Source organism: Bidens hawaiensis, unplaced genomic scaffold, assembly GCF_021521415.1.
Source record: "Bidens hawaiensis isolate Kalapana, Puna unplaced genomic scaffold, B.hawaiensis_p1.1 tig00008459_1, whole genome shotgun sequence".
Lineage (NCBI taxonomy): Eukaryota > Viridiplantae > Streptophyta > Magnoliopsida > Asterales > Asteraceae > Bidens > Bidens hawaiensis.
The window spans coordinates 54,111-113,760 of record NW_027491600.1 but is presented as its reverse complement, the minus strand read 5'-3'; the positions used below and the strand labels follow the sequence as shown (position 1 = coordinate 113,760).

The window sequence follows — 59,650 nt, the reverse complement described above, 5'->3', positions numbered from 1 at the left end:
GGAATACACTGCCGTAAGGCCGTAAAGTGTGTAAGGATCAGGCCCACTAGTGTTACTCATAGCAAATTTCAGAAATGAATTCCCAGCAGCCGCTTTGCCTCTCAACTTGTTCATAAACGGTTGCAGAAAGCCGTTAAACTGCTTCGTATCATCGAAGGTATTATCGTTCTTCAGTTCGTAAAGATCTGTTTTCGTATCATTACTTCTCAATATTATATTAGCATTAGAGTACTTCAATAAACAAAATTCGTAATATATAACAGCTTCTGTTTGGTTAGGACAAGTCTGTCTTAACCGATAAATAGAGTCTCTTAAACAAACTAAGACACATGTTATCCTTCACGTCGCCACGGCAAAGGCAGATCGCATTGGCTGTTTCAGGTCCTTGACCCACGGAAGAGTTAAAATAACCGGAGCCTGAGTTGGTGTCCGGGAGTGAAGACAAAGCTGCATCAAGATTTCTACTGTAGTTGCTATGGGGTGTATAAGTACTACTGTTTTGGCAGATATGGAAAGGGTATGCTGGTTGGGCTTTGATGAGGAAATTATTGAGGGATATGCAAATAAGGAAAAATAATAGAAGCATTTTTCCTACGAGCTAGTATTAATTCCCATGTTGTTCTAACTATATATATCTATATGATTATATCTTGTGTGGGAAAAGATCTCTATTGGGGAAGAGAAGAAAACAAAGACTTAAGATGTTGGCACTTGGCAGTACCTACTTATGAAATAAAAAAAGAAAAGAAAAGTTGTTAATGACTTTTTTATGATGATGATAATAGCGAATATTCTAGTAATTGACCTTAAAGGGCCTTTTCATGTACTAATGATTTATTTTAGACTATGATCACATTAATTAACTATGTCATAACAAGTCATTTAGTTTTTTAGTAATATCTGTATAGTGGACCTTAATATCCTAGTGAGTTGTTTTAGGTAGTAACCTTGCTAGAGGTAATATAATAAACTTCATAATATTGTTATATTCCATACATTTTCATATCATATGAAACAAAATACTTATACTACATTACATTTGCAGATTTTATAGAAACGTGTACATATATTCATATTTATTCAATCAACCTTTAGCTTTAACTACTAACCATAGGTAATAAGGAAATATCTACCGTTTCCACACTAGCTGACCCATTAGTTGTATGCCTTTAAACAAAGCTATACTATCGGTGGTAACAACCCATGAGCACTAAATACTTAGGTTTTGTAACATCAGTTCTTATTAAGGATCTTATACTATCACGTGTGGGAAATCGATATTTGTTTCGTTACAACCAATACCAACAAACGAGCTCCAAACACACACACGCATGAAGTATTCAACAACATTTTTTCCTTCTAAAACAATTAATTCCAACAAACGTTAGGTGATATGACTAACACATTCATCACATAAACTCGATAAAGAAGAAGGTGAAAGCAAGAGTACTGGTATGCAGGGTGCATATTGTAACCGTTTTCAACGTATTGGTGACGGCATGGAGTCGTCACATTTATTTTGTAATCAACAACGATTGAAAAGCATAGGAAAGTATTAATGGATGAGGAAATTCCATCCATGATTCGATTTGATTAAAGGTCATGAATGTGAAATGTGGAAACTTATCTTGTGGTGGCTTTGATGAAGGATATTCAATGGTTGGTTAAATTCATGCTTCAATTCTATCTTGATGGCGACAATAGTCATCTATGTTGAATTTAATTGCTAAATTAGTGGAACGACTTTTATTATGGTTCTTCCTGTTAGTGGAAGTGTGGAACCACTTCTACAAATGCATGCTTCTTCTAGTTAGTGGAGACTTTCATAATGAACCAGGACCGCCAATTGGTTTCTTAATACAATATTTTTTTAAATGTTTCCGCTCTTAGTAAGTACTTTTAAGCAACATCACTGTATAATAATAATTACATCAATGGTTATGATAACCAGGTTATCTTTGGTGAATTTAATTGCTAAATAGGGTTTTCCTATTATATCATGTTAGATAATATTGGTTGAGGGTATATTAATTTTGCTAAATTAAGTTTCTTAGTTTTCTATAGCCTATATATCATGCTACGTATTGTTTCATTTAGGCTTAGCAAATACAATTTTACATATACCTTTGATTGCAAACTGTTGGGGGTATGTAGGCTTTACCCGGTCTAGGGTTTGGCCGGTTTAGGGTAAAGACGAAAGATAGGGTGGTCATTCTAGCGGATTCAGTTTGGTTTTCTTCTTAATTTCTTATATTAATCAATGGCCTAACCCTAGTTAGGTTTCATGTTTATATATATCTTATTATGTACTTGTAATATTGTATTACTTTATTATTAGGTTTCATGGTTTTCTACTTAATTTCTATAATCTTTTATCACTCAACAATGTAACAATAGAACGATAATATACTAATAATAAAGAATATAACCCCTCAAAATTACCCGTTATATTATAACATCACAATAGCATTAATTCCCTATCATAATATTTATAATTTAGCTAAAACATGCATTTATTCATAAATTCTAAACATTTTTTAAATTAAATTCACATCTCATTCCCTATATATATCTATCCGCTTTCAATTAAATATTATTTATTTATTCTATTTTTATATATTTTTTTCTTTCACTCACAACCATTTAAAAAAAATTAATAAACAATTATATGCGTTGAATAGTGAAAACCAAAATTTGATGGGTTGATGTGAGTTGGGAGATGAGAAAAAAAAATGGGGTTTCTAATGAAGGAAAATAAATACAATTTTTTGATGATTTCCCTTAAAATTTAGGTATGGTATGTAAAATATGGTATGTGATTGCATTGTCAACGTTCATTTGTTTTGGGCTTTTGTATCACTTTGTGCTATAAGAGTTACTCCTTTTCGTCCATTTTTTCCCCCTCTTTCTTTGTTGATACCATTTTTCGCCACCGTCTCCTACCACATCATCGGTTAGTGGCGGACCCAAGATTTTTCTACAATTAATGGGTCCGTTTTTCGGTGTTCAAGATTTTCATAACCAAATGTTAACTTTCGGATTAGTTGTTGTTCAGGTCCTGGCGGACGAGAAACATAATAAAATACAATATTGCATAATTAACCCTAAAATTCAAGTTTTAACGAAACTAAATCAAAAATTTTAAATTCTCTCTCTAAAACCCTAGTATTTGGAATTAAAAATTAAAAAAAGAAAAACACAAAAATGGTCTTCACAAAAATGGGCTATTAAGACTTGAATTACCACTAAACGTCCAAGGTCAAATTTGATATTGTAGGTCCCAAAACGACCATCAAACGGTTTTGCTTTTGATAAGCGTGTTGAGACAGGTGCGGTAAATCAAACGACCGAACATAAGTAATATAAAGATAAAATAATGAACGATCTCATTGTCAGTTAAAAGATTGATAACATAAACAAAGAACTGACCCACCCAATGTGAGCTCCCATTGATTGGTGATTTACATCTTACAAAACACACGTACAAATGACAAATAAAATCATATATATAGTCAAATACAAACATTCTAGAAGCCTACTCCCGTTGAAGCTAAACGAGCGTCCCGAAACTCACGTTTCGTGTCCAATTTCCTCGTCCGCTTTAATTATTCATTTTTACAATAAAATATATAACGAGTTTCATAATTTGATATTGTAAGTCACACTTTTTGGCCCTAATTTTTTTTCATTTGTGTTCAATTGTTTACATGTTTGTATTCCATGAACTGATTAACACAAACCTGATGTAAACCGTGGGTTATAAATTATCTAGTTAACAATAAAACATACACCCACTCTGTTAATTAGTTAGTAATAAAACATGCACACTTCAATATACAAAGTTTCTGACTTTTACGAATGTACTAGAAAATTTGAAAGGGAAGCGATAATTTTCATGGTTGGTTTTTTTTAGAAAAATTTTGTTTTTATTTACTTTAATTTGTCCACTGAATTGGTTATAATTCAAAAAACATATATAAAAAAAACTATTTAGTAGTTTTAATTCGAAAAGTAAAGTTCTTTGATCATTTTTGTATATATACTACATCAATTGGTTAACAAAAGTAATTGTAACATGATAATATGCGACATAAACTTTCTTTTTTTTTATTTTGACCCTCGGTCTTAAATTTATGATTGCACCACTGCCAACCGCTATAAATTTTGACACCAACCCCAATAAATTTTTCCATGCAACCTGACCCGACCTTATTCAAAATGGAAAAATGTAATATATAAACAACCGACGATAAAACTCTCAAGAAATGTTTTTCTGTTTCCGCCACTAGGAGTTGGCTGTGGAACCTGTGATGGAGCTGGTGATGGTGGCCACAGGAGACTTGCAGGATTGGTGGTAAATTCATAAATCTCATACCTGATATTACAACGTGCCATAAGAACAATTACACCAGCACTCCCGTCACAACACGATGATGATTGATTCATTGCGTATTCCAAACAATCGCTGCACTGCGCCTTTGTTAAGCTCGGAATACACTGCATAAGCCCGTAAAGCGTGTAAGGATCAGGCCCACTAGTGTTACCCATAGCAAACTTCAGAAATGAATTCCCAGCAGCCGCTTTGCCTCTCAACTTGTTCATAAACGGTTGGAGAAAGCCGTTAAACTGCTTTGTATCATCGAAGGTATTATCGTTCTTCAATTCGTAAAGATCTGTTTTCGTATCATTACTTCCCAATATTATAGTGGCATTAGAGTACTTCAACAAACAAAATTCATAATATATTACAGCTTCTATTTGGTTAGGACATGTCTGTCTTAACCGATAAATAGAGTCTCTTAAGCAACTAAGACACATGTTATCCTCCACGTCGCCACGGCAAAGGCAGATCGCATTGGCTGTATCGGGTCCTTGACCCGCGGAAGAGTTAAAATAACCGGAGCCTGAGTTGGTGTCCGGGAGTGAAGACAAAGCTGCGTCAAGATTTCTATTGTAGTTGCTATGGGGTGTATAAGTACTGCTGTTTTGACAGATTAGAAAATGGATTTATGCAATCAATAGTGTATTGAATCCATATATAATAAGTCGAATAACGAACTTCGATTCCTTGTTTCTTACTTGGTATTAGAGTTCGAATGAAAACTGCAGGTAATGTCAGAATTTTCTATATTTGTAAGGATCCACCAAATAAGGTTTACTTATAAAAAGATTCTATAAAAGCAATGATAAATAGATACGAAGATAGCAAGAAAATAAGTAGAGCAAGAAAAAAAATAAGGAAATAAAAAAACATAGTATAGAAAAGATATCCAAAATGATATAGAAATCACTATCCTATCCTTAGTTTTTATTTCCTTAATTTAATTGAATTTCATTTGATTAGAGCAAAGTTTCTTAAAAACCTCTGCCTTTTTTAAAATATCCTGAACAGTTCCTGTAGGCTGAGCGCCTTTTTCAAGGAAATAGAGAATAGCGGGAACGTTTAAATAAGTTTGATTCTTGATAGGTTCATAAAAACCCACTTTCCGAAGATCTCTTCCTTCTCTTCGGGATCGAACATCAATTGCAACGATTCGATAGACGGCTCATCGGGATAGATGTAGATGAAAAAGAAACCCCCCCCCCTAGAACCGTATAAGAAGCTTTCTCCTCGTACGGCTCGAGAAAAAATGATTAGAAGTTTTGTCTATGGATAAAATTATAATAAATAGGAAAGGACTCCATAAAAAAATTAGTCTATAATTTAACTCATAGTCATTTTTTTTTTTTTTAGCTTTCTTCCTGGAAAAAAATCATTTGTACTCATAACTCAAGTTTAAGAATTCTAATAAATATCTTTAAAATATCTTAAAGATATTAATCTTTTTATTTTTTGAGTGGTCTTTAACCCTCCCTTTTTCGTCTCGTTTAAAATAGATTTGGATTCTGTATTTGGATCCGGGTATGGAGGCTGGGCTTTGATGAGAAAATTAATTAGGTACATGAAAATAAGGCAGAATAATGGAGGAAATTTTTTTGTGAGTATTCCCATGGCTTTTTAATTATATATTGTGTGGGAGAAAGATTCTTAATTACTAGGGAAAAAAATCTTGTAAGGATTCATATATAGACATATAGGAGCTCTTCTGCAATGCGTTTATGCTCTAAAAAAACGTAGAAAAACATGAGGACACGGCATGTATATATTGCTAGTAATTTATTTTAGTCTACATATAATTACGTTAGATCATAACAAGTCATTTACGTATTAATAACGTTTAATCGTGTATGATGATAATTCCACTAATGGGCCTTAATCTTAATGAATTGATTGATTTGGGTCATAGCATTTTAGAGGTTATAAAAGATACAAATTTCTACCATATTACATTTGCAGATCTTATAGAAACGCACTTGCATTTTAGAGGTTGTATTTTTTTCAACTTCCATGCACATTAGCACACATGAAGTATTGAACTGAACATTATGAATTCCCTCCAAAACCATTAATTCTAAAAACCTTAGGTGATCCATCACATAAGCTTGATACATAAATTTAATAAACAAGAGCGGTATGCGAGGTGCACTGTAACCATTTTTAATATATATATATATATATATATATATATATCAAAAATGGTTACGGTGCACCTCGTATATTGGCAACGGTTTGGGGCCGTCACATTTATTTGTAATCAATAACGGCTGAAAAGCTTAGGAAAGCATATGCAGATCAGCTACAGAATATTTGTCCCAAATTCCTAGTCCCTGGCTTCTTAAAAGTTTTCATGTATTAGATTCCATATGAACGGAATCAAACTGAGAATCATACGCAGAAGAAAACTCCATCCATGATTTGATTTGATAAAGAAAGGGTAGACACATGAATTAAAGGTCATGGATGCTAAATGTATAAACTTATCTTGTGGCGGCTAATGAAGGATACTCAATGGTTGGTTTTGATGGTGGGTTTAATTCATGCTTCTTTCTTGATGGTGACAAATAGAGAAGGTTACACTTGACTTAATTGGTGGAACGACTTTTATTATGGTTCTTCGTGTTAGTGGAACCAATTCTACAAATGCATGCTTCTTCTAGTTAGTGGATACTTTTATAAGGCTACATGTAGTGGGCGGCAAATCTGGGGCGGCAAGGATGATGAGGGGTGACAACACCGCCCCCGGGGCGATAAAACGGGCGACAATGAGGAGGGCGACTAGAATTTGTCGCCGGCTTGTGTTTTGTTTTTATTATTATTATATATTGTTTGTGTGTGTGATATATATATATGTGTGGGGGGGGTACGTATGTATGTATGTATGTATGTATGTATATAGGGCTACAACACAATTACACCCCTAAAACAAAAACTCAATATTTGCTGATTGGACGTCACATGACACAAAACACCTCATTTTATAGATCCTTCACTACACATAGCCTAATGAACCAGTTGTTTGTTTACCTATCTTATATACACAAGTGATGGATCTATCAATTGTCAAAACCCAACTTCTAAAGTGGCAATGTGTGAAAATGACAAATTCAAATTGGGTACTTAATTGTTGGATCAACTTTCTTCTTTGGGCCAAATGGATCAGAAGTCTTTGGGATGCTCATCTAAATCAAATCTTTTTAGTTCAAACCCAAGCCCAAAATCATATTTCTTGGGCTATAAAGGATCTCATTCCGACCAAACCTTGTTAACCATAAGTTCAATTTTCGTTTCTTAAGTTGTTGAGTTGTTCATTTCAGTTATCACCTAGAATAGAGGAATATAGGACCCTTAAGATAGATAAGTCTTGAAGAAAGATGGATGTGTCTTGGATGTTAATCGATAGAAGCCAGAAACCTTATATGGATGAAGTTGCAACATTTCTAGATTATGCGGTTCGCAGTTGAACATGGACACACTAAAATTTAATAAACAAAATATAAAAATTCTATGTCAACGTGTAAAATGTTTAAACCACTAAAAATGCTTTCTGTTGCATAAATACAAATCAATAACAAAGTACCAACCGTCTGGTTGATAGTGTACTTGGTGTATTTTTTACTTGGTGTAAAATGTTTAGGAGAAATCTTGTTATGCGTTTTTCTATTGACAAGATTGATTGCAATCTTTCATATGAATGATTATTAGTCCAAAGTGAAAACAAATTATTATTGATCATATTAACGCTAGTCTCTTAAATCGAGCCTAGAAATCACATAATGCAATTGTTTGTCTCATTCACCAAGTATAACTTTAGATCATTAAGGAATGGATAAGTTACTACGTAAAAAAATTATGTGTTACATATAAAACAATAGGTACAACGTTTATACAGTTTTTGCAATTCTCTACTTTAAATTGATCGATTATGATATGAGCGACCCTGTATTTGTATAACATTATCAAATAGGTATAAAAAGAATATGTATATGTGTATTAGATATCTATTTCAACAGATAATACTGGATAAAGGATGGATCCTTACTAGATTGATCATGTCAATAAGACTATCGTGCAACAATATCAGATATTGAAGCATCTTTTCCTGAAGAGTGAGAAGATCTTTGATTGTGGTTTTCCGATCCACTTGTTTGTGGTGTAGAACTTTGCATAAAAAACGCTGGCTCAGATGGTATTTGAAGAGTAAAAGATGAGCTATTAAGCATGAGAACAACTGAGGCCATGGTTGGCCTCTCAACAACATTACTTTGAACGCATAGTAAACCTATGTGGATGGTTCTAATTATTTCTTGTAATGAACTATTTTCGATCATCAGTGCGGGATCTATCATATCTGATGCAGTTTCATATCGCCAACTTTTCCATGCCTTTAAAAAGAATGGTCAAATTGTTAACAACCTGATGCAACTTAAATGTATATTGTCAGTCAAATTGTAGTAGGTACTTACATAGCAAAGAAGGAATTCTGATTTGTCTTTAATCTTAAAATATTGATTCTTTTGACCCGTTATTATTTCAAGCACTAATACTCCAAAGCTAAAAACATCCGACTTCACTGAAAATTGGCCATGTATGACGTACTCCGGAGGCATATAACCACTATTAAGATAGAGAGTTAGGAAAAATGAATTCTTGTTTAATTGCAAAAGGCATAAAGAATTCATGATATTCATTGAGTGTACTTACTAAGTTCCAACAATTCGATTTGTACGTCCATGAGTTTCGTGGAGGTTAAACAACCTGGCCATTCCAAAATCTGCAATTTTTGGGTTCATTTCTTCATCTAACAAAACATTACTAGCTTTCAAATCACGGTGGATTATCCTCAAACGTGAGTCTTCATGAAGGTAAAGAAGGCCACGAGCAACACCCTTTATAATATTGTTGCGTCTATTCCAGTCAACCAATGCGCATTTTGTTGGATCTGGAACAAACATGAGATAATATAACTAAGAATATTGCTATCTGATAATGAATCAAAATACACTCAATAATGGAAGTTTCAAACATCAAATGTGTGGTTATGTTATATATAGTGGATTTTAGTGGTGTGCAATTGGTTCTCATGTTGAAAAGACATTACCAAATATAAAATGATCAAGGCTTGCATTTGGCATGAACTCATAAATGAGAAGCCTTTCGATTCCTTCTAAGCTAAAACCAAGGAACCTAACCAAATTACGGTGTTGTAGCTTCGCAACAAGCATGACTTCATTCTTGAATTCAGTTTCACCTTGTCAGAATCCTTTGACAACCTCTTCACTGCTATATCTTGTCCATTTTGAAGACTACCCTAATGTTCTAGAATGCATGCAAATTTTCATTTCACAAATAAAAGTAGTATAAAAAAGTTTATTTTATTAGTTACCTTGTACACTGACCCAAATCCTCCTTCTCCAAGCTTATTACTCTCAGAAAAGTCGTTTGTGGCTGCTTTTACCGTTCCAAAGTCGTATTGAAGAGATTCAATGGTGCTTATATGCATAGTATTGTCTAGTTAGAGAAGAAGATAATGAACAATATGAGAAGGAAGAGTTTAATTGTCCTCCACCATAATGTATTCGTATGATTCATCAAATAAGGACACACATGTAAAAAAATACCCATAAAAGCATTTAATGGCCAATCTGACCTTTTTTCTGCAGAATTAATTTCTTCCTTCTCAATAGAATGAAAATGCAGATGGAAGCAATGACTATTGCACACGCAGCCGAAATAGTTATAATGATTACATTTCGTCTTAGGCTGCTAGAATTTTTGCCTGTAAAAGTAGCCAGGAAATAGAATAGAGAAGTTTTAAATAAAGTTTTATGTTGAGGAAACAATATTCACTTTGAGTTCAAGTTGACCTTTAATACTAGAAAATAAGTGTTTTCACTTTTCATAATCGGATCGGACACTAAACTAGTAACGGTTCGACCAGTCGCCAAACAAATTCTATCTAAAAAATGGTGGTTAAGTCTGAAAAAAATGTTAAATAAAAAAATATGTTTTTTTTCCATGATAAACGGTTCAACCGGTCCGGCTCTCTAGTCGGACCGGTTGAACTGGTTCAGACCGTCCGGGTTTTGAGAAGCGAGCGAACTACATAGAACAAGATCAGTCGGGTGACTGAATCCCGGTCAGACCAGCCGAACCGGTCTGGTTTAAAAACATTGAGTTGAAATTCAATTAACCATCATTTTTATTTATAAGAAAGTACATTGGTTTTACGGACATGAACATACGCTTTTGTAAGTATAAAATTTTAAAAATATAAACCAATGATAAAAGAAAATTACACATGCTTAATGGTTTAGTTAACGAATGCTCATCCACCACACATGGTCTTACAAGTTAAAAAAATATTATAAAAATTATATACGTACACGGTGAATTGATTGCAACTTTCATTAGTTTGATGTAAACAATGATCTTATAGCACGTTCAGGACTGACAACATATACATACCTGGTGGCGATGGAACAGGCGGAGATGGTTGCGAAGATGACGTTGGAACACGCCCAGATGGTGGCGGTAGAATCGCTGGGTGGATATCATATTCATAAATCTCATACCTGATATTACAACGTGCCATAAGAACTATTGCACCAACTCTCCCGTCACAACACGATGATAACTGACTAATCGCATTTTGCAAACAATCGTTGCACTGCGCCTCGGATAATATTGGAACACACTGCGTAAGGCAATAAAGCGTATACGAATCAGGCCCGGTTGTGCTATCCATAGCAAACTTCAGAAATGAAGTCCCAGCAGCCACTTCGCCTCTCAACTTGTTCATAAACGGATAGAGAAAGCCATTAAATTGTGTTATGTTATGGAAGGTGTTATCGTTCATCAATTCGTAAAGATCTCTACTCATATAATTATTTCCTAGTATTTCGGCATTAGAGTACTTCAATAAACAAAATTCATAATATATTACAGCTTCTGTTTGGTTAGGACAAGTATTTGTTATCGATAAATAGCGTCTCGCAAACAACTTTGACACATGTTTGTATCCACATCGCCACGGCAAAGGCAGATGGCGTTGGCTTTATCGGTTCCTTGACCGGCTGAAGAGTTAAAATAACCGAAGCCTGAGTTGGTGGATGGGAGATAAGTAAGAACGGCGTCAAGATTTGCTATTCTGGGTATACGTACTATCGTTTTGATAAATCCAGAAAGGGTATGCAGGTTGGGCTTTGATGAGGAAAATATTTAGGGATATGTAAATAAGGAAAAATAATAGAAGCATTTTCATGTTTTTGTAACTCTCATGTGGTGGGGAAAGAGATCCTTGCTAGAGAGGATGTTGGGAGTCTATACTTGGGAAAATTTATAGGTATTACTAGAGTTGATTAAAGAATGGTGACTTATATGTTGATAATTCATACTTTTAACATGTGTTATGTGTTCATACTTTATTTTGTACGATTTAAATAATTTGATTATAGATTTTAAAGGTCATACGAACACCAAACTTGAAGTATCAACATGTATCTGCACATATTCTATAAAAAATTCTACCTCGATGCCCAGTACTCGAGCAGGTAGACATCTTTGCTTGTTTAGTTGGTTTCACCGAAAAAATAAGTGTTTCTAGGGTTGTGACATGAGGCTTATTGGCTTGTAGGTACGTGCTCTGCCATCTCAGATGGCGGAATTGGGTGTGATTGGGCAAAAGGTGATTACATGGCATTCCATATACTTTTAAATAAGGTTGAGTTGGCAAAGTGAATGGATCCACTATCGTCTTTCTAAGATAGTGGATTCCATGTCTGAATTTTGCAACTATAACCATACACTCGTGTATTTTCAAAGCTTTAAGCGTGATATTGTGCACTTATGTGATGTTGCAACAAAATGTGTAGAGTAGCTATTCTTTCAAATCAATTTATTTTCATAGATTGATATCCTAAGAAAAAAAAAAGTGATTTCGATGTTCACTAACTTGGTTTTAAATTCTAATAACTAATTTTGTAAACACTATTATTAGTTTTAACTTGAAGGTTATTTGTTTATTTAGAAATCATTGAAGTAAGTTTATTAATTTATCTATGTAGTTGAAATGATGGAAGATTGATCGTGACTTAGGTTCATCTAATTCATCCAAAGTCAACAATGTAAAACTTGGAGCAACACCAACTTGAAGGACCCGAATGACTAATACGAAAAGTGTAAGGGTGATACGGAAGATCTCAAGGGGCGGTTTGGTGGAGATCTAAAGTTCATGGACCAAGTTGAAAAACTTGGTGTCATAATTATCTTTTACTTATTATTAGATAAATTAGAAGTCTAGTATTATTATGTTTCCTAGTTTGAGTATGATTAGAATTGTGGGTGTTATATAAACCCATCAAAAGGTTTATTTCTAGTAGAGAGTAGAAAGGTAGAAAGTATTTTGTTCTTGTTTTCTTATTAATAAAAAGAGTCGCATAAACGTTTTATGCAATATCGTGTTTGGTGTTCCTGATTCACTTGTCTAAGGTTTAAAAGTGGTATCAGAGCCTAACGATCCAGGCTCATGTTTTCGATCGGCGACAAGTCTTGATTGTGGTAGTATCAATTAAGGGCGTAAGAAGCCAAGAAACCGATCGCGGGAAAAGAACGGTTCAAGAATTGCTACAGGAAGAAAACCAGAGGTCGATCGAGAGCCATCCGGAGTACGTATCCGAGAGCGTTGGAAGAAAAAGAAAAAAAGTTTGAGTTGAACTGGTTTATGTTGACAGCCGTCTGCCACCCTTAAACGAATATCATTCAAAGAAAGAAATATCGTTTCTTCCTTTTTGATTTATTTACGTGGGGTATAAGGGATAAGAAGAAGCAAGTTTCTTCGTCTTTTGTGAGTCGTTATATTTACAATTCTAGATTTCCAAATACGAGTGTCACACTTTTTATTTGTTTGGGAATTGTTATTATTAAGTTCAAAAGTCAACTGTTGGAAGGCTTAAGTAAAAGCAGGGTAGGAAACGAGCAGTCCTTTTTTATTCCACTGAGAGGAAAGAATCCATAAGAAGTAAAGAGCCGAAATCAAGTTAATCAAGTAACAGAAACAATGGCGGAATTACAAGTCGTAGGAGGAATCAAGAAATTGAACCAAAGCAACTATAAGCAATGGTCTACATGCATCAAGTCGTATCTTCAAGGTCAAGATCTTTGGCAGGTAACGAACGGTACCGAGACGAGACAACCTGCGAACGATATTAATGGTGGTATCGGGAAGTGGCAGGTGAAAGCGGGTCGTGCGATGTTTATCATCAAGACAACGGTTGATGATGATGTTCTAGATCGCATTCAAGATCTCGAATACCCAAAGCAAGCGTGGGATACGCTAGAGACCTTATTCACGAAGAAGAATGATGCTCGATTGCAACTAGTCGAAGGTGAGTTAATGACGATTTCCCAAGGTGATCTTCCAATTTCACAATATTTTCGTAAAGTTAAGAATTTGTGTCGCGAGATTGGAGAACTCGATCCACAGTCTCGGGTTAGCGATGCTCGTATGAAGCGGATACTCATCCATGGTTTAAGGCTGGAGTATCGTAGCTTCGTTACCGCTATTCAAGGGTGGGCGACCCAACCGAGTATTACCGAGTTCGAGAATATTCTTGCTGGACAAGAATCCTTAGCAAAACAGTTAGCCGGTGTGTCGATTAAAACCGAGAGTGAAGCCTTGTATGTCGGAAGGAAGGAGAAGCATCGGTTCTATAAAAATAAGATTCGTGATGATGAGAAAGGCAAGAGTAAATATTGGGAGAATGAGAAACGTGACCGACCCAAGAAGAGAGAATGGAACCGAAAGGGTCGAGATGACAACTCTGAAGAAGATTCATCGGACGAAGAGAACCGAGACAAGGAATCAAGGTACCAACCCGAAGCAGTTTCCTTTTAGGTGCCATAAGTGTGGACAAAAAGGGCATATGGCAAAATACTGTCGAGAACCAATTGAGGAAGGTAATGCAGCTGTTGTTAGAGAAGAAGAACCGTGGGATGTTGAGGCTAATATGGCTGAGGTTCAAAGAAAATACGCAGTTGACACCGAATTTAAACCGAATCTGGTAGATGAATGGTTTGAAGAAGACTCCTATTGGTGGAAAGTCAGAAAGTAGTGCCAGAGTCGAATTCGCTGAAGGTAACCTTGGAATCATCTATTGTTATTTTGAATCTAGATGATGAGGAAATTGTGTTTGAAGAAGAAAGTACGGTTGATCAAAACGTAACCGTGATAGTAACAGAACAAGACGAGAAAGAAACCGTGTTGGATGAAGTGCACGAGGAGATAGTTCCGTCTAATGTTACAGGTTGTCATGGTGGAATAGAAAACGTTGAAAATCAACAAACCAACAAAGTTGACGTTGGAGTTTGCATGAGGTTCATGCAAAGTTCGGGTGATCCGAATCAACGAACGAATGAAGGAGTTGAGTTCGAGAGGGAGCATGCATCGAGTAAGGATGGAAGAATTGCTTTGAGTACCATGATCGTTGGTCATGGAGTTGAGAAAGCAAAAGTTGGTTCCTATCTGAAAACGGGTGATGCAGTTCTAAATAATGGTAATCTTGAAACTGGCTCAATTGTAACTAAGAAAAAGAAACCTGAAGGTAGAGTGAAAAGGTTGAATCCAATAATCAAGCTCAAAGAGGTGCGAGCGTTAAAAGGTGTGAAGGATCTTGGAGGAACAATGGAAGTTGGTATTGAGAGGGGGTGTAAAACTTGGAGCAACACCAACTTGAAGGACCCGAATGACTAATACGAAAAGTGTAAGGATGGTACAGAAGATCTCAAGGGGCGGTTTGGTGGAGATCCAAAGTTCATGGACCAAGTTGAAAAACTTGGTGTCATAATTATCTTTTACTTATTATTAGATAAATTAGAAGTCTAGTATTATTATGTTTCCTAGTTTGAGTATGATTAGAATTGTGGGTGTTATATAAACCCATCAAAAGGTTTATTTCTAATAGAGAGTAGAAAGGTAGAAAGTATTTTGTTCTTGTTTTCTTATTAATAAAAAGAGTCGCATAAACGTTTTATACAATATCATGGTGTTCATGATTCACTTGTCTAAGATTTAACAAACAACATGTCAAACACAGGATTTTGAAAGAATCACCGAGAAAAGAAAATGGCAACTAGTTAAAACTTAAAAGTCATATCTTAGGGGTGCAAGTCTTACCCAGTTACCCATATGGACTTTCTGGCCATGAGGACATGCTGAAAACCACAAGTACTTTGACTTTGTTTTTATATAATTAATTAGTTTTTATCCCCGTATTACGGGGTCGTTTTATATTATTTGTTTTTAATATTTATTTATATTTTAGATTTTTATTTTTTTATCATATGAAAGTTAATAATATACTTATGGTTTGATATTAAATTGTTTCACAAATAAATGAGATGTTATAACCACGTTTGAAAGCTATATGAGTTTGATGGGACCCAAGACCCGTTTATTTTTTTACTATAAAATTGGTGTTTTAATTATAAATTACATATATCTTTTTTAAATAAATCAGATATTAATTATTAGTATATTCATACTTTATAGGATTTTTGTATCAAATATTTGGCGAGATTAATTTTTAATTTAATTAGATTTTATAACCCGTTAAGAAATATCTGGGTTTGATAAGACTCATACACGTGAATTCGGGTCAAATGCATGAAAAACCTCCATTTAAAAATCAAGCAAATCTGGTGACTCCATAAAAAGGGGGCGACCACATCGCGACACTTAGGATTTTTATGTTTTCGTTTATATATATTATAGATATAGATATAGATTTTTCAAATGTTGTTTTAAGTATAAATTTTTTTAGTGACGGTATTGTATAAAAACAAGGACCGGCATCGCACTTTGACAGATTAATCTCTTCTCAAAATTGCTGTTTTAAGTGGTTTCCTGATATAAAATGTACAAGTTAACCTCACGTCATTCAGTTTTTAAAAAATTTATATGTGTGTATGGTATATTACTAACCTTTTAGTAACACTTTATTAAGAAAATAATAATAAAAATAATGTAGGCCCCTAGCCCATATATCCCATAACTTCAGTCAGTGATGTTAGGATCAATATGTCTGGTCAGAAAGGACGGCACCGGAATATGCAAACGACTACTAGACTAGATATGTATGCATTAAAAGTTAAGTAGATATGGGTCTTGGTCTTCGTAAATAGTTAAAATGGAAGCTTCATAGCTAGATATGAAAATGTGGTTGTGACGAAAGTCGTATTTGAATATGATAAAATGCGGGTTCTGACTTTTTTTTATTCAAATTAACGCGTCATATTTCTAAGTGGAGTTAAATGTCCAAAAAGCCGCAAAACATTGAATGAATCATATTTCTAAAAAAAAACTGTGTATTGTTGATAAGTACAAGTTGTATGAAAATTCTCTATGTGATTACACGATATGAAGATAAAAAACGCTCATCAGACAGTTATTTGGTTCACAGATGGAATTCAATATATTGGTTGTTTTGATTAACGGCGAGTCGGCGACCACTCTAGTAGGGAAAGAGTTAGGTGGTGAGTGAGGGATCATAAGAAAATAAATAAAAATTAGATTTAAAAAGACACTACTTTGATAAATATTTTTCATTTAACCTATTTTAGTAAATTAATTTTCCCTACATGCCATTTTGGTATAAAAAAAAGAACAAAAACAAAACTCTCACTTTACTAATGAAAGAACAATCACCATATAATTACTCATTAGACCACTAGGTCATGGTCTAGGTCATGGGTGTGTAAATTGATATTAACCTACTATTTTGTAGTTTTAACGTTATTGCGAAGCATTATTATGTTTTTTTATTTTTTATTTTGTTCGACTGTTTGTGTATGTATAATTAGTAAGATAGAAGCATCACGTTGCGACGGGCGTAGAAGTTTTAAATTTTTGCCTACTCGATATAGTAACCTAAAGAGAAAACCAAAAAAACATGATCATAATATAACCAAAAGAGTGTCAAAACATGTTCTTGTTGTTTTTATTATGTAACGTTCAAACTCGCCCACCAAATTAACATGCTCCACGAATACAAACAAAGGGTAACATCCAAAAATAATAACGTGTTTAGTTAATTGGTTAAGTTAAAATGTAAATTTTTTAAAAATAAGATGCAAAAATAAAGGGAACACAAAATAAGTAAAAATATATATCCAAAATAAAAAATAAAATAAATTCAACAACTTATTAAATAGATGAAGTAACTAAGTAAGCACCTTTCATTTATATTGTATCAATTGCTTTTAAAATGGTAAGTTACCGTAGAGTAAGTTTCTATTCTTGTTATTATTATTTAAGATAGATCATAATCATACAATAGAGTAGATTTTTTAAAGAATACGTGTCAAAACTACATATATATATATTGAGTTTTCTGTACAAATGTACGTCACTTTCTCGTGTACCATAATAAAGCAAAATCTTATAATGTTATAACATACATGTGTACCATAAGAAAGCAAAATCTTATAATGTTATAACATATAGGGTGATCGTCAAATCATTTGGACACCACTAGGTATCGGGTCAGTTTGAGGTTAGAGTGATCATCAAAATGTTTCGCAATTTTAGATTTTAAGTCTTTAAGAGTGGTCGCTAAATGATTTGGCGATCTCTTGCTTTGCTATACAACTTTTGTATGAGTGGTTGCCAAATGGTTTGGCGAACTCTCCATGTTCTATATAGCTTTCCGGTTGAGTTGACAACATACCTACACACCTACATGAATTGAGTCATGGAGGTTGTTATATGTACCACTTTGGAGGAATCTTGGTACATTCGAGCCCGTTTCAAGGATGTGGCTTGCTATTTTTGTTTGGCTTGATCTATCTTTTACAAACCATCTCTGTCTTGGAAATTCTAAATCAGATTGACTCGCTTTCCATTCCAACACGTTACAATTTTATCTTTTTTCTAGCTTTTAAACTTTTTTCTCTTTGGTTTTCTTGATGTTAAATTTTAAGAACTAATTTTGTAACCCGTATATTTTTTTAACTGGTAGGTTATTTGGTGAATTTACAAATCCTTGGAGTTTGTTAATTTAATTTGTTTATGTTTAAGACAACGTTTCGAAAAAATGCTAGCCTAAAGCCATAGAGTAGATTTGTAGGGATGCAACTTAACATCTCAAAAGTCTTTCCATATGGTCTTTTCTGGGCTTGAGGACATGCTAAACAAGAGTGTTTTTTTTTCAAGAGTTTTTTTCTTAAAAGAGTGTTGTGAAAAAAAGTATTTACTAGAATGATTTTCATTTAAAAGTATTTACCAATTTAGTGTTTTTAGCTTTTCTCACTCTTGATATAATTGGATAACCTCTAACTTTAATAAAAGAAACTAGTTTAAATATTTTGTAAACAATTTTTTTTATTAAATACACCTGCAATTTTTTTTAATTTAAAAGAAAACAATTTTATTTTTAATTTGCATGTCTCACAATATTAAAAGAGTTTTTTCCTGTGACACTCGTCAATTTCAGGTTAACTCCGTTAATTCGAACTCCGTCAATTCAAACTTAAGATCACTTGATCTATAACGCACATCTCATTACATTTAAACTAGGGTTTTAAATGACGCTTGACAATCACTACACATGTAGTCTTTCGGGATTGCACCGAAACGCAAACGAGTTGACTCAAACCATTGGTGAACAAACGACAAACATCAAAACAATAAGTAATTGATAATTATGTGTTAGGTTTATGTGTTATTTGATAGTTATATGTAGAACACTAACTCAAGATGCGAAAGTCTATTTTTTTCATTAGAAAAGTAATAACTAAAAGTAGAGGGGCCTTTGTGTAATATCATTATTATTAAATAATAATAAAAACCCTAACCTCCTCCCTCCCTCCCCAAACCCGATCGGCCTCCTCTCCCTCACACCCCCTTGCGACGGCAGCCACCACCACCACCATATCACTTCCGTTTTGACCTCGTTTTTCATAATCGGAGCACCCCGCACTTGTTTCTAGTCATCCCTCACCTTCCTCTTGGTTGTTTCTGCGTTTTTAAGGTATAAACATAAACCCTAATTTTCGAATATCATGTGTTAAGTGTTCATATTCTTTGTTTTGATTAGATGATGTTTGATTATGCTTCGGTTATTGATTTAAATGATCATGTGTGATTTTGAACAGTAAAAGATTGTTAGATCATTGATTGTTCGTAAACCCTAGAGGGTTTACTACTGATTTTATGGATAATTATGTTTATTGCATGTTTGGAGATATGTCGTATGCTTAGGATGCATGCTAGACGATTGTGTGTGCTTGCTGATTTTTGACAGCAGAGATAGTTAAACTTGAACGAGGTGTAACTTGTTAAATATGAAACCAAACTGGACTATTTATGAGTCTAAAAGGTAGTACTCTGAGTCTAGTTTTCAGAAAACCCAACCACGCCTGATTTGGAGGTGTTTTGGTTGCTCAAACGATTTAAATGTGATCAAAGGTCAAAACTGGTACTGGACAGATTGTTAAGTTTATGTTTAGACGACTGTAACTGAATGTTAATGTGGTAATTGGTCGAAATTATTAACACTACAGTGTACTAGGTTGAGTCTAGTTTCTATAAAGTCCAAGTTTGTAATTTTTGGATGTGTAAAAGTTAACTTTTATTATTTTACAAAACTTAAGTGCAAGTCTGAATTGTGAGACCTGCTGTTAGGCTGTTTTGTAATTATCATATCTCATAAACTACAAGACCAAATGGGTTGGTTCCACTCCTGGAAGTTAACATGTTGAGTTAAGAACCTAACCCAATTGGTCTTGTATTAATTGGAATTACCATTTAACGGGAATAACAAATATCATTCTGTTGCGCATGATTTTGACTGCTGTGAGTTTACTGTAATGTTTTGGTCTTTGTGAGAAAACTATGTGGAATAAAAATACAATAAAAATAGTTCTGGAAACCTAATTCATGTGTGCTTTTGTGACGATTTTTGGTAAATTAATTGATATGTTATGATCTGTTGAATTGAGTAATCTTTCCAATTAATGTTCTGTCTTGATAAAACTAGCTGCTGAACTATGTGAAAATACATGAAACGTGTTTGTTGATCGATAATTGCTATGTTTTGACTAAATTTCCCCTTGTGGGGAATAATTTACTAGTAATGTACAATGTTAGTATTTGATGCTTAAGTAGCTGTATACATATGTAACGTGTCACCAATGTGTTTGTCGAGTCACACATAATTCACAAACGAAACACGAAACGTATCTCATGCATAGGTATTATGTGCCGAGTCTAGAGACTCAATAATAGTTCCAACACTTAGAAAATCTCATTTTTGTTTTAGAGCGCTAGTGAGGATTTTCTGTGACGCGCATCTCTCGGTTGACTTGTTTTTGAATTCTTCGCAAACAGTGAGTTTCACGTTCCCCTTTTACTCTTTTAAACGTTTTTACTTGGGGGAGAATACATACTCCAAAACGCTTTAGATTTTATTATTAGTTATATATCACTTGTAAGGCTAAGTGGTAAACGAACCAACTAAAGTCCTTCATAACATCGAACCGTTTAGTATTTGTATAATAGCGAGTCACTGTTGAGTAGTACTACTGGGTTTGACAAACCCCACCCAACTCTAAACTCGACTGGAGGTCGAGTGGGTGTAATTTTGGCTAACACATTACCATGGTCGTGGTAGACATGGTGGCAAGGCAATTGATAAACAGTCAGCTTCGGTGTCGAACACTTAGTAATACTTGTTTTATAGGCTAGCTACCTATCGATATATAATTGACATAACATTATCTGGTAACGCAAACGCAAACGCAAAACGCAAACACTTAAACGCAAACATTTTCTTTATCTATATATGTGAACTCACCAACCCTGTGTTGACACTTTTAGTATGTTATTCTCAGGTAGCCGAGGCGGGCGCGCGGTATAGGAACATGCGTTTCATTGAACTCTATCATTTTTGCAAACTTGTTTTTAAACTGTTATTAATTAGGTTTTAAGTCGTCCTGCGTGACGCAACTCTTGGTTCACGAATTTACGCTTCCGCACTTATTTAAACTTAAATGTTTCGTGGTTTGAAAACTTTATTTATGGTGTTTGATTATAACTAATGATTCCGATCCTGTTAGTTCACACCCTCTGACGGTAAAACTCCGTTAGTGGATTTTGAGGGTGTGACATTTCCGTTGTATTATTAAAGCATGTTTTTTTTCTTTTCTATTTTTTTTAATTTGCAAGTCTCATAATTTGGAAGAATTTTCGTCGTATCATTATTAGTATTAAAACGGTTTGTAAAAAAATAATACATATGTTTGGTCTTTTTTTCTTCATATCATCTGGTAACTTTTATTATTTTTATAATTTCATTTTTTATATAATCATCATTTTGATTATAGTAAATATTAAATTCTACTTTGTGATAATTTCACTTTTTAGCAAACCCTTTTCTTATATACATAAATGCATTACTTTATATAATAAGATAAAAAGGTATAACATTTTTAGACAATGGTAATATATAAGTTTTAGCTTGATGAGGCTACACATGAAATTGTTGTTTGAATCACCATATTTGAATTCAACGGATAAAGAAAAATAAATTTGCCAATGGCAAACTTGATCGGATAATAATTGTTCACGAGCTGAACAAGGGCTCAGGCTCAAGCTTAAAAACGAATCGAATTAACTCGACTCGTTTATTTTAACATGTTGAAAAGTCAAGTTCAAATTCGACTTGTTGAAAGCTTAAACTAGCTCGTGGCTCATCAAGAGGGTCGTTAATTTTTTATTTACAATAATTATATCTAAAAGATAAAAAAATATACACGTAATATAAAATTTTAAAAAAATAATAATTTATATAAGGATAATATTTGTTCATTTTTTATTTTATAAAGATCAGAAAAAAATTTATGTGTTACATTTGTTATTATATATATATTACTAGTTTTTAACCCCTGTATTACGGGGGTTCTTTTATATTGTTTGATCTAATATTTATTTATTTTTTGAATTTATATTTTTTTATTGTATGAAAGTTACTAATATACTTAAGGTTTAATGATAAATTGTTTCACAAATAAATGAGATGTTATAACCCGGTTTAAAAGCTATATGGTTTTGATGAGACCCAAGACCCGTTTATTTTTTTACTATAAAATTGGTTTTTTAATTATAAATAGTATTTGTGAAATTTAATAATATACTTATGGTTTGATGAGACCCAAGACATGTTTATTTTTTACTATAAAATTAGTTTTTTAAATTAAATACTATATATATAAATTTTAAAATAAATAAGATATTAATTTTTAGAATATCATATTTTATAGGATTTTTACATCAATAATTTGGTGATAATAATTTTTTATTTAATAAGATGTTATAACCCGTTTAAGGAATACCTGAGTTTGGTAAGACCCATACTATGAATTTGGGTCAAATGCATGAGAAGCCTAGCTTCATTTAAAAATCAAGCAAATCTGGTAACTCCAAAAAAAGGGGGAGCGACCACATCGCGACACGTAGGATTTTTATGTCTTCGTTTATATATATTATAGATGTTATTATTATATTAAAAACATGTTTATTTAATAGAAGAAAAAATAAGAACATAATTATTTAATTTAAAATAAAATCTCACTTTTAAAAATATTCAAATAGTTTGTTTTTTTAGGCTATCCAGTGACATTATGAGAGAGAAATCCAAAAACACTAAATTAGTAAATATTTTTATAGGAACACCATTATAGTAAATACTTTTTCCATTAACATTTTTTTGGGAAAAAACTCTGCTAAACAGTAAAAAGTAAAAACCATACGTACTTTTGACTTTGCTTTTTATATATTTAATAAAATGAGTATACTTTTCAAACCACCATAAACATATCAGGTCAAATATTACAAAATTGTTAATCTAAAACTAAAACTAAAACTAAAACTAAAACTATATATGTACCCGTCGCGTTGCGGCGATGCATTAACACACGTTTAATCGTCATGTGTTAAGTTTGTTACGATACCGACACTAAATTAAAAATTTAACATGTCAATGCAGAAAACAGTGGCGACACTCTGTAACAACCCACTTACTGACGCACCATAATATTGTCCGCTTTGGCCGGGACGTACCACCATCGAATTACGGATTTGCTTTTGGTTGCTCAGGTGAAGACTTCCTAGGAGGTCACCTACCATTTATACTACTCTCACCTGAGCAAGTGAGCATGCTTAACTGCGAAATTCTCCTCTCATCCATTACCATTAAGCGCCCGTAACACATTATGATAGGGAATGTATCTACCTACATATAAAGAAGGTTTCGTTCTCCTCCACAATCGATGTGAGCTTTTTATCAATCCGATCTTTGCTCGTTTACACCCCTAGTGTTGTTTTGTTCAAATTCAAGTCAGTGATGTTAAGATTGGTATGGTATCTTGACGTCTGGTCAGAAAGGACGGCTCCGGAATTTGCAAACGACTAGATGCATGCGCTGAAAACTAAGCAGCTAGATGCAAGTCTTGTTCTTTGTATGTAGTTAAAGTGGGACCTTCATATATATTAAAATGCAGTTGTGATGCGTCGAATTAAATGCATCGTACCAAAAAGGCTGAAATGTGGAATGTATCTCCACAAGTCGTTGCACTGTCACCTGATCTTTTTCATCGACTACATGAATTACCTTAAAACCCCGTCTTTGGTAGCGTCACTCTTTTCAAACACTTTAAACCATTTATTTATTTATTTATTTTATGTAATATAATATAAATTATGCTTTTGAAAATAACAATAAACTTTCTTTGTACGTTGTGTAGTACATATGTGCTATTAATTTATTTAATTTTGTTGTGAATGTATGAATGTTTGAAAGATGAAAGTCACTAAGGCTGAGGGGTGTGGGGCGTAATCCTGGGCGCGAGAGCCCCTCCGCTCGCGCCTCGGGGCGCTAACCCCACACCACCGGGGCGCGAGCGCGGAAATCCAGGCAAGCGTGAGTGTGGTCGCGGGAGAAGAGAGAGGAAAAGCTGGTGGGCCCGCCCAAAAGAGCCGTTGAGCTCCGTTTTTTTTTTAAAAAAACCTTTAAAAACTCCTATATAATACCCCAAAATCAACTCATTTCAACCATATCAAAACACAACTTCAATCTCCAAACTCATATATAATACCCAAAAATGTCTGGAAATTGGTACCCAAACCTAGATTCAGGTTATAGTTACGACGATTTATGGTCGTCACCAGACCAATCGATGTTTGGACTTCCTTACAAGAGACTTCAGTAACCTAAATCCGGTCGATCAAATGCTGATGGAAAAGCAAAAGGAACGTATCCGAAAGAGGTTGATCGAAGAAGACCAAGCCGAAGAATAAGAATAATGTTTTTTTTAGTACTTTAATTTTTATTTTATTTTTAGATATTAATGTGTGTTTTTTTTAATGATTTATGAGTTTTTTTAATATTACGATTTTTGAATATATTTATAAAAAAATAAAAAAAAAACCGCTGGAGCCCCTGCTGGAGCCCCTCCACACCAGGGCCAGGGGCTCCAGCGGGGGCTCCAACACCCACCTTATCCAGTTTCTCTCTCTGCCACACGTCACAATATTATTGGCTGGAGCCCCCACTCGCTCCCCGTTAGAGCCCCCCACACCCCTCAGCCTAAGAGAGACTGACTTGGCATGCATTTTGAGAAGAGGCTTTTCCAGTCGAAGTGTGATTTGAGATATTTGGTTGGTTGTAAATTATAGTGTTGTCCTTTCTGACCAGATATCATATTTGATCTTTGCATCATTGACTGACTTTACTTTTAAAGAAGCCATTTAAACAATTAGGCTGAGGGGTGCGGAGCGCGAGAAGGGGCGCGAAAGCCCTTCCGCTCGCGCCCCGGGGCGCGAGCACCCACCACCGAGGCGCGAGAGGGGCGCGAGCGCGGAAAAAGAGGCAGGCGCGGATGGGCTAGCGGCTGGGAATGGCGTGAAGGGTTCTTGGGTTGCGTGAATAGAGCCGTTGGGCTCGTTTTTTATTAAAAAAAAAATTTTTTTTTTCTCTATATAATAACCTATATCAAACACAAACCAACAACAATATAACATACAATTTTTTCTTTCTATTAAACCTATATCAAACCCAAACCAACACCAATATCACATACCACACCCAAAACCCAAAATCACCCCATCTTAATTAATGTGTGTTTTTTTAAATAATTTATGAGTTTTTTTAATAATACGTTTTTTTAATACATTTATAAAAAAATAAAAAAAAAAACCGCTCGCGCCCCCTCTCGCGCCCCTCCACACCATGTCCCGGGGCGCGAGCACCACAACCAACACCCATCTTATCAAGTTTCTCTCTCTGCCACACGTCACAATATTATTGGCTGGCGCCCCCACTCGCGCCCCCTCTCGCGCCCCCCACACCCCTCAGCCTTATGAGAAGAGATGAGTTTTTTATTTTGTTTTGGGGAGGTGTGTATATTCATGAAATGATTTAGATGTATCTTTTAGAGAAAAGACTAGTGAAGAAAAGTCTCAAACTAATGATCGATAAGAGGACTATAGTAGATAAATCAATATTCATTTAAACCATTATAAATCATCGTGTCATCTGTATCCCTAAACTCTTTACTTATTACATCTATTATTATCAAGTTGTAATTAGCATCTTTAAACAATTTAAATTTTAGGAAAACCTATTCACTCAACCCTTCCCTTCTAGTTTTATACCATATGTCATAGATATCATGTTGCGCAATGTTTTCTACCCAATATTGGTCTTATTCTGGTCACTTAGCTATTTTCATCCAGATGATGCGCGCCATGTTTACTTGAAAGTGGTACTCATCCAACTTACAAAAATAGGTATGAGATAAAAGTGTGATCCAGATTGGTTGATCTTGACCGGGTGTCTTTGCTTCAGCTTTACCAGTATTTTGTAACATGTTTCCCCTTTTTTTGTACTTAGCATCTTGCTAGGGCCTTTGTCTTTAACAAAAGATAAAATGGCAAAACTAGTCCTTTATGTTTGCACGATTTTTCAATGGTCGTCATTTGGCAAACTTAATAACAAAAAACATATTTTATTCTTAAAAACTCTATCACCGTATGTCCTTTGACCCTAACCCAGTTATCTTTTCTCGTTAAATCTAGACATGTGCAAGACACATGAGGGTAATTTAGTCATTTTACATATACTAAAAAAACTAAATGATATTAAAAATAAATCACTCTCTTTGTTCCATCTATGTTCTCTCTCTCTCTCTCTCTCTCTCTTGATCAGTCTCACCACCACATCAACACTATCATCATCCCATCCAGTTCAAGCTCACCACCACCGCTACCACCATCATTCAAATCCACCACCACAGGCCACCGTTGTGGAAAAAACCTCGGCCCAAACCTCCCTCACTCGCCGCACTCTTTTTCCTCAACAAAACCCCACCAGTCCACCACAACACAATCACATCAAGACAATCACTAGTAATGGTGGTTGTGTGTTTTAGGTCGCAATCATCTAAGGAACAAAAAGCCTTGTCAGTTTAAACTGACAGAGGCAAATCGTTGAGTAATTTGGGGAATCAAAATTAGGGTTCTTGTTGGATTAGGTGATTCCGACCATGTCTGGGGTTCCGACGAGATGAAACAGAAGGGTGTTGTAGAATGGTGGTGGTGGTTTGTGGCTTTTAGGGTATATGGTGGATTGACGCTCTGGTGGTGGTCACCGGCGATGGTGGTAATGGTTACCGGAGATGCGGTGGTGATCATCGCTAAACAGAGATGGTGGAGATGGATTAGGGCTAAAGCTAGGGTTTTTGATTTTGTAATTATGAAGATTGAAGAGTATTGTGGATTTAGGGTTTTTAATGTGTGGGAGTTACATGTGGAGGTAGTCGGCGGTGACTAGTAATGGTGGCTGTGGGTGGAGACGGCCGGCGGTGACTTGTAATGGTGGCTGTGGGTGGCGGATGACCGGATTTAATGGCCGGCGGTGACTAGTAATGGTGGCGCGCGCGCGCACAGAGAAAGAGAGAGTATTTACTTTTAAATATATTTTCTTTTCTATTTTCAATTTTTAAATAAATATGTAAAATTACAGTACTACCCTTATGTGCAATGCACATGACCGAATCTAACGAGAAAAGATAATTGGGTTAGGGCCAAAGGACATACTGTGATAGAGTTTTTAAGAATAAAAGATGTTTTTTGTCATTAAGTTTGCCAATGGACGACCATTGAAAAGCATGCAAACATAAAGGACTAGTTTTGCCATTTTGTCTTAATAAAATTACATCCGTCATTTAAAAATGAAAAAGAATTGAAGATTAGAATACTATGTATTTTTATTTCTACCAAGACATGAAAACAAGTACATGGGCACAGGATGGAAGTGATAAACTTTCTTTAATTGTACATAGGTTAACTAATAACAACTTTCTTTATTTTTTATGAATCCATGGCTAGCTAGCTAGATCATGATAATTTCTCTCAGTTGTGAGTTTGTGCCTCATTAACTTGCTTGTTTACAGTTGTTTCTGCTCGATTAACGCAACAAGGTACCGGGCGAGGAAGACCGTAGCCACCTTGAGGAGGAAAAGGTGGATTGGGATAAGTAGGACCCCACTGTTTAAGCCTACGATTGGTAAACCTTCCAACTCCAAGAACACCTGCATATATATAATTTCATGGAAATATTATTGGCACCATATGAACAATTGTAAATATGTGAATAGTTTATTAAGATGAACTTATAAGACAACTTATATTAGTTATTAAATCTTAGTTACTTTTCTTTGAAATTATGTACTCACTCTCATGGTTGGAAGCCTTAGCAGAGAATTCAGAAGTGATAAGAAGTGCAACAGCAAACACAAGAAGAAAGTTTTTTGAAAACATTTTGACTGAATTGGTTTTATGAAAGAAGGATGATTATATAAGTGTGTTACACTCTATTTATACACACATGAAGATATACAAGATTATGTTTAGTTGTTGATTTTTCAAACACGAGGAAATATATTTCAAAAATTTCAATGAGTGTGACAAGCCGCATAAAGTTTAATGAAAGTTAATGAAAGTGTAATTTTTTCTTATTAACACACTCATCTACTTACTACTCATAAACTACATAAGAAATAATCAATCTCGTGACAGGATTTGAACTAAGAGCATTCTCAATCCATCCCTTAAATATTTGTGAGAGTTTTGCTAAGGATATGGGTTTTAGTGGCTTTGAGTGGAGATGAGAAAAAAGTTAGTGAATTCCGTAAACTGAAGAAACTGTGTTTGCTCACATTTATTTCTTAATGTTGTTGAATTAGCCATGAGTAATGGAGAATAAAAACTATATGATAAATGTATAAAAAAATTATTATTTAATGAAACAGGAGATGAGAGACGGGCTGAGAATGCTCTAATATTTGCTCCCCAAAACCCAAAAGTCTTTACCACCAAACTAATGATGAAAACTTGAAATGGATGATAAAAGTGTAATTATTATGGTGGCTGTTGATCACAATAAGAAGCTGTACTGTTTTTAGTCAATGGTTATATATATATATATATATGAAAAGGTTAATATACAAATGAAATTAACGAGCTAAGTGTGAGAATCAAGTATAGTAATTATATATAAAGGTAGAGTAATTATGTAATTACATCATAGAGTAATTATATGTAATTACTCTATGATGTAATTACATAATTACTCTACTTGATTCTCACATCTAGCACGTTAATTTCATTTGTATTTGATCCAAACCATGTGTGTGTGTGTGTTTGTTGTATAAACTATAATTTAAGTTACGAATATCGGTCGTAATTTCCTACATGACAATATGACATGAGCACGTGAGGATGGCCTCCCAGACTCATGACACAAGGTTTTTATCTCTATTAAATTGGTGCGGGTCACGAAAATGATTACGTTATAGCTTGTCAATCTATTGTATTTAATAAACGAATCATGTTCGGGTTGATCCACCAATCCAGTTAACATGTTTTCAACTTGATTACCACCCACTAAATAGATAAAATTAGCTAAATGAGTTGTGTTTGGGCTATACGCTTTCAGGTGTGCAAATTTAGGTTGATATTTTTAAACGAATCAACAATTTATCTACGAACCTAACACGATTGACACTCAATACATTAACGTATACTCATATTAGTTATTTGTTGTATGAAACAGTATTAGATGCATTTTTGTTTAAAAGTATAACGTGCATATAAATATCTTTGTTTTTCGGGTACACGCATTCACTTTCTTCTTCTTTTTGATATGGGATCGAGTTATCCCTTTATATTAACAATCACACATATTTTTTATTTTACTAACACTTATCTAAAAAACCTTTTATGTAATTAAGGATATGAACCAACAATTAACATGCCAACCCATGCTTGTAATTGTCATTAAGGAAAGTGAGGATGAGTTGATTAACTCGCTCAGGGAATTGTTCGTGAACGAAATGACATCCATTCGACACATATACGGTTTCTAGATTCGGTACATACTTCTTCACCTCCCCACTCCTTATATACTCATCTACTCCAGGAACTTTCATCGCGTAATCTTCTTCACCAATGATCACCATTGTCGGAGCTTTCACTATAGGAACTTGTTCCGCGGATCCAAGGTTCAATCTAGTTGATCTGCATATAGATCAAAAGTAAGACAATATAAAATGTTTGACCATACTCAATCTAAATTGGAAAATTTTAAGATTTCAATAAATTACTGAAGAAACACGGATCCAATCCCCTGGTATGGGTCCTGGATCCAATGAGTCTACCGGGTAAAGTACGATAATCACAACTAAGATATGAGTAAAACTTCCCAAAGTCCAGTGACCGGAACCTGCAAAACAGACACCGTGAGTCTCGTTACAGGAAGGACAAGAGGGGGGGTCTTCCAGTAACCACCCTCCGGCGTGAGAATCAGTAACGTTCGTAAATGGAGAAAGTACTGAAGTAAATAGACTTCGTGTAGTCAGAAATGCAAGTGAGTGAATGAATACCTCATACCGTTTGACAAGGTATTTATAGCCGAAGGATGTAGGAAGATGATTGGCCAGCTGTCCTCTTCCAGAAGATCTTTGATAACTGCCTTGACGCGTGTCCTCTTGTGATAGGTTGAGCTATACGTCCCATGTGCATGGGTATAACAACCTGGACACGCGTCGCCCAATGATAGGATGGATTGCACCCTGGCCATGTGCACGGTTATAACAAAGTGGCCAGGTGTCCTTTATTTATTGGCTGTTCAGTCACGTATTCCCCAAGTAAGAATCCTGAGCCTTCTTCTAGAAAGTATTTGAGTGATGACAGCTGTCCGCTGGCATTGTCTTCCGGATATTTAGGCGGACAAATATCATGTCCTGCGGATGGCTTTTGAGGATGCCAGGATGCTTCCGCGTGTGTTATGAGGACGTTCCTCCTCATTCGTGATATGCGGGTGGCCCATGTGTCCCGCGGGTGGCTTATAAGAGGATTTTCTGTAACCCGCGAGTGGTACTTAAGGGTATTTGGGTCTTTTTGGTACCCTACCTCTACAAGTCTACTTAAGGGTATTTGGGTCTTTTTGGTACCCTACCTCTACAAGTCCCCCCAGTCCAGTGTTTCTTCCGTGTGAAGTTTTTATGCGGGTGAAATTCTGGACTTAATGCGTGTTGGGGATTTTTATTGTTCAGAAGTTAGGTAGAAAATATCTTCTGACGGTATGAATAATCATGAAAAAGGACAAGTTGACCACTCGCAGGCACGTGAACAGGTGATGGAACGTTTTTTACGGCTGTCATTGTACCCGACTGTACAACTTTTTCTCTTTTTCGAATTTCCCGCGTGACGTGACAGTCACTGGTTGGGTGATGTTTTTCTCTCTCTACTGTTCATATCCCATCGCATTAATTGCGATGGGTATAAATAAGGAGAGACTCCTTCCTTTAGAAGTTTTATCACTCTTTTCCTCTGATTATCTTCTTATTTTCTCTCTGATAAAGTATCGAATCTTTCTTATATGTCCTCCTTAAATCTTCCTAAAATGTCGAACGTTCAAACAAAGGTTGACGAGATAGAGATTTTATGGGATTATTCTGACTATGAGAAGTTGTTAGAGACTTATGGTATTCCACCAGAGTGGGAACCAGAGTTCCCAGGCCCTGGTTCGATAGCCAGTTTCCCACCTCCTGGGAAAATGGCCTTGTATTCTGATTATTTTGTTCATGGGAACTTCCGTTTACCCATAACAAAATTCCTTGAAAAAGTGTTAACCGTCTATGGGATCTATATATCCCAACTGCATCCACGTGCTATGATGCGAATTCGTCATTACGAATTCGAATGTATAGCACGTGATATTGTACCTCATGCTAACCGACTTCCATTTTTTTGTCGTCTTGTTAATCGTAATGGCTGGTACATATGTCAAGAAGTTTCCGATCGGCGTATCGGGTACGAAGTTGAAAAGCTTTCTACGGACTGGCGGAGCAAATTCTTCTGGATTTCTGAAGACGTTATTCCTTTATCTATGGTCCGCCGTCCGGTAAATTCTGCTATCCCAGATGTTGTGGCGGCTGCTCACGAAGGTCGTGACTGGTATCGTATTCTCATGACGGAACCAACACCTATGCGTGCATTGCCAGAGGAAGCCCTACTGTGGGCAGGCATGAGCCGTTTGTGGCCGGCAGAATTTATGGAACCTATTTTTGTGGACCTGCATGAACGTAAGTTATTTGTTATCGTCTTTTTTCTTACTTGAGTATTCTTATAGATCAACTTTTATGTTTTCAGGTCGGGGTTCCATGCTTAATGCCCTTTTTGAGAACAAAGGGTGTGTGCGTAAAAGCATCCGCGAGGCGGAGGATCAACCCATCCTTTCTAAGACTAAGTCTCGATTCCTTTTTCCAAAAAAAGGTTCGGGCTGAGCCTATCACTTCGGATGCCACCTTCGAAACAGGTGCGTATGTTTTAAACCCTCCTCTTCTTAATGCTATTAATTCCGACGGAATGATCGCCATCTTATCCACCGGTGATGACGGTGGCGATTCTCCTGATTTTTCTGCCTCTCAAGAAGAGAAGGATTCTGATGAGGATATTCTTAAACGTTCCTCTGTCTCGTCTTTATTGGCAGAATTGGAGAAAAAGAGAGCTTTTGTAGTTTCTCAGACGGGACAAGCGGGCGTCGAGACTGTGGATGTTGAGGCGGGACCTTCGAAGAAGAAACGAAAAATTCGCCGTCATAAAAAGCCACAATACAGCCTTGCCGACCGTATTGACAATGTTGAAGGTACATATTAATCTTCTTTAAGTACTATACTTTCATAAGATGTGTAGCTAAAGATAGCTTTTGTTTTTTGTAGACCCACTGATCTTTAGTGAAGATATCTCTGAGAAGTTGCCTACACCAACTCCTCAATCTGAACGGCAACCATCTCCTTCTCCAGAGAAGAATGTGGAGGATAAGCCTCCGACTCCTCCTAGCAATATCATCATGGAGGATCAACCATCCTCACCCTTGGTAGAGGAGAGAGTGCTAACCCCTCCGATTTATACTGCCACTATAGAGGGGGCTAACGTCCAGTCTGAGGCTGATGATCGTTTTAACTACCTTTTTGAGGCTGGGGGTGGTACTGGTGGTCAGCAGGACGATCATGCTGTTAATGAGGAGGGTTATAGGACTGAGGAATCTCCTCCTCAGCCTCCTCCCCAACAGCCTTTTTCAACCCAGCTCGCCTTAAACCTTCGGGTTCTCGTTACTATGGGGATACGGGCCTGTGTGATACTCATGAATTGTTTGTCCCTCCATGGGGGATTACTAACGGGTCTCGGTTCTCCCATCCCAGAACTTGTATGGATTTCGTTGAACACTGTACGCCACCCGCTGAGATGGCAGTTCAACGTGACCTTTCCAGCCATGACCTTCACACAAACGTAGCTTATCATCTAGCTAATGCTTTGGACGGTAGCCAGGAGGTCTTAAGTGAGTGGCGTACTCTTGGCGGGAAAGTGGCAAAGGCTCGGCGGGCCACTGATGCTGCCAAAAAAGAGGCTGAGGGGCATCGTATTGCCGCCCAAACTGCTATATAGAAACAAGCTGACGCGGAGAACGCCCTCAAGAGTGAGAACGATCGTAACACGGACGCTGCTCGACGATGGAAAGAAGCCTGTGAAAGGCAAAATTCTATTCGTGAGGCAGATCGGGCCAAGGCTCAGAAGGATAAAGATGATTTAGCCCGTGCCCAGGAAACCAACTCCTTGTTAGAGAATCAAGTTGCTCTTCAGGGTGCCCGAATTCATGAGCTTGAGGAGGAGCTAAAGTTGCAAAAGGAACAAGTCAGTCTTAAAGATCAAAGTGTTGCTGAAATTCAGACTGCTTATGACTCGCTCCTCAAAGCTCATGAAGAAACTATCGCGGAATCGAAGGAATTCCAAGCGCGGGCAGAGCGTGCAGAGCATGACCGTTAGTGGTTCCTTACTCGGGGAGTTGATGCTGTAAGTTAATCTTTATCGTTTATTATTTCACTCTTATTCTTTGATATTGGGAACTTATGTTTTTGTCTCAACAGGTCGTCCGCCACATTAAAGGAAGTAAGGAGCTGAACGATAGCTTTGCCAATGTGATGGCTGCCTCTTCTTCGCTTGGGCGTGTGGCGGGCTTCCATGAAGGAGTGAATTATACTCGAAGCAACCGCACATTTTAAGATCATCCGCTATATGGTGTAAACGTCAAACAAGATCGTGCGGACAGGGTCAAGGAGCATGACACTTTAGTGTTTCCTTTACAAGATGCGCTTCCAGAGTTTGCTTCCGTATACGACGGCGTACAACTTTTGAAGAGTTACCTTGGGGAGGAATCTGAGGATGATTCCTCAGACGATACTTCGCAGAAGGCTCCAAAAGATCCATCAGGCTCGAACCCTTAGGATATTCTTAGATTTTTATCACTTGTAATTTTCCTTTCTCATTTTGTAATCATCTTTTGAATAATTAATGAGAAAATTTCTTTGAATTTTGTGGACATTCAACTGTTTGGATAAAATATCTTTAAAAGATATTTTTGAAATTTACAGCTTTTTTGAAATATTTAAACGGTTGGATAACTATGATGACGTGGCGGAGAGAGAAACTTTTTGAGGACAACTGACAAGACGTGGAGAACGCCAGTGACAGCCTGTTTGCATTATCTTGAAATTCCCGCCTAACGTGTCAACCATCTGGCGGTCCGCGGTTTCTCTCTCCTCTGTCACTTTATGAATCGCATTAATTGCGATGAGTATAAATAGAGTATTTGTGACTTCCATTTAACCTTTATTACTTTCATAATTTCTTTCAAATACTTGAAACTTTTATGCAACTTTCTGAGATCTCTTAATTTCCTTGGACCTGAAATGGCTAAAGAGAAGAAGAATACCCCCACCATCAACGACGTAGTCGTCTGTCTTAAAGAAGAAGATTATAATGATGTTGTTAACGTTTACGGATTAACGACGGAGTGGGAACCGGAACGTCCTGCTAGTGGTTCTATTGCCACTAGTCCTCCACCAAATAAAATGGCTGTCTACGTGGACCATTTTACCACGGGGAACTTCCGGGTTCCGATTACCAAATTTTTCGGATCGATCTTAACAACTTATGGGATTCATCTATCCCAGATCCATCCCTTTGGGATGTTGAGAATTCGACATTTCAAATTTTGTTGCCAAACTCATAACCTAGAACTGACTGTTGGCATGTTTGCCATTTTTTATAAGATAACCTTTCGTGATGGATGGTACAGTTTCACCTCTATCGAGAAGAGGATTACAGGCATGGAATGGCTCCGTAGCCTCCATGGCTGGAAGCCAAAATTTTTCTGGATCCGGGAAGACGTCATTCCCTTCAAGATGACCAAACACAAGGCTGACGCTCCCATGCCTGTGGTTCCCGCCAGTGCTCATGAGGAGCAGGCGTGGTATAAGACGCTGATATCCACGCCACCTCCCCTGCGCCCAATTCATGAAGGGGCAATGGTGAATGCCAAGATGAGCCGTCTGTGGCCATTTCCCAAGTTGGAACCGTATTACGAAATGACCAACAAGAGTAAGTTTCGTACGATATCTGTGTTTCTCTATTATTATGAACGTCCAATGCCTGACTTGTTTTATTCTTTGTATAGGTGAGGGTTCCGCCTTTAGCACTTTGTTGGATCATGAGGGGGGAATGATGATGCGACGGTCGATCGATAAGAGGGATGCGCCTTTCCTTGAGCGCACCCGTTATAATTTTATATTCCCCACAGCTTTCCGCCCGGAACATAAAGTTTCCGAGGCGATGTATGCCAAAGGTGAGGCATATGTTAAAGATTGTATCCAGAAAGGTGAGGGCATTTGAAACCCCGACCCGTAACTGCTATTACTTCTATCGGAGTGATTGTACTCTTTTCATCTAGTGAGGAGTCATCACTTTGTGAAGAAGCTTATTCAACTAATGTTAATAGAGCTGTGGACTCATCTGCAGGTCTCACTCGCCAGAGGGCTGCGTCTAGCCAAACGGCGGATCAAGATGATGCTGCAGAAGGTAAGAGGCATGCGTCTGATGACGTCACTGCTGAGGGTGATCGTCAAGCGAGTGAGGCGGGTGTCTTCAAAGCGGCTGGAAAACTCAAGACTAATCCTGTCAAGATTGTCTTGAAGAAGAAGAAATCTAAAAAGACAAACCCTACTGCTTTGGAAGCCCGTTTGGATCAACTTGACGCTGACGATCCTTCGTTAGGTAAGCTATATCTTTTCACTTGTTAATTGTTGTGGAATGGAATGTTTCTAACTCATTTGCTGATGTTTTTCAGTGAACCTTGATAACCTCTCTGAATGTATTTCCGGTTTGAAGGATTCTTCTGTTCGTCCGCCACCACCGCCTCCTAACACTGCCGAGGAGCCCATTGAGGTGGCGGACGACTCTCCATTGAAGAACAAATAGGCTGGCACTTCTGAGTGTGCCCAAAGATCGCCTTCTTATTATGTTCATTCTTTTAGAGATCAAGGGGGCATGAGCATGTTCCCAAACGCTCCTCAAACTTCTCCAGCTCCTCAGGAGGAAGATCCCACCCCCCATCAACCACACTGGACATTACATCGGGATTCTACATTCCGAGACGTAGATGTATGTTTTGAATTTTTGCGGGAGTGTCTTCCTCCTGATGAGAGGGAGCGTCGTCGCCGTAGTGTTCGCCAAGAGTTATTGAACTCCCATTCTTATTATGTGGCGAATGCTGTTTCCTCCAGCCAAGAGATAACTAGAGATTGGTTGGCGATGAACGAGCAGTGGGATGAGTTGGCGGCCTCTGCTTCCGATGCTAAAGAAGAAGCCCTTAAAGCTATAAACGAAGCTAGAGAAGCCGGCCAGGCTCTGGAGGCGGAGAAAGTTGCCCGGTCTGCTGCTGAAGAAAACGCGGTTGTTCTTCAAAAGCAACTGGAAGAGCAAGCTAAAAAGATGGCTGAACAGGCCAAGTTGATTGAGGCTCTGCAGGCTGAATCGGCGGCCAAAGACAAGCGTCTTTCTGATCTTAATGCCAAAAATCGTGCCCAAGCTTTGGAGTGCGCTGGTCACAAGATGGAGCTTGTCCGGGCCAAGGCGGATCAAAAATGGCTATTGGCGGAAGCTATTCCCAATGTATGTATTATATTCTAGCTACAAATAATCTAAGTGTTTAGAGTTATTTATGCGTGATGATTTTGACAGGTCATTGCTGATGTCCGGGCTAGTGATGGGCTTGGGAATTGTGTTGCTATCCTTCTCAAAGCTTCTAAACAGGCCGGTCGCCAACTAGGCTTCCAAGAAGGTTATCAGTTTGGATTAAACTCCAAGCTTCCTGAGGAGTATGTTTTGGCTGGCCAAGATACTGTTGCCATCTTCAAACAGAAATCAAAGGACTTTGATTTTTTGAAATTTTCTTTGACGGAGCAGATATCCGAGCTTGCTGATAAGGAGGATAGCATCCAGCAGCTAAAGATTCTCCTTGATATTGATGAAGAAAACGAAGAAGGAGAAGATGACGAACATGCTGATGATGCGGGAGGCGAGGGTGTGGAGCATAATGATGTTGTACCATGAATTTTTTCGTTCTTGTAACTTGATCTTTTTTTTGTTTGTTTGTAATCCCATTTGTGTAAATAAAGAAGGTTTGACTTTGTATCCGCTACATTTTGTTTATTTGTCATAATATAAATGTGTATAGGATCTTTTTTGTATGCCAATAAAGGATTACAAGTCATAAGTGACTAAAAAGAAAATTTCTATTAAAAAAGGCATAAGCCGAATTACAAGAAATAAAAATACATCAATTGTAAGTATTCAACTAGGCACCCAGGCGGGAAGAAAAACAGACTATATGTAGCATTTTCTTAGTTGGGCCCCATTCCAAGTTCTAGGGATCTCCGACCCGTCCAACCTTTCTAGTTTATAGGCACCTTTAGATAGAACTTTCTGGATTTTATAAGGTCCTTCCCAGGTAGGGCCAACTTGCCCGGAGGCTCTTGCCCTGAGGCTTCATTACTGCGGAAAACGAAGTCTCCCGCGTCGAATTCACATCTTTGGATCCGATAGTTATAATATTTTTGCAACTGGCGTTTATAATTATGTTCTCGGATCGATGCCAATTCCCTCCTCTCCTCAAGAAGGTTAAGGTTCATCCGGAGTTCATGATCATTATCTTCAATCATGAGAACTCTGGTGGATGGGATTCCGATTTCAACCGGAATCATGGCCTCTGTGCCATAAGTCAAACTAAAGGGGGTTTCGAAATTACTGGAATTTTTCTAAGTGCGGAAAGCCCATAACACATAGGGCAATTCGTCGACCCAACCCGTCCTTTTAGTTCCTAGTCTGGCCTTGATTCCTTCTTTGATGGTTCGATTAGTTCGTTCAACTTAACCATTCGCTTGATGGTGTGCTACGGAGGTGAAGGTTTGAGAAATGTGTAACTCTTTTAACCATTCTTGTAACCCACTGTCCGTAAATTGTGTCCCATTGTCACTAACGAGCTCTAGAGGGAGGCCAAACCGACATATGATGAATTCCCACAGGAATTTATTAATACTTGTTGCTGTTATGGAAGCAACCGGTTTAGCCTCAACCCACTTTGTGAAGTAGTCGATGGTTACTATTAAGAATTTGACCCGTCCGGGGGCTTCAGGGAAAGGTCCCATTATATTAATAGCCCATTTTTGTAACAGCCAAGCTGAAGTGACTGGAACTAACTCGTTCTTTGGTCGTAGCGTGTTAGGGGCATGCTGTTGGCAAGAATCGCACTTTCTGATTTCGTTCACGGCATCCAAGTGCATCCCTGGCCAATAATATCCGACATTCATTAACTTTGCCATGACCATACGTGGGCCAGCGTGAAGACCACAAATGCCTTCGTGAACCTCTCTGATTAAGTAGTTCGCGTCCTCAGCATCCACACATCGTAATAGTGGTCCGAGGAAAGAACGTCGGTATAAGACACCATCGAGAATCTGGTAATTCAAGGCTTTGTGCTTTATCTTCCTGGCCGCGTTTTTACCTTCCGGAAGTGCTCCGGATGACAAGTATGTTATAATTGATGTCATCCAAGATTCTACTCCAGTTTGGATCACTAAAACTTGATGTTGCGGAACAGACGGGCGATCTAATATTTCGATGCAGATGCCTGTGGCAAAATGTTCAAAGTTTGTTGAAGCCAATTTACTGAGAGCGTCCGCCGATTTGTTCTCACTTCTCTTTATATGAATGACTTAGCAAGAAGAGAATTGGAGCATCAGATCTTTCGCCTGTGACACATATGAAGCCATGATATCATTTTTTGCTTCATATGTGCCATTGATCTGTCCCGCGATCAACATGGAATCCACTCGAGCTTCCAAATGCTTAACCCCAAGCTTTTTGGCTATCCGTAAGCCTGCCAAGAAAGCTTCATATTCTGCCTCGTTGTTGGTACTTTTGAAGTCCAACTTTATGGCATATGTAAATTCATGGCCTTCAGGATTGAATAGCCTGAGGCCTGCGCCACATCCCTCACTGCTTGAAGCTCAATCCGTAAATAAGGACCAAATATGTCCTGATTCCGGAGGTGCTTGGGGTTGTTGCTCGATCAAACATTCTTTTTCTTTGTGATGCAGGACCTCTGTCACGAAGTCCGCAAGCACCTGCCATTTGATTGCTGGCATAGGTTTGTACTCTATTGCGTGTTCACCTAGCTCGATGGCCCACTTGGCCAGTCGTCCAGACAATTCAGGCTTGCTGAGAACATTTTTGAGCTTATATCCAGTTAAAACATTGATGGGGTGCCCTTGAAAGTACATGCGCAGATGTCGGGCAGCATATACTAGTGCCAAAACAAGTTTTTCCAGCATGGAATATCTTGTTTCGGGGTCTGATAATGTTCTGCTGACGTAGTAGATCGGTGTTTGAACATTCTTGCGATATGTCAGAAGAACATCCCCAATGGCAATGTCGAAAGCTGATAGATACAACGTTAAAGGTTCTCCCGCTTGGGGTGCTGTCAACGTGGGCAATTCCATCAAACATCTTTTAACCTCCAAAAAATCTTGTTCCGCTTCCGCGGTCCATTTAAATTGTGCCTTCTTGAGGAAATACCTTAAATTTGAGATGAAAGGATGAGACTTGGCTGCATGATTTGCCAAAAAATGATTCAAAGCAACCAGTCGGCCATTGAGTGTCTGAACTTCCTTGAGGGAAGATGGGGAAGGCATGCGGCCACAGCTTGAACTTTATCTGGGTTAGCTTTGAGGCCCGCATCCGTGACAATCACTCCCAGAAACTTTCCCTCTTCCATTCCAAATGAACACTTGGCCGGATTCAACTTCATGTTGATGCTCTTCAGAGTTTCAAACGTCTCTTCAATATCTCTCAACATCTGGTCTTCCTCAATGCTTTTTATTACGAGATCATCCATATACACTTCTAAATTTCGGCCAATCTGATCTTTAAACGCTATATCCATTAATCGTTGATCTGTGGCTCCCGCATTCTTTAGTCCGAAAGGCATCATTTTGTAACAAAAGGTGCCTTGATCGGTACGGAATGTTGTCTTGTCTTCATCTCCTGCTGCCATGCGGATCTGATGATAACCTTTTTAGGCATCTAGGAAGCCTTTGAATTTGAATGGTGCCACAGCATCAACCTTGAGATCTATTTCTGGCAGGGGATAGCAATCCTTAGGACATGCTTTGTTTAGATCCTTGAAATCTATACACATCCGCCATGTCCCATTACTTTTGGGAACGATAACTGGATTGGCGACCCAAGTTTGATACCGGATCAGACGGATGATTTCAGCTTGTAAGAGGTCCTGGACTTGCTCATTCATTGCTTTTGTTTGTTCCGGACCCATCTTACGTTGTTTTTGAACAATAGGCGTAAACAACGGGTTCACCCTTAATTTGTGCTCCGCGATGTTCCGCGGGACACCAGTCATGTCCGCGGGTTGCCATGCGAACACATCAATATTTTTTGATAATAACTGTTTCAAGAAAGTCCGTACTATATCAGAAATAGCAGGTCCTATTGTTACAGTTTGATCCGGAAATTTTTTGTTCAAAACCCATTTTTCCGGTTCGGTTCTCAGAGACTATTTTGGAATCTTGTAGGTTTTGAGCTCTCGGTTGCAAAGCAGTGTCGGTTAACATAAATTATTGCGATGCCGGTACAAGTTGGAACTCCTACTGCACCATGTGCCGTGGACAGATGAGCATTGAAATCCCAGAATAATGTTATGTTTTGACGTTGCTGGTAAGACTAGAAACTCGACCTCCTCGGTCCTAGAACGAATTCCATCACTCAGGGTAACTGGGAATGAAATTACACCCCGCAGATGCATTATTTCTCCTCCAAACCCGGATACCGAAGCGTGAATGGTTTCAATCTTTCTTTATCCTCTTCGTCAAGCTGCTCAAAGCATTGTTCGTACATAATGTCTGATGTACTGCCAGTGTCGAAGAAAACGTATTGGGAACGGTAGTGTCCGAATTGGGCAGTGATGATCAAAGGGTTTTTGTTATTCGGGCCCCCCCTTGACTTGAGGAAAAATCACTGGCTCGTTCTTCCATTCCTCATCATCGGACTCCTTCCTCTTTTTCCTTGTATCGTGCCCGCCTTGTATCATATGGACGTTTAAATCTCTGACTTGCTTTTTACTTGGACCCTGGATATCCCGTGCGGGAGCTTTACCATTATCAGGTTTCCCATTTTTCACTAAATGCTTGAGTTTTCCAGACTTCACAGCTGCCTCAATTTCACTTTTTAAGGTTCTACATTCATTCGTATTATGACCAATGTCGTCATGATACGAACAATGCTTCGTGGCATCCAAGAATGACCTTCTCGTTAATGGCTGTGGTTTTTTGAAATTTACATTTTCTGTGGTTAGGATCTCGGCGGGAGTCTTTGAGAGAGGAGTCCAACTGTTGGGACCTCGGTTTGAGGGTCCCGTTTTGTTCTTGTTTCCTATGAGGGATCGTGCATCAAATGGTTTTGGTGCTTCCGTACTTGGCTGAAGTCTTGACCAGATAGGGCCTTTCACCTGTCTATTTGGTCTTGGATTTTGAAACTCGACCTTAAATTTTTGTTTTGAATTACCACTTCTCAACGTTTTCTCAGTGTTCGCATACACCTTTGCAGCAGTCATGAGATCGTCCCACTCTTTTGGCATTTCATCTCTGCCAGTAAGTGTGCGGACTAAATCATCACATTTGACGTTCTTGCGGAAGGAACCGCGAAGCATGTCTTTACTAATTCCACCAATGTTCAGGCTCTCATCATTAAACCTGGTGATAAAATCTTCTATAGACTCGTTATCGCGACGAACGACATCTAAAATTTCTGATTGGTCTCGAGTATGTTTCTTCTGTTGACTGAACTGTTGAGAAAATTTCTTCACCAAATCGTCCCAGCTAGAAATTTCACCGTCAGGTAACTTTTCAAACCATTCTCTTGCTGCCCCTGTTAGTGTCAATGCAAACATGTGACACCAATAGGGGAGTGTCCAACCACTAACACCACCTACCATCACAAAGTTCTGGAGATGATCACTTGGATCAGTCATACCATTGTATTTACCTACCGATGTAGGTATTTTAGCATTGACAGGAAAAGGCGTTGTGGCAATGCTTGCTATGAACTTTGATTTTTCGGCGAAGGCTGCGGGGCGATATGGTTTGGTGAAGTCTCGTTCAGCATTGCTATGGTACTCGGTGTGGCGGGCTATGTCATGCGGACGACTGCTTCTCGCCTGTGAGCTCATCCTACTATCCCCGGTATACATATTGTAATCCAAAGTGCGAGCGTGAAGTCGTTCGTTACGTTTTTTACGCTCGTATTCAGCCATCAAACTTTGTTGTTGCACATGGAACCACTCTTCAGGGGTTAACGTTCCTCTGGATCTAGAATTACGTTGATGAGATCTCGCCGTACCAGAATCACCTGAATCATTTTCCAAATCCAATTCTGGTCGTGTTCGGCGAGTTTCTTCCATAATTCGTTTTTGACCCAAATTAGAACCTTCCGGTGCCAAGGCACGTCCCATGTTTGTGGGAGTGAGCCCGGTTGATGCTGTAACATTTTCTAGGGTAAAACCCCCAGGTGTTACCTCAGTGATTCGTGACCCCGGAGCTGTAACACGTTCAAGAGTACGGCCACTTGGAGTCGTAATCCGTGCAAAAACACTAAGACCCGGAGGTGCTTCTGTGTTAGTTACACGTGAATCTGGTGCAGGGGTTCCCGTCGGCCGTTCAAGAAGGTTACTCATATCAAACGAACCGGAAAATCAACGAAAATTATTGCTGTTCTAACACCAAAAACGGTTGGCGCCAATGAAGAAACACGGATCCAATCCCCTGGTATGGGTCCTGGATCCAATGAGTCTACCGGGTAAAGTACGATAATCACAACTAAGATATGAGTAAAACTTCCCAAAGTCCAGTGACCGGAACCTGCAAAACAGACACCGTGAGTCTCGTTACAAGAAGGACAAGATGGGGGGGTCTTCCTGTAACCACCCTCCGGCGTGAGAATCAGTAACGTTCGTAAATGGGAAAGTACTGAAGTAAATAGACTTAGTGTAGTCAAAAATGCAAGTGAGTGAATGAATACCTCATACCGTTTGACAAGGTATTTATAGCCGAAGAATGTAGGAAGATGACTGGCCAGCTGTCCTATTCCAGAAGATCTTTGATAACTGCTTGGACGCATGTCCTCTTGTGATAGGTTGAGCTATACGTCCCATGTGCATGGGTATAACAACCTGGACACACGTCGCCCAGTGATAGGATGGATTGCACCCTGGCCATGTGCACGGTTATAACAAACTGGCCAGGTGTCCTTTATTTATTGGTTGTTCAGTCACGTATTCCCCAAGTAAGAATCCTGAGCCTTCTTCTAGAAAGTATTTGAGTGATGACAGCTATCCGCTGGCATTGTCTTCCGGATATTTAGGCGGACAGATATCCTGTCCTGCGGATGGCTTTTGAGGATGCCAGGATGCTTCCGCGTGTGTTATGAGGATGTTCCTCGTCATTCGTGATATGCGGGTGGCCCATGTGTCCCGCGAGTGGCTTATAAGAGGATTTTCTGTAACCCGCGGGTGGTACTGAAGGGTATTTGAGTCTTTTTGGTACCCTACCTCTACAATTACCTATATACTTGGAGGGCAGTTTGAAATCCAGACTTCTCATATAAAGCAGCATAGGTTGCAAGATCCTCCTCAGTAAACCAAGAGGGTAGAGGAGTCGACGGTTTGACCAAATCCATTATCTCTTCGTTTTCATCGGCTATCGGCATTTCACTTCCAGAAAACAAGATGTAGATGTTTCTCACCACGGTTTTAACATCGAAACGACCAAAATCAGCTTCAGCTCTTCCGGGTTCCTGATGTTAATATTTTAATACATATAAACAATAAGCATAATATGTAAGCCAAGTGTGTACCTGCCATCTTAGAACATAGAAGCCTTTAGGGAGGGCAAAATGAGGCTTGTAGGCAGCTGGTGGCATAAATGCCATGCCAATTGTTACAATTCCTTCAATTTTCTCTTGGTGAAGAAGGACGAATGAGTAGGCAACCCATGCTCCAAAATCTTTAGCAACCACACAAACCTAGGAATGTTCACACAAATTTAATCAATGTTAAATCCAGGGGCGGATCTATAGCTTAAATGAGTGGTTCCTCGGAACCACCCGAGTTTCGAAATAATAGTGTATTTGTATATAGAAAATATTAGAGGAACAACCTTTTAAATTAGAAAGGAACCATCCTATAAACATTAGAAATGCTAGTCCAGCTGGTAAGGTGTTGGTTTTGTAACATGAAGGTCACAGGTTCGATTCCGGATTTCCAAATAAATTTTTGAACTTTTTTTTAAGTAACTGCTGCACAGCCCATTTAGTAAAAACACACAGACACAACGGCGCCTGCTATCTCCCCTGACCCCTCGTCCCCGTCAGCCGTTCTCCGAAATCACCATCTGGTTATTAAAATAACCAGTGGACCGGTAAGGCGGCTGGTTCAATGATTATGTAAGCTTTGGTTATAATTTTTTGCCTTTCTTTGCCAGTTGCTTTAAGTTAGTGATCTGCAAGAAAGTAGAAGCGATATCCCAACTTAATAATCTTAGAGTAAAGTGGTATGGTCGAATAATGTTATTTCTTGCAAGCAAATAAAGCTAGATGATGGCCATAAATGCAGTAATTGGATTAAGGGCAGGTGAAAGACTATTAAAAGACTATTAACTTCATCCTAATGTCAATGAGAAGCTTCCAAACAGTTGTGAACTCGGGTTTGTATCTGTCCCAACTAAGAGCACGATCACTGCAAAAAAGTCAACCAACTACGGTCTTGATTTCAAACCCAAACAACATAATCAAGACATATGTTAGATCAGAGCTGTAAAAGAACACGTTAACGTTGCTTCCGATTGGGTTCAAGGGTTTGAACATGCATTTAGTAAATGAAGATTCTGATGAAGAGTTTTCAGTTGAAGCCTTGCTTTCATTATCCGAACCATCGAACCGACCTGAACCTCAAACGACCCGGAATTTTTTATACCCGACTCTATGAAATTGAATCATATAAAAGTTGTGCATCACCTGAAAAAATTCGTGGATCTGCCACTGGTTAAATCAATGTTAAATAAGTTCAAGTGAAACTTTTGAAAAATAAACTTAAAATGGTAAATGAATCGAACGTTCAGTGAGAAAGATTGATTATATTTGTGTATTTAATAAACGAACAAACATGACTAAATATGTTGTTACTTTAATTAAACGAACGAACATGAACAGATGCATGTTCAAAAACATTCATTAATGCTCGTTCATTTACATACGCTTATTTATGTTCACTTATGGATGTTCATTTACGTTTATACAATTGTACTTTAGATATACATTTGAACCCATATATCCAATTGACTTTTAGAACCAAGCCAGGGTAGTCGATTAACAAACGAACGAACAACAACATGTTCGTTTTCTTAGTGTATGTTCGTTTGTTTATGTCTGTTCCTTTATGTTCGTTTTGAATCGATTAACATATAAAAAAACAGTGATCTTCCACCAAATCATCCATCATAATCACAATTCACAAACCATTAATCAAATTTGACATATCAACTTCTGGATTTCTAATGAGACTGAGCAACTCGAAAACACGTACCTTGGGAATGTTTAGATACTCAAGAATAGAAACAATATCATTGACAAAGTCATCGTACAAAGCTTTCTCGGGTTGTGCTGGAGGATCGGATAGTCCGAAACCTCTGTAATCGGGGGCAATGGCTCTGAAACCAGCGTTTGCGACCGCGATCATCTGGTGGCGCCAAGTGTACAGGGGCGGATTTATATAGAAAGGGGGTGGTTCCCCGGAACCACCTGAGTTTCGAAATAATAGTGTGCTTTTATATAGAAAATATTATAGGAACCATCTTATAAATTAGGAAGGAACCACTCTAACCTCAAGTATGCTCGCTGGTCGGCTGGTAAAGATTTGTTTTTGTACAGGTGAGGTCGCGAATTCGATCCGGACTTGCTGCGTTTTTTTGGAACTGTTGGTTTTTTTATTTTTTTTAACTAAGCGTTATTACCTTATATGTTATATCATATTAGGGTTTTAACTTTTTACCAGTTACCACATATCCACAGCCGCCCTCTCAAGAGTCACGCGCGCACACACAGCCGCTGACCTGTTCTCCGACAGTCCGACCACCGCCCACCGCTGCTGCCCGCCGGCGCTCTCTTTTTCCGGCCATCCACACTCCAGAGAGCTCTGCGGCTCTGCCTTCAGCCTTCTACAAAGCTCGAAATCTCGAATCTTCCCACTTTAAAGGTATGTTCACATTCATTTGTTAAATGCTAATTACTTGTTCTTGTTAATTGTTATTTATTGTATTTTTATTGTGTAATGAACTTTGCCCGAACCATCGAACCGACCCGAACCTCAAACCGACCCGGAATTTTTTTATGTCAGACTCTTTGAAATTGAAGCGTCTATAAGTAAGTAGTGCACCACCCGAAAAAAATTCCTGGATCCACCACTGCAAGTGTACCATATCTCCGGGAACCCGTGAAGGAATATAACGGCTGGAGACGACTCGGAGCCGAGCTCAGCGACGTGAAGCTTTAGCCCGTTGACTTGTAAGAATCTGTGGGAGATTTTATTTTTATCCATTCGTTTGTAGGTGTACGTATTACTTGTTCTTGTTAATTGTTATTTATTGTATTTTTATTGTGTAATGAACTTTGCCCGAACCATCGAACCGACCCGAACCTCAAACCGACCCGGAATTTTTTTATGTCACTCTTTGAAATTGAAGCGTCTATAAGTAAGTAGTGCACCACCCGAAAAAAATTCCTGGATCCGCCACTGCAAGTGTACCATATGTCCGGGAACCCGTGAAGGAATATAACGGCTGGAGACGACTCGGAGCCGAGCTCAGCGACGTGAAGCTTTAGCCCGTTGACTTGTAAGAATCTGTGGGAGATTTTATTTTTATCCATTCGTTTGTAGGTGTACGTAGTCATCTTTGTTTTTGTAACTTGTCTATTATAAATGTTCAAAATAATAAAATTAAATATTATTAAACAGAGAACAAAATGAATTATTTTATTAATATAGAGAAGGGAAAGTTAAATAAATTATGTTAAAGAACCAGGGTCCGATGGGAAGTTTTTTAATCTGAAATATGGTATTGATACCCAATGATATCAACTCTTAAGTCATCAAAAACCAATTCCCCTAACGATAATTTTATGACTTTTCTTTTAACTTGTTGGTTTGAGTCTCGTTTGAAATATTTTGTTGAGCGGATTTTTATTTGTGGATGTCTTCATGGGTGGGTAGGCCGAGTCATCTATGTTTTTCAAGCGAAAGGGCGATCAGTTTGTCAGAATGATCTAGGTTGTAACGTGTTAATTAATAAATCAAATATATTGTATATTATATAAGTTTAGAAAAATAAAATAACTAGTACGTTAAAATAGTTAAAAACCTAAAATAATCGCAATAGAGAACATAACAAAACGAATGCTATTGCAGGCTGCAGCTAGAGGTGCACAAAAAACCCGTACCCGGAACCGGACTCGAAAAAAATACCCGGAACCAGTTTCATTTATACCCGGGTATTCTATACCCGAAACCGGAAACGACCCTACTCGTAGGGTATGGATAGGGTATGCGTTTTGAGCTCAATACCCGTACCCGGAACCGTACCCGATTTATACCCGTAAATACCCGAAACCGGTCATACCCCATACCCATACCCGGTTATACCCGATACCCGATAACAGTTTTCTAATACCCAAAATAATACATGTGTTTTTATAGTATATTTTTATGTTTACTTCACAACTTTTATATTTAAGTTTTTTTAAAATGCATATTATTAAGTAAATAATTTGTATTTAAGTGGATTTATAGTTTTTGTAATATAGTTTAATTATTTTCATAAATTACGAAGCACATTTAAATTTTAAACAAACTTAAAAATGAATAAATAATTTACAAATTCAAAACCGGGTATTAATACCCGGCCGTACCCGGTTCCAATACCTGAACCCGATTATACCCTACCCGGGTACATAAGGTTGAGTTTTTTCTCGTCAATACCGTACCCGAACCCTACCCGATTTTCCAATACTCGATCATACCCGAAACCGGTTTCATACCCGTACCCGGGTATTAGAAAAACCCAATTTATGCACCTCTAACTACAGCCACTCGATTTGCTAATGCAGCCCAATCAAATTGGGCCCAATATAACTAAGTGTAGAAGTTGAGCCCAACTAGAAAGATTTAATCAAATCCATTATCCACCTTCACAAATTTTTTTTTTAATTATTTGCACTTGATTTGATTTCAGAGATAAAATGCAAGCACAATACTTCAATATTCTTTTCCTAAATTTAAGGTTTCATAACTTTAATTCATCGATTTAAAGCATCTCATGTTCAACTTAATTGCACCTTTTAACTCTTTTTCACCTTAATATTTTAATCATTTCAATACCCATATTAAATAATTAACATGAAATAACATTTATTATGTACATAACTTAAAGAAAAGTGTATATTATTAGTTCAATCATATGAATAAATACAAGGAATCATATATAAATGCTCTGAGATGAATCGATTACCCAGTCAGAACTTGGTATCTAGTTGGACCGAAAATGTCGAGCTTCCAAATTTTCATTCTTCCTTTATCCACTAATCGTTTTCAAGCTTGTTTTTCATTCATAGGCTAGTTTTAGTCACTTTCGTCATTTTAATATATATGTTATGTCCATCTGGAACAAATTGAAATCAAACTATTTACTTTGAACATATAAATTAGAGTTGTGCAACACGAAACTATTAATAAATCCAAATTCTTCTAATGCAAATCCTACCCTTACACATACATACATACATACATACATAAGTTTTAAATCTTTTGAAAATACAAACCCACGTAAAACACATCTAACAACTAAACCTCTTTTATAATTTCTTTAATTGTCCTCAGATTGGTAAGAGTATAGTCGGCCTCCCGTCAAGTTCGGCTCAAATCGGATAGAAACCGAATTGAAAAAACAAAAACACAAAAAAACAAAGACAAGAGGAGTGACCCTATAATTGTAAATTTCTAGTCAATAATGAAGGAATAATCTTGATAGAGTATAAAATGTTAGAATTTGAGTTTGACTCGGTAACAAAGAAAATAGTCGAACGAGTTATTCAAATTGTATGTTCTCGTGTGATCACTGGGGCATGATTTCCAACAAGTATCAGTTTGGTTCGACTACGTAAATAATAATACAATAGAGGACCTATCTAGATATTTATCCAAATATTAAGGGTGACGGCGTAAATAATTCTCACTTGTAACTAACTAATTATTCCGGCAGTATCGCCACCGCATACGGTGGCCGATAACCTAATAACAATGTCCACAAATCCGGACGACTACTCACCGGCGGCAACCCTAATCACTCCTCCGCCACCCCACACCATCCGGAGAAGACGATTCACTCGTCCTCAGTTTCCAAAACCCTAATTCATGGGCATCGGCATATAAATCGTGTGAATCAAACATCATCCAACAATGCGAGTCCGGTGTTCGGATCGGTTGTAGCGTCACCGCATCGAAAAACTGTGCACCGCCGTGGTGGAAACAAACCCTAGGTATAGGTAAAGAAGAGGATTTAATTGAGCGGGAAAAGTGTGAAGAGCGGGAAATGGCGGAGTGTTTGGAGGCTTCGAGGGTGAAATGTTTGAAGTTTGCGGAGGATAAGTGTTGGCCGGCGTTTCGGGATGCTCGGGTGGTGGTTAGAGGTTGTGAGGATGAGAGAGTGAGGAAGAGTGTTGTGGAGGTGGTGTCTAGGGTTTGGTTTGGAGGGAGGAGGGTGAAAGGTGTTGAGTTGGGGAGATTGGAAGGGTCGTGGGCGCGGGTTAAGGCGAGGATCGGGTTCGGGATTGTGCGAGGGAGTGAGCTGCTGGATAAACAGAGTTGAAGAGGAAGTGGTATGTTTTGTTTATTAACTCACTGATTGTTAATTTGTTAGAATAGATTTTTGTAATGTGATTCGTTTTTCTTGATTGATATATTGACATCATCAAACAACACTGATATAAATTTAAAATCTTTTACGTAAACCATGTGTTCCAATTTGTATATAAACGTGAAATTGATATGATTGAATATATCTATACACCCTGAATGCCCAAGATATAAGTAATACTTTGCATAAGTATAACCTTGCTTGTAAACTGAATGTATTCCAAAATCTTTAAGTCATTCATCCCCCAAAAGAAAAGGTTATTATTTTGGCAAACAATGTTATCTCTTTAGATGCTAATGTCATAACTTGTATGGGTCCTAGTCAGTCAGTGTTTTGGCTTGGAACCAGCAAAATGCCACTTAGAGTTGGGATACGATCCATGCTGAAAACAACAATGATTTGACTTGCTTATATTTTGAATTACTCCAAAGTTTCTCTATCTTGCCTGCATAGAGTTGTAACAGTATTCACTTTAGTAAAGTTTTAACTTTAATAATTAATATTCTTAGTAATCCACTAATCTTTCTGCTTAAACACCTTCACATCACAATTTACTTTCACTAGAAATGAATTAGTTATTAGTCTCAACATAACACTAGTTTTGATTCTTAGAATCTTACAAATTTCTTTTCTGTGTCATCATTTGGATGTCTTTGATACCACTTTGTCATCTCTATACCTTTTATGGTTTTTCACATTTTCCTTCTATTATAATTCTACTCTGTACAGTTTGGTCTAAGTTGTTAGTTCATGACTATAATTAAGCTTGTGAAATTACATGTAAAGCTCTAGTGAATACAATAATATAGAAACATCATGATTCATGACTCCTTGTTGAGGTTCACACAGTCTTCTGAGTAGGTCCCCTTTATGTAAAAAAATCTCCTGTATTATTGTAGCAAGTAGCTTCATAGAAATTACCCTGCTTGTAAATTCTTCTCTCTGGTTGTTTTAAAAGCAGTATACTGCTTGAAAGTACTAGTTAAGAATTAAAGCTTCCTGTTTTAACTTTGAAAGTTAAATATATGTACCAGTTTATGCAATAGGCGTATATGTTCTTCACAAATCTATTTTTGATGATAATTTGTTGAAAATTTAAACTTTCTCTGACCTTTTAAACAAAAAAGCACTGTATGTTGTTATCCTCCTGCAAAAATTTTCGCTGTAACGGTCTCTAGTAGTCTACTTTTTTGTTGGTGAATGACATCTTAGGGTGGTTAATATATATTTTGTGTTATATAATTTTAAAAGAGAGAAATTAAAGAGAACTACCACGCCCTTGTTTCTTTCAAACCAAAAGTCCTACTCTCGTAATCAGTCACTAGTCATTTGACTCATTCCTAGTGATAGAAATCAGTTGTTTGAGGAGAAATTTTTTTTCTAGATTGAAGAATAAATGCCTTGACTAGTTAAGTGTCTTTGTAGCTAAATCGACAGCCTTTTAATTTAGAACAAGCTCTAAAATCCAAGACCAAGTTTGTTTAGGGCCATTGGCCATGTCTTGACCTTTTTCTCTAGTCTTGATGATATGGGATACACTTACTCAAATTAAGAAAGAAATCCATCAGCTGAACTGAATTACACATGTCCTTCACATGCACTTTGCAACACTTGATTGTTTTATACAGGTGATCCAATCGAAACCTTCAAGAGGACTACAATCTCATTGCGTCATATATTCAATTAGTGGGCCCGGCGTGTGCAATTTTTTCTTGCCATAAATAGCTTTATAGACTAGTGCCTTATAGACTAATACCAGCCATTAGAGGGAACTTGAACATTTTGAAGGAGGAAACTTTCCATTCTGCTTCTGACAGTGGGGTTATTGTGATTATAATTTGCATTTCTGGTTATCTTTGAGAGACGACTTTCATGTCTTACCATATTCTAGAAAATGAAGAAGTCATGTAGTGATTTCCTCCTTTTGCTTCTTCGACCAAAATGCTAAATACTATTGCATAGTAAATAGTCTAAAGATATGAAGTTAAATGTAAAGTTCTAGTGAATACAATAAACAGAATATTATGACTCTTTCTTGTCAAGTACACATAGCCTACTTCATACATTCTATTTATGTAAAATTTTCTTCTGCATTATTGCGGCTAGTGGCTTCATAGAAGTAGTATCGAGCAGATGGGCACTTATTGAGACTTACGGTACAGTGGGATTCGAGGTTTATTGTGGTTAGAATGTGCATTATTTAGATGCAATATAGAGATGACTATTTTGTTGACCATAATGCAGCAAGACAAGAAATCGCCCAATATATAGTTCCTTCTTTCTGGCTGTTTTAAAAAAGCACTAATTAAGGTTTCCTGTCTCAACTTTGAAAGTTAATGTTCCCGTTTGTGCTATAGCCATATATGTTTCCCATGACTCTATTGCTAATGATAATTCGTTAAACATTAAACTTTTCTGTGACATTTTAACCTGTATTCTAAGGTACACACATCACTTTTGTTGAATAATTTAAAAGCACTAGATGTTTTTTATCCTCTTATAAGATTTGAGTTGTGATGGTCTGGTGGTAGACTTTTTCATTGATGAAGTGACTAGTGACATTGTAGGGTGGGTTATATTTAGTTTATGGATACATAATTCCCCAAAGAAAAGGTAGACAGAGAAAGCGGAGAAGTGTGTTTCAGAGTTGGTTTCTAGGGTTTGTTTTGCGGAAAAAGAGTATTGGTGGTGTTGAGTTGTGTAGATTAATTAGTCGAGAATTGGATTCAGTATTGTGAGAGACAGTGATCTACTGGAGAAGCAATTTTGAAGATTAATTAGTAAGCTTTGTTTCAACTGATTGTTAATTGGTTTCTCCTTCCATTATATCGATATCGTTTTCAATGTCACAACTTATTATCTTTTGCCATAGCCATGTCAAGATTTTACTCTATACAGGTTTGGTTTAAGTGTTCTTTAAGTCCATGACTAATACTTCTAGACACATGGTTAAGCTTGTGAATTACATGTAAACTATAGTGTATATAATAATATAGAAACATTCTGATTTTTTCTTGTTGAGGTTCACATAGTCTTCTGAGTGGCTCCTATTTATGCAAAATTTTCTTCTGTATTATTGCAGCAAGTAGCTTCATAGAAATAGGATCGGGTAGACATGCACTGAATGAAACTTGTGGGTGCAGTAGGGTTTTAGGTTTCTTGTTTATGCCATAGGTATATATGTTTTCGATGAATTTATCGTGACCTTTTAAATGAAAAACACTGGATATTCTTATCCTGTCATAAGTTTTGAGCTGTGGCAGTCTCTGGTACTTGTTAGTATACTTCTTCATTGGTGGGACATTTTAGGGTGGTTTATATTTATACTTTTATAGTTTTATGTTTACATAATTCTTAAAAGAGAAAGAAAGAAAGAAAGAAAGACAGAAAGAAAGAAAAAATGGGACATGGAAATGAAAACTATTATCATGCCCTTGTTTCTTCCAAGCCAATAGTTCTACTCTCATAATCAATCGCTGGTCATTCCTATTGTAAAAAATCAGTTATTAGGTTGAAGAATAAGCACCCTGACCAATTAACAGTATCTTTTTAATTCAATAGACAGCAGATTTGAACAAGAACTTTGAAGTCTAGAGGTAGTTTGCTTAAGCTTATGTCTTGATATTATTAGATTCAACTACCCAAATAAAATACAAATTCCGTTGTATGATGTGCAAGAATTTTCTAGGATTTGGGATGAGTTGTGGAATAGTATGAGACAGAGAAAAGCAACCCCTAGACATAGGTGTTTTTGATTGGTGGAAATTCTTGTCATGCTGTCATTGATTATTAATGAGACTTCGAAAACACATGCATAGACATTGGTGGGTTCTGTTGAAGTTAGAAATGTTCCATGATGTTATTTATTATTAACGCGTACTTCACTCAAGTGGGCTTCTAGGTTTCCAGTTAGTTTGTGTATTCTGGTGCTGATGTTAATAGTTGGGGACACATTCATTATCTTCTAGACATTGTGTTGCTAATAATGCAGGGGCTGAAATTAAACCCATAGTCTATATCGTTACAAAACTCAAATTCATTACAGTTTCTGTGATCATAACTAACATATCCTGCTTCATGTGCAGCTCTCTTGAATTCAATTTTAGATACACACCAATCTAGTATTTTTCACAATTCTAATATTCTTTTGTTGATGCAACAAAATCTCTCTCTTTGTACCTATAAAGATTTTCGAATCCAGCTTCCACTAGTTTCTGGTGATGGGTTGTCAGTTCTCACAGTTACAAAAAAGAGAATAAATTAAAATTTAATGGACTGAAGACTGAACATGAAGAAAGATAATGCCCTTAGTTCTTCAGGGCATCAAAGTCTTTCTTGGTGGGAGTAATTTATTACTATTTTGAAGAACATGTTGTTTGACCAAACCATAAAATCTTTAACTGAATGAAAATGACATCTGAGCTGGGTCACATGTATGAGAGGTTTAGCTCTTTCTTAAAGACTAAATCTGATAACATTACCCCCTTGAATACGTTCATCTGGCAATACATGTTTTAGATTGTCTATCTGGTATCAATCACACATATCCAATTAGTGGGCCTGATTTGTGCAGTTGTTTTCTTGTAATAAATACCTTCATAGAAATAGAATAGTGCCAGCAATTAAAGGAACTTTAGCATGTTGAAAGAGGAGCCTTTTTCTTGTTGCTTTTGACAGTGGGGTTATTGTGATTATGATTTGCATTTTTGGCTGGAATTAAGAGACGACTTGCATGTCTACCATATTATAGAAAAAGAAGAAATTACCTAGTAGTTCCCTGATTTTGCTTCTTCTTGGACCAAAATGTTAAATACTGTTGCATTGCTCATATTCTCTAGAGATGAAGTTACATGTAAAGTTCTAGTGAATACTATAAAACATAACCATTATGACTCTTTCTTGCTGAGGTACACATAACCTGCTTAGTGTTCCCATTTAAAACTTTCTTCTGTATTATTGAAGCATATAGTTTCATAGAAATAGTATTGGATAGACAGGCACTTATTGAAACTTTTTTCATACAGTAGGTTTTTAGGTTTATTGTGGTTAGATTTGCATTTTCTAGTTGAAGTGTAGAGTTGACTTTTATGTTGACCATCTTGCAGCAAGACAAGTGTAAATCCTTCTTTCTGGCTTTTTTAAAAAGCAGTAGGCTGCATGTAAACACCATGTAAAGAATTAAAGCTTCCTGTTTCAACTTTCAAAGTTAAATTGAGAGTCAATTACACAGATGGTCCCTTCGGTTTGGTCCGAATCTCTGGATTTCGTCTCTGAACTTGAAAGTTACAGATCTATTCTTGACCAGCCTTTATCTCTTTCATCCATAGTCCAAAAAGGTTGGTGTCCTTAACTTTTAAAGTTCAGGGACGAAATCCAAATTTTGGACCAGACCACAAGGACCATCCGTGTAATTTAGCATTAAATTTATTCCTGTTTCAATGTGATAGTTCGTTAAGATTAGACTTTTCTGTGAGCTTATAAAGTGATGCTCATAAGGTACAGACACATGTTATCCTCCTCTAAGTTTTGAGTTGTGATGGTCTCTGGTAGTATACTTTTTCATTGGTGAATGGTGAAGTCACTAGTGAGTAGCGACATTGTAGGGTGGTTATATTTATTCTCAAAAATAATAAGCTAAACAGAAAAATGAAGATAAACACGAAAACGGTTAACGGTCACACCCTTAAATTCTTCTAAGCCAAAAGTCTACATTTATAGCCAATCACTACCTATACTATTGACAAAAGTTCAAGCCATAGAAGAATTTATTGCTAGATTGAAGTATAAGTAACTTGACTAATTAACACTTTTCTTTTTAATTATATTCGCATCAAGTTAGAACCACTTAGAAGTGTGGAACTTGGATCTAGTTTGTTTAAGTTAATGTCTTGGCCTTTTCTTTCGATAATGTCTATGTGACAGCACGTCATATGTCCAATTAGCGAGCCCGATTTGTGCAATTTTTTCCAGTCATTAGTAGGAACTTTTCGTTTCGATTCTGACGAGTTTATTGTGGACTAAAATTGCATCCCAGGTTGGAATTGAGGGGGCAGACTTACCATATTCAATACCAAAAAAATATAATTTAGTGAACTGAAAACCAAAACCGTGTTGGTTTCGTTTAGTTAGGTTAATACATTTAAAAGTTTGTCTAGTAGACCAAACAGGACTGACCCAAGCCCGACAAGCTAGACCTGTAAATTTTTTTTATATAAAATAGGTATAGATCTTAATAATCTTATTACATATTGAATTCATTACTTTCTTGTATTAATCCATTTAAGCTATTAGGCCTAAACTAAAATTAAAATAAAAAATAATAATAATCATGTCCAACTTTACTAATAAATGAAAATGTTCAAGCTTAAGTGTCAAGCATACATTCACTAGCCTAATTTTTCCTCATAATTCCAAATCTCTCTTCTTATTCATACTAGCTATCTATGAACCATGAGTCAAAATCATTTTATCATTTTAGTTATAACATAGTTGAATATATTTTTTTTTCATTATTCAAAAGTGTGTAAATGCAACCTTTATAATCACCATTCAAAAAATTTTGTACGAGTCATTTTAAAAATGAACCTTATTTATTTCATTTTATTTTTAACCTTTAATTTTGTTTATGTTTTTCGAATAACGGGCCCTAATTATTTTTATCATTTGACAAATCACGTGTATACACGGGTTCAGAAGCTAGGAGTTAAACAAACAAAAATATACGCCGTTATGGCCAACTGAATTCCAAATTTCCAAACCAGTCATTCTTTGGTGAAGATCGACAATTTCCCAAATACAAGAATTGCATATAGAATATTGTTCACTATTCCAATCATTATGACTTCTGCAGAAAGAAGTTTTCCAAATTTATTGAATTCTTACGTACGATCACAATGTCCCAGACTTGATAAATTGAGGATGATAGCTATCGAGAACAAAATCTTGGTTAATATAAACTACGAAGAGGTGATCAAACAGTTTGCTGTCAAATATGCTATGAGAGTTTCACGAATCATCAGTCAGCCGTTAGATATTACGATGTTTGATTTTATTACTATATATTCTTGTTGTTTTCATTGTTATCTAGTCAATATCATTTTTAAAATTAGCTTATATATTTCATCACACGTTAAGGCCTACGAGCCTTCTTATTTTGGTTCCACCAGGATATTTAAATTCTCAAAGACAATCCTAAGACCACCAAAGCCCCTTCCTACATGGTTTTAAACTATATAACATTAAAATATTCAATAACCATCAAAAGCAAAAGAAACACATATAAAGAAAGAAGAAGAAAAAAAGTAGTTTCGGTGCATGCGTTAATCATCTTTGGAAAAATAGAACATGCTCCGGATCTTTTCTTGTTGTGATATTTAATTAAGTGACTATTGGAGTGTCCGCGCAATGCAGCGGGGTGTGCACGCAACTCGACATTGAACGTATAGTATGTGTCAGTACATACGTCATCTGATGACAGTGTGCACGTAGCCTGGAATTTGGCACGTAACTCGTGCAAAGCCAGTTGCGTGTAATCGAAGATTGGACACGCGTAACCGGCCCGGAATGCACGTTATTGACATTAAAACATGCTTAACCAACACCACGCGTGCAATTCATAACGATTGCCGGTGCAGGGCGCTATGTTGAGCACTTATCAAGATTTGGTTATGTACGTTACGTGATCGTGAACACGCGTTTATCGGCCCCGGTACATGTAAAAAACGACATATGCGTAACCAGTGACGAAAATTAAGAAGCAAACCCCGAAATATACAGTTTCAAATAAATCACTTTTGTAAACCAACCCGTTTGGCCATAAACCCGTTCCGACTCAACATCGGTCTGACATGGCCCCTATCTACTCGAACCCGAACCAAATTAACCATTTTTCTTGTATCGACTTGTTCTGACCCTAATCCACTTTTATAAATGACCCAAGATCAACCGACTTGACCTGTTATCAGTTCTAAACGGTAATTGCGTAACATGTTAACTTTTTAAAACTAAAAAACTATAGCAATATCATACTCAAATTAAAGAGAATAAAATACTCGTTTTTATGATGCAGTTATTTTAAGAAAAATATTAACGTGTGAAAAGATATGGCCGTTAAAAAATCGAGGGGTAGTTGGTTTTGAATTAGGAGGCATATGTGTAACTATTATCTAAATTTACAAAAAAATAGTGAAGTTGAGGGACCAAAGTTATAATATTTTAAAGAAATGCAAAGACTTTGTTACCCTTAATTTTTATGTTTTTGATGCATTGGGTGTAGTACATAAAGCATTGAGTTTGATACCTCTTAAAATTTAAGAGGTCACTCACTCATGCTTTATATATAGTATAGATATAGATTAGTATGTCTTGGTCATTTCTTAATTTTGAAAAATAATACCATTAAAGTTATAATAATATATTTCTATTGGGCAAACAACCAATGTAAAATGAAATTTCAACATCTTTACCCGTTAATTCACACGTTGGTTGGTTTTATAGTTTGGTAATCTATTAATATTTCGGATATAAGTATTTTGGTAACTCTTCAAATTTTAACAATTTTAATATGATAGCATGAAAGAAAACAAAATTCAAGTATGGAAATTATGTCATGAGAAAAGCGTGTACAAAAAATAGCCAAATATTTAATCTATTACAACTGCAGAAACGTCACAACATTTTGCAGAAACGTCACAACTCTTAGTGAAAGAGCTTATTAGTTGGCGGTTAAACTTGTTAGCACTTATTCGCTTACTATACTCGGTTCCTCATTGTCATTAATCATTATCAAGTATACTTGATTAACAAAGTTGCATATTTTGCAACAAAATTAACTAATCAAGTAATGATCACGTATGCTATCAAGGGTACAAAGCAATTATCGAATAAGAACAATTTGTGGAATGTATTATATGTCAGAGATGCTTAATAACAATAAAGAGGACAAGTTATCAATGAACCTAAAGAAGAGGGAATCGATATTAATTATTAAGTAAGGTGATTTAGTAGGTGTCAGCTGTGAGTCAGACCTCTCTGCTCAGGGAGCCACTATTCATTTGACATCCCTCAAACCTCATGTTTTGTAATTGTGAATGGATGGAAGGCGAAAGTGTGACCAAATAATAATATATAAATACTATTAAATTGAATATTAATTAGATAGATAGATATGAGCCATTCCCCTTCTGGTGAAGTGGTTAGGAAGGTTTTCCTTAAGATTTCCATCCTGTGGGT

At 36.9% G+C, this 59,650-nt stretch overlaps 2 protein-coding genes, 1 long non-coding RNA gene and 1 pseudogene across 4 annotated transcripts; all 4 read right to left on the bottom strand.

Annotated features, from left to right (window-relative positions):
- Window positions 1-4,209: 4,209 nt before the first annotated feature.
- LOC143529046 (antimicrobial ginkbilobin-2-like protein) lies at window positions 4,210-4,818 on the bottom strand. The gene has a single exon (XM_077024930.1). The coding sequence runs from the start codon at window positions 4,816-4,818 to the stop codon at window positions 4,210-4,212; it is 609 nt and encodes a 202-aa protein (XP_076881045.1).
- Window positions 4,819-8,319: 3,501 nt separating this feature from the next.
- LOC143529049 (cysteine-rich receptor-like protein kinase 8) lies at window positions 8,320-11,780 on the bottom strand (annotated as a pseudogene). The gene is made up of 7 exons (XR_013134585.1): window positions 10,847-11,780; window positions 10,029-10,157; window positions 9,765-9,889; window positions 9,480-9,689; window positions 9,083-9,320; window positions 8,845-8,995; window positions 8,320-8,763 (listed from the first exon to the last, which is right to left on the bottom strand). The product of XR_013134585.1 is annotated as a cysteine-rich receptor-like protein kinase 8 (transcript).
- A 15,899-nt stretch (window positions 11,781-27,679) lies between these two features.
- On the bottom strand, window positions 27,680-28,280 carry LOC143529048 (uncharacterized). Its single transcript, XR_013134584.1, has 2 exons — window positions 28,166-28,280; window positions 27,680-28,021 (listed from the first exon to the last, which is right to left on the bottom strand). It is a non-coding gene; the product is annotated as an uncharacterized LOC143529048 (long non-coding RNA).
- Window positions 28,281-29,680: 1,400 nt separating this feature from the next.
- On the bottom strand, window positions 29,681-47,049 carry LOC143529045 (epoxide hydrolase 1-like). Its single transcript, XM_077024929.1, has 5 exons — window positions 46,928-47,049; window positions 46,039-46,210; window positions 44,313-44,480; window positions 44,020-44,252; window positions 29,681-30,008 (listed from the first exon to the last, which is right to left on the bottom strand). Exons 1-5 carry the CDS (start codon window positions 47,047-47,049, stop codon window positions 29,738-29,740), a joined length of 966 nt encoding a protein of 321 aa, XP_076881044.1. The 3' UTR covers window positions 29,681-29,737.
- Window positions 47,050-59,650: the final 12,601 nt, after the last annotated feature.

Coding starts and splice junctions, on each gene's coding strand:
- LOC143529045 (XM_077024929.1), bottom strand. CDS start 47,049: ATGGATAAAAATAAAATCTCCCACAGATTCTTACAAGTCAACGGGCTA. Junction 44,253..44,312: donor TCTATGTTCTAAGATGGCAG/GTACACACTTGG, acceptor TATTAACATCAG/GAACCCGGAAGAGCTGAAGC. Junction 30,009..44,019: donor ACTGCCCTCCAAGTATATAG/GTAATTGTAGAG, acceptor ATCTATATGCAG/ATCAACTAGATTGAACCTTG.
- LOC143529046 (XM_077024930.1), bottom strand. CDS start 4,818: ATGTGTCTTAGTTGCTTAAGAGACTCTATTTATCGGTTAAGACAGACA.